The sequence below is a fragment of the Cygnus olor genome, chromosome 1 (genome assembly GCF_009769625.2).
Source record: "Cygnus olor isolate bCygOlo1 chromosome 1, bCygOlo1.pri.v2, whole genome shotgun sequence".
Classification (NCBI taxonomy): domain Eukaryota; kingdom Metazoa; phylum Chordata; class Aves; order Anseriformes; family Anatidae; genus Cygnus; species Cygnus olor.
Genome location: NC_049169.1, coordinates 45,836,379 through 45,908,467, shown reverse-complemented (window position 1 = coordinate 45,908,467; position 72,089 = coordinate 45,836,379). Strand labels below are relative to the sequence as shown.

The following is a 72,089-nucleotide window of genomic DNA, read 5'->3' as shown; positions in this document are numbered from 1 at the left end:
TTCTTGATGTTTGCTGAGAGTCTGAAGAGGTGCCAGTATTCTGTGAAGAGCTAACTGTAAGGCAGGGGTATGTGTGTAAACCTGCACATTAGTGAATAATTAGATTAGAAGCATATACTAGGGAAAACTCAGTTTTTAAAGAATTTGGATTGTTTATGTGGTTGGATCAGCAGATGGCAAATATGACTCAGTATAAACGTTACATAATTCTTCTTGGGAAAATAAAATCTCAAGACTGTGCTCTAATCGAAAAGATCATCCAGAAAGCTGTGGAAGAACAGTATGGAGAATCAGGATAGAAATATCAATGGAGCAGATGCATGCAGTAGCCAGCAAATTCAGGACGGTTTTATGAATGTAGCAAGGCTCAAAACATACCCCAGTAAACCCATCAGCCCAACAAAATGGCAAATTCCAAACAGAAGGTTTGGTTTAATTAGCAAGTGGAGCAGAAAACTGTTATTCTACTAATCTGAAAAAATAAAAAGGTATTTAAGCAGCACTATTTAATGGAAGGGTTAAGCATGGATAAATTCTGAAGGCTACTGAAGCCAAGAATTCAGAACATGGGTTGGTCTGTATCCAGAGATGAAATCAGTAGTGGACTGTAGTAAGAAAAAAAAAAAAAAGGTACTGAGACTGAGTTGAATGTAAATGGTCGAACCTGTTAGGTGGACTCCTTTGTGTTTTTAAATGTCTTACATTCGTTGTTCCTGGTAATACCAGAATGACACTGTGGGCAGTATTCACCATCACACACACCCCAAATATGATAAATAGGCATGGAATGATGAAACATCTTTATGACTTGCAGTAGTTAGAAATGAGAAAGATAATTTGTAAAACAGCCAAAAGATCTTTCAAAAGCATTATATGGCTTCCGAGCAGTGCTGTTCTATACCACAGCAGAATTTTGATTTTATGATTTTAGTATTTGCAAAGACATTTCAAGTTATGACCACTGCAGCTGTCAGTGCTTAAGTGGCATCACACCTTCAATCTTAAAAATTCTCTTAACACAACATATGCCTTACCTTCTGTTTTCTTCCATTTTCTAAAATACCACAGAAAGCAGTTAGCCTACCTAGAAATTCTTTAATGGGTTTGTTATTTGAAAGGGCTGGGATTGACTGTAATAAGCAGAGACTTTCCTTAATGTTTTTACAATGCAACTACCACATGGCTTTGTTCTCATTTCAGGGTGACAACTTCTTGATTTCCTCCTCCTGCAGCCTCCCATTCGTACAGCAAATTAAATGGGTGCTTTCTAAAATTCTCTGTCTTTCTCCTCTATTTTCAAGCAGGAGCATGGAAGAGATATGAAAAACTGAGTTGCAAATATTGGGAAAAAAAAATGAGTGTGGTATTAAAAATAGCTGTGTAGAATTGCAAATGCTAACATCATATTTCAGGACTGCCTGTTGTTAATTCTCTTGTGTAAGGATGAGAAGGTCTTAGATCCCTATACAAATTGTGATGGATGTTTTGAGAGAGCTCAAAATGCTGGAATAAGACATCAGATCAATTTGGCAATAAAAAACAAATAGGTATTAAATAAGCCCAATTATTTTTCTCATTATTGTATGCCCACAGTAGATCGGGGACAAGAGCTGCAAAAGTACCCTAGAGAAAGAGGTATTTCTCATACACCGCCTAGGTGGCGAGGCTCTTTTAGGCTTGATATTGTCTGTTGGTCTTTACAGTACATATATTGTGTTAAAATCGTGAATGTCAAGCAACCACAACTACCTTTCTGTGTGCGTTGCTGATCTAGCAGATATCTAAACATCAGGCTTGGGGGCTAAGTCCAACGCTGCGGTCCTGGGAGCAGGTCTGAGCTCCTGGGGCCAGGTGCAGATACGTGTTGTGTCCCTGTTCCCTGCCAGGGTGGAACCGAGATAGGCTGCCCAGGGAAGTGGTTCAGTCACCATCCCTGGAGATCTTTAAAAGACGTTTAGATTTAGAGCTTAGTGATATGGTTTAGTGGAGGACTTGTTAGTGTTAGGTCAGAGGTTGGACTCGGTGATCTTGGAGGTCTCTTCCAACCTAGGTGATTCTGTGATTCTGTGGGATGCACATCTGCCTTCTTCTGATGGCCCCGCTCAGCAATCGGCTTTAGTTTAGACATCCAGGCCACAATATTTATATGCAGCTTGGTTAAGGTTACTCCACTGAAAGGTTAGAAGGACTTACATCCTCTTCCCCTGGAAAAGAAAACAACAGAAACGGAGGGTACTAAACATGACTTACAAGGAATATAAAAACTCCAAGGTGCTGTGGTTCCAAAAGGGAGCACGATCACTTGGACTCATCAGATCAAGTAGCAGCTGAAGTAACAAGTAAGTCATTGTTGATGACTTGGCCACAACAGTCAGCTGACTATACAATTCTGACTAGATCATATTTTCTGTAAGCAATTATTTGCTTTGAGGCACATTGTCGTGGCATAAATTTGTAATGGAAAAGATCGTGCAAGGAGACGGTCCCTTTCTTAGTGACTGTGCACAGCTGCAAGATGCTGTCTGAGCACTTGCACTGACTGATCCCACTGCATCGCTCTCTTGGGATTGGGAACACACTGGAGAAGAGCAAGAAATTAAACCATTATTCTGTCACCCAGGCACTGACCTGTGGAATCATCTAAACGTAGCATGGGAAGCGTGCCGCTTTCCCCAGCAGGCTGTGATATCCCACTGCCTGAAAGTCGAAGGTGCGCGCAGGCTGCGGGTTGTGTCTGCCCTGGAAAGCCAAGCCTCCAGGAAGCAGCGCTGGGATAGCTCTGACAGTAAGTCAATGCCTGCCGTGCCCTCGCCAGTGCAACTGCGATTTTGCTGGGATGGTAACTGCTAAGATTAACTGGCATATCTATACATTTCTTTACATGTATTTGTTGTGTGACAGCAGGTGGGATTAGCAGTATAATTATTCATCCAATCCTTCTGCTCTGATGTAGGTTTCCATCAGTTTGCTATCAAAATATGCCTAAGACTTCTTCATGCATTAGAGAGAAATGCAGAATGAAATGTGAATACAAGTAGGTAAGAGCAGCATGCTGATTAGATGCCCCAAACCAGCGTATGCTGACAGTTACAATACAGTACTAAAGCTCTGCCTGTAAAGCTTGCTGAAATAAAAATAGCTCGTTTCTACCTTTGATACACTGCAACCTCTTTCAGACTTGAAAATATTTCTCCCTTCTTGTCTTTTAAGATATGTATAGCATTGCCAACACATCAGATTTTGACTTCTTGAAAGATTATAAATCTCTGATGAAGCATGCTAGCAATGAGAGACAGAGACTGGAAGTACAGGCAGATGTTAAAAGTGTGTGCAAATATTATCCCTGGCCCTTGAACAGGAGTATACAGAGGGGCTGGTGCACTGTAAGGCAATAGCATAGCTAGAGGTATTCTGACAATGATTTCCATTCTATTTGTGGCTCTACTAATAGTAATTGGTATACAGGAATATGCAGTAAATCACTCAAGAGTAACAGAAATGACCGGGGAAGTTGTAGATGCCCCATCCCTGGAAGTGTTCAAGGCCAGGCTGGATGGGGCTCTGGGCAGCCTGGTGTGGTGGGAAGTGTCCCTGCCCATGGCAGGGGGTTGGATCTGAGTGATCCTTAAGGTTCCTTCCAACCCAAACCATTCTGTGATTTTATAAATGGCTGAGCAAACACTAGTTCATCATACATCCTTCAGGCATGGTTATGCTCGTGGGTACACATTTTGATGACCAATAAGGCAGAATGTATTTGAAATTCCAGCTGTGCTTCTCCACAATACGTGGCTTCTGACCTCACTGGTCCAAAAGTGGAAATGAATCATGCACATACATAGAAGAAAACAGAATAAATTTAATTAATGATCTGGGAAGACTTGGACCTGTCTATAGGTATTTAAAATGTATAAATGTCAGACTGAGAGCTGGGAAGTAATAGGTTGGTACAACTAAGAATAATAGTTGTATACCCAATGATAAACATTTGAAAGGAGAAATACAAAGTTAGACAAGTTATTGTTAATGTTGTAGTGGAAATTAACATGGAATCAAATTAGCACAATGCTTTTTTTTTTCCCCTCAAAAATCAAATGGATATAGGACTGTCAAATACACAAGAACAATCTTCCACTAATTCTCCTACTAGTTGTAATTTACCAAATCATTGCAGTTTCTAACTTTGATAGTTATCCTTAACAGAAATGATGCAGCAAGCTAACTTTGTACTGGGCTCTTGGGTCTGGCTAGTTGTTTGTTTGTTTGTTTGTTTGTTTTTAAATGAACATAACTATTTGCGATGAAAGAAGTTATTGTCATTTTAACTTCTTCTGGCCCTTCTTCACAGGCCAGATCCAAGGGATCAACTGGCGTTACAGTGCCATAAGAAGAGGGTTTTTTTAAACATATCAATAAATAAAAACAGCTTGCCTGGACCAGATTCATTTCCCAAAGAGTCTGGTGGAACCTCAAATATAAAACTCATGCAATGAAGAACTGCAAGGTGCAAACTATTGTATAAATTGGCCTCGGTGTTAGAAGAGAGGAAGGTAGTGGATGTCATACTAATAACTCTCAAAGAGTTTGAAGAAGGGTTTGGAGAACCAGGGTCTGATTTCTGTGCCTGGCAAACAGATAACATCTGGTTACATACTGTGATGAAGATCCAGCACAGCTTTTCGAAAAGCTAGTCATGTCTCACTCATCTATCGGAGTTCTTTGAAGGAGTCAAAGAGCATACAGAAAATGGCAATTCAATCAATAGATTGTATTTGGATTTCTAAAAAGCCAGTTTTCACAGTGGTGAGAGGTTGTCGGGACAGCCCTGCAGAGGTCTCCCCTAGGACTTGCACTGTCCAACAAACTCATAGTCTCAGAAGAGAGTATAAAGCAAGTACCAAAGTTTGCTAGTGAAGCAACAAATTGCAGAATAAAATTGCTTTCATAAAACTGAGTATGAAAGGCAACATCATGTCATTGTTCTAGTAGAAAGCAAACAGGAATTGGAATTCAACATTGACAAAAGAAAGTAATTTCTCTGTTGTGATGTAAGAGGGAGATTTTGGATACCCTTTTTTAGAGTTCCAAAACTGTTATTGCATCTCCAGAATTTCATATTGTTGTGGGATGCCAGTTGAAAATGCCAGTTTAATGCTACATGGTAATTAAAATGGCAAATAAAATTGTTGGGAATTATTAGGAAACGAATTAAGCATCATTATGGCGACCTATAAAACCATTGTGTTAGATCTGTCTCAAAAAGATTTTATCAGAAGCAGGACACACTAAAGTATAAGAGGTATAACCAGATGTACAGTACAGCCTTTGTGTAGCCTAAATAGACTAGGCCACCTTAGCTTTAAAAAGGTTGATCAAGGAGAGATATAATAGCAGCATATAAAATATCAAGTGGTACGGAAAAGGAAAAAATATAAAACCAGTACCCATTATTTTTTCCTAAACAAGAACCAGGGAAACAGTGAAAAATTCAGGGGACAGGCTTAAAACACATTAATGTATTCCCTTCATTCAAACATTTCAATTTAGAATAGGCTTAGGGTTGCTTTGCATTATGCTCAACTGCATATACTTTTACTCTGATAAATCACCTTTTAGCATGGAGACTGATGCATGCACACTGGTGCTAACACAGCACAAGCAATAGCTGTGTAAGCTTTGCTCATCATCTTGCTAACAGATCTGTCATGACTGAGGATACTGCCCTGCGTAAGAATGAGGCTTAATGTCTTATAGAAATTTAAATACACAGAGTATTGCTTACTATATTTTCGTACAGTATATATATACAACCGCAAAGTCAGTCTGATGTTAAGGCTGCTTCTCCTATCTGCCCAGAAGAACAGTTAAAACCAAGTTTGTCAGAGATGATGATTTTGGGAAGCTGATACTTCACTCGCAGCACAAAATTAGGGCCCCTAATGTTTTATTCAGTTAGCCCAACAGTGAAAAGGCTCTTCATTCTTAATTACTTCTCCAAGTCCCACAAAACAACATTCTAGAGTATTTATTGAAATTTGAAAGCTAGTCCTGTACTGCCTAAGGAAGAAAGTTATTGCTTTTTGCATGAGAGGACATGGTTATGCAGTGAATTTCTAAATCTCATTTATCTCTTGTGTAACTGGATTAGGGAGGAAAATATTAGCATGAGTAATTTGTTTGCTAATGTGACAACTCTCTCATTTTCAGCCTTCAGACAATACAATAGATTTTGGTCAAAAATAATAATTGGTAAAGTTTCTGGCTAAAACAGCCAATTCATTTGATTTATGCCTTATTTATCTGAACTGAAGGTGACTATCGACCCCAAGCAAAAAAAGCACTGCTAATTTTAATTCAGCAGCTGAGTTAAAGCTAAGAGCTCAGGGGCAGAAACATACACAACAAAATATTAAATGTAAGATAAATCTTTAAAGAACACAAAGGCATATTTACCTAGACCTAGTAGCAAAGGTAGTGGAGAGGATTACAGGAATACCAGCGTATCCACAACACTCTTCTTAGTGGAGCTGATTCAGCAAAATGCATTTAGGATTTAATCTGTGGATCCTTTTCCATAGGAAGAAAAGGGGCACGGCTATACATGATAGATGTTTTACTTCCATATTCTGTTAAGAGGATAGAGAGTACAGAGACATACTCTGCTGTGGATATGAAAACAGGCTGACATTGTTGTAGAAAAACATGCAATAATTAATGCAATGTAATCTTTAATCAAATAATTAGGTATAAGACAAATCAAAGCAATTTAATATAACACAAATATTTTTAGGTCCTCACCTCTCCCCCCCCCCCAAAAAAAAAAAAAAAAAAAAAAAAAAAAAAAAAAAAGATTCAGCATAAGGAGTGTGTATGAATGTATTTAAAAGCAGGGTGAATAATTAAAGTAGGAAAATTCTTCAGTCACATAAATCTGATAACTGCTGTGATGGTTTAGTGGAGGACTTGTTAGTGTTAGGTCAGAGGTTGGACTCGGTGATCTTGGAGGTCTCTTCCAAACTAGATGACTCTGTGATTCTGTGAAGTCTTTTACTTTTTTTTTCTCCATTCACATCTGAACCTGTCAAGCACTATATAATTTCTTGAAAATAAGTTTTGCTATGTCAAATTTGTGAGCTTGTGGCACTACTGTTTCATCACATAATTCCTTTTTACAGTGAAGAAGATACCATAAAACAATTGTAAAATTGAAACAGCAAAATACGGAACTGCCCAGTTTTATTTTGATGCTAGCATTTCATCAAACTATTGCTTCTGAGAGCAATACCCCAGTGAAGACTGACCCTGCATTAGCCTTTTTATGGTCTAGTTTGTTTCCCCTCACCTTCTCCCTCTCCCTTATTTTAGCAAGGAAATGATTCAGCTTTAATGTATAAGCCAAGTCAACTTCTTTTGTTTCATGTAGGACTGCTTTTACATCAAATCATCTATCCCACTCATTTTGAATCTTTTGATACTTTTTATAACGCTCATACCACCTGTTTTAGTAATCAGCATGTCTTCATTTCTTGCCTATTTCTTTCTTGCTACAATCTTTAAACCTCCTTTCATAAAAATTGTCTGTTTTCTACTTTCTTATCTTCTTTAGTATCACTCCATATTTCTCACAGGGAAGATTACTCTGTTAGGATGGCTGTAGCATACATCATGCTTCGGATACATTCGAGTTACAGCTCTGCCTCATCCTTTTTAAGTATGTGCTGCTTCAGTTACCTTTGTCCAGTAAGAACACTTCGCCTCCATTACTTCTGAGTCTCAGATCCTTCTGGCTGGCCCATTTCCCATGGATCTAAGGAACTGTGCTGTAGGTGAGCTCTTGGAAACACTACCTGATATAGTGGAGTCTCCTTTTATCCTAAGTCTCACTTTAGGTAGCTTATACCAATTAGTATAAGTTTCCAAGTGTCCGCAAAGTGAAGGGACATCAGCAAAGTGGGAAACTATGGCAGCGATACTCTAATGGCAGCGTTTAGCAGTTAGTAGCCAGCTAGTATGTACATTATGGTGTTGCTCCACATAAAAGTTTCTATCACCACATGGAAAAAACAAACAAACAAAAACCATTACTGCTTATAAATCACTAACACTGCTAGGTACAACCCTTGCTTTTGACTGCAGCACCCTGGACATAAAGGCAATCACAATGACCTTAAGGATGACAACAATTCAGCTGGATAGTAACAAGTTTTCTTAGAAAAGTTACTCAGAATTTGCCCTAATGTATTGTTTTCTCTGCACTTATTTCAAATACCCTTTTCCTCCCCTCTTCTGACAGCAGTGACTTACAGGAGCTGAACAGAGTGCACGTTTTGCATAATGGCAAAGAAAAAGAGAAACTGCATTGTCTGTTTCCACTGCAATGTTTTCTTGAGCCCCATTTCACAGGGTCTTTTAAAATCTTCTTAATGTTATGACTGAAGGAATACTTTCCTGCGGTATAAGTTGAAGATACTTCTGATAATTGCAAAGGAAAATTTAAGGGCCTCAGCATTCAGGTCATGAACTCTCTCAGATATGCCTTCAGATGAATATGAGTTGGGAACTTTTAACTTGCAATTTTTCTTGAGAGTTACTTGTTGCCAGCTGTTAGTGATTTAGGAGGACTTAGGATGCAGTTAAGGCAAACAGCCCTGATGCTGCTTTAAAGAATTTCTCAATGACTGTTTGCAACTGACCATATTTCTTGCATTACTCCTGGATAAGTAACGAAATGCTGGGGATTTTATTATAATTTTTTAAGAAAGCTACTGTACTCAAGAAGTATGTAGATAGATTTTTTTTGTGATTGTCTTCTAGCACAGATATTGAATCTTGTTTTAGATGTAAATGATTTTTCAGGATTTTTCCTGTTAACTTTGAGCAGAGGTGCCTCATTTCTACACCAAATTCAGTTCAGATTAACTGCCTGTGATTATGTTGTTGTCCAGTATATTGACAAATTTTGCAACATGTTCTACAATGTGGCATTGCAGCATGACACCTTAAAAACAAACAACAACAAAAAAAACCACAACTCTCCATCATACCTATCTTGAATTGCAGTCTCTTCCTTAAAATTAAAAAAAAAAAAAAAAAAGAAAAGAAAAAAAAGAAAACGAAAAAAAAAAAAGAAAAAAAAGTGGAAGGAACAAACCACATTAAGATTCCAGTGGAATGAAAAGACATCTGTTTGCTATGTTATTTTTTCCAACTATCTGACAAAAATAAAGCGGCCCCATTCCTACAGTAAATTTTATATAGATTGCTTTTCTCTCTGCTTAGTCATTCTGCCTGTATGTTTTTTGGAAAGCTGAACAGGATATAAAAAGACATGACTCCAGATCACACACTACAGTGTTAATATAAACTATCTTGTTAGATTACCATCTGGTGAAGGTGGGTAAGGTAAGCATTTGTAAGGGATTATATATGGTTATTCCCCCAAAACACAGAAAAACTTTTCTATATGCTCCATTTACTAAAAATGAATAAATAAAATCAGAGGTTTTCTACTTAGCAAGATAATTGAATAAACTGATAATGTCAAGGTAGAGTTGTTCATCTGCACAATCCTAGGAAAAATAGAAAAAAAAAAATCCAAACTTTCTATTTTAACAGAAAATGATGAAGCACTACAACCACAATAAATATTTTAATATGAAAGGCAAAAAATGTACAAGATTATGTTTTTATAATTTAAATCTAAAAAGAAGAAATAAAATCTTTAAGCGTTCAGGCAGTTCAAAACATGAATATGCCATAAAGAAGTCAGTAGAAACAAAGAATAGCTATCTAAATTAAAAGTGAAAAAAGCCTGACTTAAAAATCATGCTATGAAATTAATCATCAAAAGTTTATAATATCTCCAAATGTGTATCCTGACATTTTCTAGTTTAATGAGACTGTTCATGAGTCGAGAAACAAAGCAGATTGGTTCCCAGAAGGAAATGAAGCTACAAGTGACTTCTTGGACTGCCATCTAGCGGTAGCTGGATGAGGGCAGACCTGCTCACCATGTTTTGTTCGTGTTTAAAAGGAGAACGAATGAATAATTCGGAATTCTGAGAGCTGTTAAGCACTATTTTTCCGTATTAGTAAAACAATAGTTACTAGTGCAATGTAATTACACTGTAAAATTTATGACACTTGCACTTTCCATGGTAATGGCTTACTGAGGTTTGGAGACAATGTGTAGACATCCAGACTTGTTCCAGTCTCACTCATTATTCAGTCCTTACCAGTTCGCACTACCACTTCTGAAGTACTCATCCGTGCATGCGTCTATCTGATGTTTGAGATGATTACCAACCATCCAGCTTGAGTCAAGTCATGGTGGTTTCAAACCTACCCTAGCCTAGAAGAACTGCATTAACCAGTTCATACATCCCCATGCTACCTGCTTACTATCACAGAAGATATAGCATTAGTCCTTATCCCACACACTATGCAAAGCAGTCAGCATTTTCAGAAGCTCCTTGCCTAGTTGTGGTGCAACTTATTTTTATGTCCAAACTTATGCCCTCAGAAATTCTTAAACGAAACAAGATTTAGCACTGGAATTACAGGGGAAAAGCTTTAGGAAATGCAGATACTCCACTTCTGCTCATGTTAAAAAGAGTGACAGCAACAGAAAAGGAGGTGATAGCAAAGAAGTAACAAAATAGAGATGCTTTCATGTAACTGGTTAGGCGTGGTTTGGGCAGTGATGCATAAAAACCAAAATGACCTTTTAACAAAGTTAATAATGTTTACCTATTTAGGTAGCTGGCAATGTGAGAGAGTTCTCTCTTTGGAGTGCAGAAGCTTCCCCTTCCTTTGGGTGGGAACACAGGCTATTAGGAGAGTTCAGTTGGTTTTTGAAGATTCACTCACTCCTGCAGTTTTTTTCAGCTAGCAAAGTCATGTGGCATGCTTGAAAGATGTTCTATAGTATTTGAGAAGCTGCAAGTTGCAAAAAAGTCTTTTGTAAATCTTCAGAGTGTTCCAAAAATACCTCTTTCATAAAATTGTTTTGATTTTTCATATCCAAAATCCACATTAGCCAATAAGCAAAGATTTTAGTTAGTAGCCAGACAATGTAAAGATAAAATTCCAAATCCTTCCTTACACTCATGAAGAAGTTCAAACTGCTTGAAGCTTGTGAAGTGGCAACAGGTTTGGTCCTGTACTTATACTGAGGAGACCATTAAATTTTAAAAAGTCACTTAAAATTCAAAGAAAAAATAATTTAGAATTATGAGATTTTAAAATTTAAATTCTTTCATAAGAATGCTAAAAAATACATAGTAACAACTGTGACCAAACAACTCCTATTTATTATTAACTTTAAGATTGATGCTTTTTATTAATTGCATTGAGAAATAGTTCTGTTCCTCCAGCAAAAGATCATGTTGGTAACCTTTCCCTATACATTCTTTGCATCACCTACTACTGATTCACCTGATCTTTGTGCTGCTCATCCTGTCAGGTTCCACGTGGTTAATAAGTAACAGAAAATCAGGTCCATTGCCACAAAACTAAACAGTGTGCACCTCAGTGCAAATTGTCTGCACCATTAGAAGCCGTGTGTTTGCCTCCACACATTGCACAGCTGAAGCACATCTCCAAAGCCTGCTAGGAGGTTCTTAAAGTTAGGTATCTTAACTGAGGCAATGGGGCTGCTGTTCAAAAGCTGTCAGCTGAAGTGAAATGGTACAGGTTGGAAGAGAAAAAGGTTGTATCACAGTGCTGCTGAAAAGCTCATTTCCCTACTGGGAAGGATGAATTAGTGGATTTCTCAGCAAGTACCCACTCTGTTGCTACTTGACATATTAGCAAAGTCATTTTCAGTTCCTACAACAGATAGAGACATTGGTTTAAATCAATACCTGAATCAGAATCCAAAGTACTCTCCAAAGTTCACAGATATCAACAGTGAGCTTAAAATCTACTTCAAGCATTTTGTGATCAATGCTTTTAGAACTTGACCAATACAAGAACATTTTTATACAGAAACTGCTTTCTCCATCTTTACGTACCCCAAATCTGGTCACTTGGAGCTGTTTACTTCTGCAATACATTGGCATGTTTTGTACTCTTGGAACTGTAGATGTTTGATAGAAGTTTTTACCTTGATCATCACGTTCCCCTTACATTTATTGCGACTAAAGATAACCATCACCACATCATCCTTAGGAAATGTTCTGCAGCTAGCAATTATCCTTTAGAGATCAATTATGATTCCCACTTAAGCCTCTAAATCAATTCCTAGGGGAGACGGCTTATGGATAAACAGACATAGCTAATGGGACCAGGGGAAATGGATGCAGGCAGGGAAAAAAAAAATCAGTTCCCTCCCAGCCAGTGCCATGGTTCCTTCTAACAATGGCCACAGTGGGCTTAATCCAAGGACAGGAAAAGCTACTGGTGTGAAGCAGGAACAGGGACGTCAGAGAACAGCCAGAATCTACACACCACTGCCTCTCCAACAGGTATTTTGTAAGTAATTCTGTAAGGCTATATAACTTAATTTAAAATTGGTGCTTATTGGTATGTTAAGAGTTAATGTAAGAACTAGGACAATGCTTGCCAAATGATTCGATGACTTTTCTTGAGAAAGTGCACAGCCTCTTCAAGGTGAGCCAGCTTGACACACTATTAGACTTTAGAACAGTGTTTCTAAATAAGTTGAATGAGTGTTAGGCTAACATGTAGACCAGTTTAAATTTCCACAGAAAATGTAAAATAAAACTTGGTAACAGTTTGCCTGTAAACCTTCTGGAGTCAGTTTTCTGCACACATTAAAGTTCTCCAAACTGTTCCCTACCGTTCTTTGCAGAATAAAAGGCCACGATTCATTTAAGAGGATCTACCAATGGTACAAATCTCACATGTATGAGTTAAGGAGGTTACAAACACTAGCAGAGCTCTGAGAATGAATTAAATCTTTTTATTTAGTCCGAGGACTTCTAATCACTATTTTTTGGGATAACCTACTAAGGCTTAGTTTAAAATCATTCTTTTGGACATTAATAAACTCTCTCTCCCTTTGTACTTTTTCAACAGCAAAACTCATTTCAGAGTGACACAGTACTATCATTCTCAGTAGTGTCAAATCCACAAGCAAACATACTCCTCTATATGAGGATATATAGAGCATAATATGAGCATATTATGCTCATTGCTACAAAACTGCCCTGAAGAGAAATGTATTCAATTGTAATGAAGTGCAAGAAGGTGACGCCCAGAATTTCTGCATCTGTACTGGAAAGAGCTGTTTTGGGATTCTTTTTTTTTTGTTGTCGTTGTTGTTGCTAACAGAAACAGGTACTAGCTTGTGCAGTAAGAAGGAAGAGGTGTTTAATATTGCTGTTTATTTCTTTTTAAAAATTAAACAAGTCTCAACATATTATTCCAGCCACATGCTACTAACCACTCTATACATTCCTTTCTTTAGAATAATTCTAACTAGAGCTTGGCAGGGGTAAACTGAGTTAGAATTACTGACTTTAACAGTACCAATCAGAATTCAACCAGCTGAGAACTCCTCCCCTGAATCTGACATGACATTCATGTTAAATTGCACTACCTATATTTAATACTGTGTTGTCTTAAATACCTTTTTACAATGCACATATTAAGTTTCTCTCTTAGAAACAGTCTTGTTCTTTTTTTTTTTTTTTTTTAATCTTATTCAGAATAAGATAAAAGTTCCCATGGGTAATAAAGGGAGTTTCAACTATGGTTTTGGGAGGCAGGCTTTTAAATAGTGCCTGAACCAGTTCTTCCATAGAGTCCCTGATTAAAATTACATACTTTCAATAACTATTTACAGCAGTGAAAATTTCGTGTCCTCCAAAAAGTCTCCAAAAAGTTTTGATGAAAATCAGTTTAGGCTATCAAACTGGTTTTAATTAAATATGCAAAGTCAAACCGTAGGATACTAAGTATTTTTGAGTTTTATCTGCATATCTACACATAAAAATTCCCTCAAACATCCCACGGAGCAGAAACAACTGTGGTAGTAATTAAAATATTGTTAGTTGTCAGATTCAAGGTCACTAGTTAAAATATTCAATCATTTTTATTTCTAGCGAAAACAATCTCTTATGGGCATGTATGTTTTTTGTATGTTGTTTCCAAAATTGTTTAGAAGCACACTCTGATATTCTCTTTTAGTGTTGTGCTTTTTTATTTATCCATCTGTACCAGTTTTTAGCTGAAAATTATTAATTTGTACAAATCAGCCATGGTTTAAATTGTATAGTTACATCTCATGTAATCTCACCATTTCATAGGGTAATTGATTCTCTAAAGCTTTTTTTTAAATATATATGTATATATATAATCAAAAAAGCAATATACAATTAATGAATCCCTGTAGGAATTTCCACCCCCACCCCCCAACAAGCATTGACATCACATATTTAAATACACTGGATCAAATCCTTGGTCATGTCTGATGAAGTGCACGGAATCAGACATGGAAGCAAAATGGCTCAAATCTCACCTTTCACGAACTGCTGGATCCTACGGCAGGGCTATCTCCTCATCACAGAGAGAGAAAAACAAATGTGTGAATGTCTAAATTAGACTAGCTGTACAGATGTAGCAGACTTTCATGCAGGAGGAAAGCCCAGTAGTATGCCCTCTTACTTAATTTCTCCAGCATTTACTGTGGTATTTTAGGAGTGCATGTGGAAAGGGTGTATGGAACAATATAGCACCAGAGGACTATTCTTAAAATCCTCTCTGGGCAAGTTATACTGAATTTAGGGACTAGTTTAGGGCTACTATTTTGATTTTCAATAGCTATACTATTCTAGAGGATCTAACCCATATTATCATAGTGCAAATGCAACCTCCTATATAGACATCTTCTGGTAATAATAGAACATAATCTTAACAAACAGAGGTACAGTTTGTTAATGAGGCATGGTACATTTTACTCAGTTATGCAGCTAGGCACCTTCTTTCATTGCTGAGCCATCTGGTTTTCAAAAAACATTTTAAAAATAACATCTCCTTTGATAATATTAAAAGTAGATGATATGATTTTTTTCTTCAGTAAATTAATAAAGTACAGTATAAACTGATTTCTCCAAAGTCATCTCAGTTTAAAACAGGCTGAAAAAAGTTACAATGTTTAATGATAATTTCAGAATAGTAGCTATTTCACAAACATTTTGTTTGTGATGAGAGAACTTTGTGACAAAAAAATAACCATGTCTTCCAGCAATTCACAAACAGTACTTCAGATGCTGTGATCACCCAAAATTCTGTTGATGCCTCACGCCAACAGAACACTGTCCTACTGATGATCAACATTCATCTTCTTTATACGATGAAGGAGGGCATCATTTTCCATTTGGACCTCAGCAAGAGCCATTTTAGCTTTGGCTAGTTCCTGTTTGAGACATTCATTTTCTTCAAGAAGCTGAAATGATCAGGTTAGAAACACATGTTATTAATATTCCTGCATACTGCCGACTTTTTCCATTACAGCAACTTTTAAAATAATATAAACCAATGGTTACATTCATTGCTTGGTTTAGGTTTGTTGGGGACAGCTGACTGATACCCAGGTAATGACAGTGGAACATGGAGAGAATTGATGAAGATAGATCAGAAGGCAAGGTACCGTGGACTTCATGTTTTAGTTACACCATTTCCATTCAGGAGAGGAGTGGAAATGACACTGGGTTCTGAGCTCCAGGAATAGATTGGTATCCAGTAGGGGAAAAAAAGCTAAAGCGATGTGTGAATTTTTTCACCAATTCAAAGTTCATGTATGACTGACAGGTTACTAAGGACCTGACTCAACCATCTAGTCCTTCACCTGTGGCAGTTGTGCTGTGCACGGATCAGGGAGATGTTCAGAAGAAAGGAGAGAGGGTTATTACAGAGTTTGTGAATCGCTTCTTCATAAAACTCCATCTGACGTAAAGGGGAAGAATTAGTCTGCAGTGTATTACTACCCTATTTAGAAAGTAGTATTACATTTATTTTGCATGCCTATGTACTGAACTATATTATCTGTATTTCATAGTTTCCAGCTCAGATCTCTAAACAGAAGTAACCCTCCCCCAACCTACTCCCGGAAAACCAAACAACTGTGATGATCAATTGTAGTGGGTTTACGTGGCAAGGTTTTGGTAGCAGGGGGCCATAGGGGTGGCTTCTGTGAGAGGGATCTAGAAGCTGCCCCATGTTTGGTAAGGGCCCCACTGCTGACCAGAGCTGAGCCAATAAGTGATGTTGTTTCGCGCCTCTGTGAGAGCATATTTAAGATAGGGAAAAAAAAATGCTGCGCCACACAGCAGCTGGGAGAATGAGAGGAGTGAGAAACAGCCTTGCAGGCGACAAGGTCAGTGAAGAAGGAGGGGGAGAGGTACTCCAGGCGCCGGAGCAGAAGTCCCCTGCAGCCTGTGGTGAGGACCGGGGTGAAGCAGGTTGTCCCCCTGCAGCCCATGGAGTACCATGGTGGAGCAGGGTTCCACCCTGCAGCCCGTGGAGGAGACCATGGTGGAGCAGGTGGACCTGCACCGACGGAGACTGCAGCCTGTGGAAGACCCCTGCCGGAGCAGATTCCAGGCCGGACCTGTAGCCCGTGGAGAGGAGACCACACAGGAGCAGGTGACCTGGCAGGAACTGCTGCCCGTGGGGGATCCAGGTTGGAGAAGTTTGCTCCTGCGGGATGGACCCTGTGGTACAGAGCCATATCTGGAGCAGTTCTTGAAGAGCTGCTGCCTGTGGGCAGCCCATGTCGGATCAGTTCAGCAAGGACTGCATCCCATGGGAGGGACCCAATGGCACAGGGGACGAGAGCGACTGAGAAGGAGCAGTGGAGAAGAAGTGCTATAGACTGACCATAACCCCCATTCCCCTGTTCCCCTGCGCCGCTCGGGGGGAGGAGGTGGAAGAGGGTGGATGGGGGGGAAGGTGCTTTTGGTTTCTTTCCTTTGTTTCTCGCTTCTCTAGCTTGTTAGTAATAGGTAATAAATCTTACTATCTCCCTACGCTGAGTCTGTTTTGCCCATCACGATAATTACTGTGCGATCTCCTTGTCCTTATCTCAACCCTTGAACCCTTTTCATCGTATTTTCTCCCCGTTCCTCTTTGAGGAGGGGGAGTGAGAGAGTGGTTGTGGTGGAGCTCAGCCGCCCACCTGAGTAAAACCACCACATCAATGATTATTGCAACTTTATGGGAGTGAAGGAATTCTCATTACCTCATTTTTGAGGAGGTCAGCTGAATCACTGCTTGATTTAAAAGGTCTGGGAATTTCACAAGTAGTCTGTGTGGCTTGGTCCTGTGTTTTAAATCCAGCAGGTCTAGTTGCTTGTTGCAATGCACTACTTGAATTCTTCATCTTTGACACATCATTTACTCTTTGATTGTCTGTAACACAGAAAGATACTTGAGAGTAGCACTTAGGTTTTTTTTTTTTTTTTTAAAGTTTAATTGTCATCAGCACTAAATTAAAAGCACCTCAGCAAACACATTTTTGATATTAGGCATGTCTATATTTACCTTACAAAATCAAATACAAAATTTAAAATAAAATTAAATAAACATTGTATACCCGTTTGGAGGAAGAGAGAAAGGAAAGAAGGCATAAGATGAAACTATATGTGCATCTTCCAGCTCAAAGAAAATTACCACATTTTTATACTGACTGCTATTATCACCACATGATATGTATCCTGAGTAATTAGCTATACAACAAAGACAACAGAGCTTGCAATTCAGAAAGTGTATCTAAAGAACTATATATTTCAGATCTTCATTATCCAATGCCTGAAACATGCACTGAAACAGGGGGGAGGGAGCACAAGTTTGGTAACCATTAATATTGCTACTGCAGTAACGTCTGCAGGTCCAAATTAGATCTGATGACTGCATTTATATTTGAAGACAGTGAGATAAACTTGCAGAATCAAGTTTTTAAATTAGAAAACAACTTTAAAGATTTACCATTAAGGAAACTTTCTAGCATTTATAACCGAAGTGCACTATAACTTCTATTAAAATATACTGCTGTACACCAAGGGTAAAATGAGGGCACCACTCTTACTAGTCTAAAATTCCTTTTTCTTAAAGAATTTCTTCTAAATTTTCTTGTTAAATTAATATTTCCTCCAATGTCTAGTATCTAAAGATGACCAAAATGCATTTTTCAAGCATTTAAAGATATTCAGTCTATTAGATAACATGGAGAAATTAAAATACAAACACATCATGCCATCACGCATCTCTGAGTAGTCTGGTCCATCTTTTCTATAACCTCCCATTAGGTAGGTGAAGGCAGTATTAAGATCACGCTGCAACCTTCTCTTCCTCAAGTGATACAATACATCATATATTGTCAGATTAATTTATTAAGGGCCTGGATGAAGGGGTGGGTGCACCCTCTACAAGTGTATAAACAATACCAAACTGAAGGGTAAGTGACTGACAAGATGAGCAAGGCTGTTCTTCAGAGGGACCTGAACATGCTGGAGAAATAGGCTGACTGGAGTCTCAGGAAATTCAGCTCGTGTGAAGTCCTGCAGGTGGGAGTAAATAACTTCTTACTTCACTGTAGGACAGGGATCAAATCAACAGAAAGCAACATTACAGGAAAGGATCCGTAGGCCTTGGTGAGCAAGTTGAATGTAAGTCAGCAGTGAGCCCTCACAGCCAAGATCAACCACATACAGGCTGCACTAGCAAGGGTGTAGATGACCAAACAAAGAAGTTATTATCCCTCCCTATACTCAGCAGCAGTTAGACCACATCTGGAGTACTGGATCTAGTTCTGGATTCCCCAGTGTAAGAAAGATACTGACAGCAGAGGACTACCAAGATGATAATGGCTAGGAGTACATGATGTACAAATAAGGGGATTAAGAGAAATGCATTTGTCAATCTGAAGATGGGAAGGCTATGGGGTGATCTGTAAGCTACCTTTGCCTGCCAAGTGAAAGGGTATTGAGAAGATGGACCAGACTTTCCCAGAAGTGTTTGGGAAGTCCTCAAGCACCTCTGGCAAGACAGGTGGCAAGAGACATGAGCTGCAACAAAGGAAATTCTAAGTAGGCATTACTAAATGAAATTAACCATAAGGGTGGCCAAGGATTAGGACAGGTTGCTTAGGACACATTGTGAAATCACCTATTTGATGCTCAGAACTTGACTGGACAGGGTGTTTAGCAACCTGATCTAAATTGCCCCTGCTTTGCACAGGGAGAAGGACCAGATGACCTCCTGTGGTTTCTTCCAACCTAGATTACTCCATGATTCTTTGACATATCTGTGTAAGACAACAGTGCAGCTCTACCTCTAAATGTATTGCTTTGTTAACAGTATTTAGTATTTGCCTATACATGTAGAAAGAGAAAAGGATATACATAGTTCATGAAAGGTATAAAGTTAAATCCCTATTCGAAATACAGTTGCAGTGCCATCGTAGCCATAACCTGCCAAGATGCTACCATAATATACAAAATTGAAAAGTTACTTGGACTTTTCAGGTAAATTTTTGGTTTACAATATGCTCTACCTACTACCTGTAAGACAAAAACACAAAGACAACACAGAACTCTCTTGGCTAATTGTAAAGAAATGCAACTTTTTGTTTGATTTGTAGTTGATCTTGAAAGAATCTGAGACTTATTATGATGAAACACTGAGGAAACATACCCTCAGGAAGTTATATGCATATTTCTATTTCTCACAGATTGATTCAGTTGTAGGTTATCACAGACAATACATTACTCAAAAAGGTAACTTTCTTCTAACTACACTTAGAATTAAGGTTTATCGCAACACTACTTACACAAATTATCAGCAATTATTTTGTCATTATTAGACATGTCTACACAAAAAAAAAAAACAGTGTTAATAATAATTAGATTACAATGTTGAGATATCCAGCGGCAAGAAGATACAAACCTCTAATGAAAAAAGAGCCATCGTCATTTCTTTCTATCCAGAGTATGTCAATATGTAGTTTTATGGGTACTAGCTCAGACACCTTGAGATTTTCACGTGGACTGTCATCCTAAAAAAATATTAATATTCAAAGATGAGTTTACTAGGAAATCAAAATAGCTAAGATGTTAAATTAAACATAAGTTCATTTAATGAACCTTGAAAGGGAACATTTCAGAGCAGAAATTTCTAACAGGACCTCCACTACTCTTTTTTTTTTTTTTTCCTGTGGATCATATTAAAGGCCTATATTTATCTTTTGAGTAAATTCACTGAACTCAATATATACAATCTAACTGAAATACTTCAAAGTATTTTTACAGTCATCTCAATAAGATTAAATCCCAACTCAAGACATCCTTTAGCTCAGGAGCTTTCAGAGTCAGAGATAAAAACCCCACACTATATCTGATTTTCTTTTGAATGATTTAAAGATTCAAAGGGACACGTATCATTCTTAAGGGGACTTTGTCATTTTAGAATTTAGTTTGGGATGACACCAGCTGTAGTTCAGTTACATTATTATACTCATCAGAAGGGAAACGACACAAATTACTTCCTTTGAGGTCCCCACAGGACATTTTTTAAGTTCATTATCCATGTCAAGTCGAGTAATGCAGTATAATCATAAACTATACATATCAGCATTAAGCACATAAAAATAAAGCTGTTGAGGTGTAACTGATAAAGTTTCTTGAAACATCACTGAGATTGCAGTAGAAAGTGCAAAAATAAATCAAGAGTTTAAGGAAGGTTATTTTCTTTTTTCTCCAGGAAACACACTGCATCAAGTCCCATTCAGAAAAAAATAATAATATACAGTATTGAATAGTCAGTGCAGCATACAGTTGAACCATATCTTCTTACTCTTTACTAACCAACAATGCTCTGGAAAGGAATCATCTGTGTCTCAAATCTGCCATCCGTCAGCCACCATGAGCAGCTTCCCTGTGACATGTGCACAGCTGAGTGAGCACTTTAGTGCTAATGCTGCCAGGCAGACCCTTATTGCCCGTTTATTAATGCACAGCTGTTTTCTTGAGCAGTTTGCTTAAGCCTGCTTTCTTGCCAATAAATCAGCACAATCCCGTTTTTAAAATTTAGGTGATTGTATATTGAAACCTTTCTTTCTGCACTTGAACATTCACATTTGTGATGCACCTAAATCTGGGGAACAGATTCACAGCTCTTAGAGAACGTCCTTGCGCTACTGCTGGTATAGAAATAGCCCTAAAGGAGTGTTTAAGAATCCTCAGGGGATGGAAAAGCTGCACCAAGTAGAGAGGGAATACTGGTGGATTTTGATATTCAAGTCTGAGTAGAACATTGTACAGGTAACATTTGACCTTCCAGTCCAGAAGGTTAACAGGTTCAAGGCCTTAGCCTATGATGCAGAATTGGAGCTGCTACTCCAGTCCTTGCTATATTCCACATTTACATAGGTGATTATTAATTTCCAATGTAATGTTATAATGATTTTTTTTTGCAAGTGTAATCATCCTTGAATCCAATGGTTGTGCAGCACAGACACTCCTTTTAAGTGTCCAAAAGGATATCACCTGGAAGACTGGAGTAGCACTGTCCTCTTAGTGTTACTATTTTAAGCTAGAGTGGTGAGAAAAGCTTGCACTGTTTAGTAACTGTTTCTAGGTAGAGTAGAACAGAAAAATCTGGGTTCTAAAAAGCAGTATTCAAGTGGTTTGAACTGGAGTTCTTGTAATCTCTTCCTTCTTTTGTACTGCACTTTCATTACGTAACCTGTTCTTTAAGTAGGAAAGACAATTACCCTCAAAAATCTGTTTTGTAATTAAAATACCATCACCATACTAAGCAAAAAAGCCCAGCCAACAAAAAACAAACAAAACCAAACCAAAACAAAAAAGCACACTGTGCCTGTAGGAATTTGGTATACATTACCTGTAATACTCCTAGATCTTGTCACTCTATAAAACTGACTAGGAAAGGATGGAAAAAAGTACAAAGTATTAATTCACGTAACTAGCTTGGTCATGCAGAGAATTCCTCTCTAGGCATACCACAGAGTTAACCAAATCTATGGATTTTTAAATTGTTTTACTGTTATCTAAAGACTTTACAGAGTATGATAGCAGTTTCTTTGAAGTTAACTGTATCCAGATTAGAAGGTTATCATCAAAGAAATAAGAACACAATTTCTTTAAAGCAGCCAAATAGCTTATCGTTAACATACTTTTAAATTAATCTTCGCATTAGAAACTTTTATCTTCATAGGCATCACTTCTGCAACAGTTTCATCTTCTAGAAAATGCTGAATGTTTGTGAGGGAAGAAGTTAGGAATTCAGCACTGAAGTTCTCTACATGACACTGGAGAAAACCATTTTTTACAGCCAGCATAGAATGTATGATAGCACTGGGCCCACTTTCCCATCTCAAACTAATCTCAGGTGATGAACTAACCGGTCCGGCCACAGATTTACAATCAGAACCTGTTACAAAAGAAAAATAAGTTTGCATTAAAATTTTGCAATGTACAAAAAGCAATTATGATGCAATTAATTCTGCTTCTATTGTCCAAATAATTTCCCAGAAGTACTTTGGAAGTATATTCCAGGAATTACAACACTGTGTATATATAATAAATTCAGACTAATTTTGTACGTATATCTCTTAAAAGTACTATAGAAAAATAATCCGTATATAGTACTTGTACTTCACTGTGACAACAGAAAAGGGTGATACAGAAGTATAGTTGTGCATAAGGGATTTGTGTTTTCTCAATGTCTTGAGAACTGAAAAACAATTATTTTACATATTTTTCCACTAAATCCTTCAGTCTTAATTCAGAAAAACATTTAAGTCAGCTCACACTCTCAGGAGAGCAGGTATTCTCTTGGAAAGGCATAATTTCCTGATTCAGGAACTTACTTGCTAACACACAGGAACGTAAACAGCAATTTAGTAAGATAGAGAACATGAGCATGTGTTGCTTCTATTATTTGGGTGGCAGTAGATTTGAACCTTAAAGGAAACTAGCATTTTCTTGTTAGTTTCAGTATCTTTAACCAGTAAGGACAACTGTAACATTCAACTGAACAGTTCTAAAAACAAAATAAAAAAACCTAAGGTAACAAGATACTGAAAAACTAAGCCCAGTATCCATGTGTAGTTCAGAAAAAAAGGGTTCACCACCAGAAACAGCTACCCCAAGGGATTTGTTAAAGGTCATATCTGTCACTATGATGTCTGACTTAGAGAAGTGATTTATACAACAAAAAGCATATAATGTTCACAACAATCATGTTAAGAAACAAACACTGAAATTTGAAAGATATTTTAAAAAGTAACTCAATTAAAACTAATTGAATTATGTCCGTTTATATTAGTAGAGCATCTACCTGTTAAATGAATTTGAGGACAGAATTAATTAAAAAAAGAATCATACAGATGCTTCTTGGTTTAAACTCAGCAAAGTCCAATGCTTACAAGCTTAGAAGTTGGAAAAAAGGTAGGCCCTAGGTATTGTGGGACCAGGAAAGAGCACCTGCAACATTGCTCAAAGACTCCAAAGTGTAGAAAACTAAAAGACCATGCATTAAGTCTCAGCCATGAAGCCAACATCAGTTATCTTGTAGCTACCTGAAACTGCCATAGTTGAGAGAGAATGGGAGAGAAATTGGGTTAAGCAATTTAGAAGTTTCTACAAACTTCCACATGCACGACAAGGTCTCAGTGAAAAGCATTCTCTCCTATGCAGAGTACCTCTGCACCCCTTCTTTTGTTATTGCTGCCAGACACACGATCTGATGAAAGTCATCATCCTGTAGCCAGCTCTGCTGGGACGTGCACAGCTGCCACGCTGCCCTCAAACTTACTCCTGCAATAGCACACTTTTCCCTTCCTACATTTACTGTGCTAACATTATAGCAAGCTGTAACTGGTTACAACTGTTAATTCAATATTTGAGTAAGTTTTGTTAAAGATCTAGGGGGGAAGTTGCTGGTTTTTGGATACTTTTCTCATGCTTTTGCTCATTCGTTCTTTTAGTTACCTTTTATTACTGTTAACTCATTTAAAGCGTTTCTTTCAACCCAATTCTCAAGCTTAATCCTAACCTCGATCCTCTAGAATTTGTTTTATTTTTAAATTGTTTCCCTCCTTAGTTCTTATATTAGGATATACGTAGCAGATATGGAGCAGCACTGGCTGCAGAAGATTCCTGACTTGGTACAGAAAGCAGAGCTCTGTGGAGAAAAGATGTACGTTGTGGAGTGAGAGTGACCATCAATGTAGAAAGAAGTGTTGATATGTCACCTATCCAGAAAGCCACCAGAAACAGAAAGGAAGAGAAACATAACATCAGTATTTGTAGACCCCAGTCACATTGTAACCGATTGTCCATAAAGGAATTGGTGCAAGCCTCTCATACACAGCTGAGCTGGAGGCATGTTCTAGCTTCAGATCCAAGTGAGAGCAGGAAGGTGCCATGTTCTTACTATTTACTTCCTCTTGCTTTTACGAGGACATGACAGATAACCAGAACTGGCCGCCTGTTGTCTGAAGGTCATCAATGAGACTTCCCTGCTGGACCTCCCTCATGCCTTCAGATGCAAGAACACGATTGCAACATCATGCAACAGCTGCTCAAGCAGCAGCTGCTGGCAACAGCTCAGCTTACCAGAAAGTGACTTTTTTTTTTTTTTTTTTTTTAGCTAGGACATTGGAGGCTGCTTCACCAAGCAGAACCTCCTGAAGAAAATCCGTACTGCTGCAAGGCTGGAAATAAATGGCAGCCAACTGCTGCTATAATTGTTTCCTGGGAAAGGAGATGAACCAGAAGCAGGAGGCAGGTGCATCGGGGATCTGCACCCCCCAAACCCTGCAGTGCAGCAGAGCTGGCATCTAGCAATCCGTGTGGACAGCTGGCAAAGGGGAGCAAAACAAACTGTGACAGACTGGCATGCCAATACAGCATGCCAAGAAGAAAACCTCACAGTATGTGAACTAGGTTTCCTGGCAGATAATGTACATGTATCCATGCCCAAGAACAGCTCAGATTTAATATACTGGTTGATCTAGTTGTGCCAATATCTGGCATGAAACTACTCTCTGTATGCTTATCAAGTGTATTTAAAAAAGAAAAGAAAGAATAAAGGCCGTCATGGCAGCTTGTTTTTCCTGATACAAAGGCAATTTTAACTTTTCTTAAAGCACAGATTATAAATCGGTTTGAACTGTGGGTTTTAATCTGTTGTACAGAAAAGTATCTTTAAGAAATGAAGGAGCTGTCTTCAGAAACAGCCCTTCAAAACCAGGGTACAAATAAGTATCATTAGAGCAGTAAGAGTTCCATATTGATGAAACAATAGGAAAATGTAATTTATTTTTTTTAAACTCAAGTTGTATTAATCAGGAGAAGTCAATGCAATTAATGCATTTTTTTTACTCCCCCATCAGAAACGTTTCCATTTTTAATTTTATTTATTTATTTATTTATTTAATTTTTGCCTCCTATTCAATGTATGGCAATTAGGAAAGAAACCAGAGTAGATATTCTAAACCAGCATAAAAAGGATGTTACCATACTAGCAGAAGCATAAAACTGTTTTTGTGCTTTAAGGGTAATACAGTGTTTTCATTTATTTACAACAAATGTTTCCAACTCCAATTTCACAATAGAGATCTCGTTATTAATTCTTACCCACAGTTCTGTTGCAAAGATAGTGTCGAACGCTGATATTTCCCAGTTGATTTGGTATCACTTGGTTGACCTGAAGGCATATTTCTGTGTCTTCACCTCTGATGTCGATTTCACCATTAACACCAAATATTTGGAAAACCACAACAGACATCTGTCAACAATATTAAGATTAAAAAATGAGATTTAAAATTGAATTTATATTGGTTATTGTTTATGAAGTTACCTAAACCTTTCTCTCTTCCCTCAAAAGGAAAAGAATCTTTGCACCCATAACCCTTGCTCACAGAAAGTTTTCTCATTTCTTCTTTTCTTTTTGTACCCATCGGCTTGACAATGGGTTGGCTCGACTGTCTGCCCAGACAGACCCTTGTGTTCATAACCCACCCATAACAATTCAGAACTGGCCAGAAAAGTCATGTAAGCGAGATAGCCCTTCCCCACTCTTGTTAAAGAAGCATGTGTGATACCTGACGTTTTTTGAGGCTGCACCCAGCTTCATGTGTATTATAAATGCAACCAAGCATTTCCAGTGCTGAACCAGACCACGGTGAAGAACCAGGACAGAATACTAAACTTCGGCAATTTGCACAGCAGTCAGCCCTTTTTCTGTACTTATTGGATTGCAGTGTCTTTTGAAAAAAGTAGCAGCCAGTTTCAAAAGTCAGCTTTGTTATTGGAAAGTTTTATATGTTCATCATCATTACTACTACTTTGGGCTTTTTTCTATTTTTTTTTTTGTTTTAGTCATATTCTGCAAATAGAAAAAAATGCCAGCATATATTTGTGTAACAAGCTGCGTGAATTTTATTTTCTTCATATTATCTATATGTGCAAGTAACAAAGTTTATTTGGAAGGAACCAATAATTCAGGTGAGCTTTTTTTTTTTTAAATGAAGGTGAAATTCATTGTGTTTTGTTTGACCCATACTCTCTTAGGTATCCAGTTCTCAACCTTAACTGATACAAGAACATAATTTGAGAATTTTTGATTAGTGCAAAGAACAGCAAGAAGGAGATAGGCAGATAAAGAAAGTTGGTGCCCTCATGGTGTCTCAGGAAGAGAATCTTTCTCCACAACTCCTGTCTTTATAGTCTTCTCTAAATACTGGCCGTTGTCCTGACATCATCCTGGACAAGAAGCATTTCTCATCTGACCCGGCTGGACAGTTGTTAAGGTCCTATTTGCAAATACTACAGAATGCTACCAGTGCCGATGAAATATCTCCATGTAATAGATGTCAGAGTTATGCTTAATATACCTTTGATATGAAAAAGCTCTTTTTAAATATACTCAATATGTAGGAGCATAAAAGAACATGCTATTACAAAACATCACTATGTATTAAAGCGGAAATATTTCCTGACACTTTAAAGTGGCTACTGTCATTTATCAATAGTGGCTACACAGAGGAGATAAGAACAGAGAATGCTCAGCATAACTTGAATTATAATCTTCATTTGTATTTATTACAATGGCACTAGATCCATAGGCCTACGTAGTGCACTAACAAAAACTCCCAAAAATAGTAGAAAATCCCCTCAAAAAGCATTAATTTTATCTTTATTTTAAAGTTCAATTTACTGAACCATGTATTCTAATGCAATTCAATAGTATTACCATTTCTTCACTAGTCTCATGGGCATTCTCTGAAGCAGCACTCATGGCATCTGGAGATGACCCATCACAATTTTCAATCACTGTGCCTCCTTCATGGGCATTTTCTGATGGGCTTTGATAGTTTGTGGCTGTAATACCTTCCATACATGCATCAGAAAAAACGCAAAATTAGCAGAGCATAACCTGAATCGGTCCTGCATTAAGAATAAACTCAGTGCCTGATACTGCATGAATGTGTTAACTCATTTTTAAAAATGAATTGAACAGCATATTAAACAAATATTTATGACTGAACTGCCAAACCCATTCCTCATTCAGAGTTTGAAGTTTTAGATGCTATGAAAGTAAGGCAGGATATACTGACAAAAATGAAACAACACTCTGCAGGCATTGCATGAAAAACTGCGAAGGGCCTTAGTCTTCCAAATCAAATCGAAAACAGATTCAGCAAAAAAAAAATGGTAAAGATTCCAAGGTGTGTATCTAAAATACTACACAGCACCTTTAAAGCAAATGCTTGCAGTTTTATATTTAGAGAAAGAAGTATATATTTTTTTCATTAGAGTCATCATGATAGTTAGTGTTTCCTTGACAACTTGGAAACATGCAGACTTAACTAGCAGTTAAATATTGTTTAAGTTAAAAAGACACTAAAAGGTTATTAAAAATGGAAAAAATATTTTATGGCATACTCCTACATATGCATATGTAGAAATGCTCCTACAATCCAAATTTATAACAGGTCTGCAAGTGAAACATTCTTCTCATTATTGCTCTAGGCCAAAAAGAAAATCTACAGAAAAAGAATGTTGTTATTCCTCATTCAAAAATAGAATTTATCAGAAAAGAGGTACCAATAAAACCTTATTATTGTATTTCCTGACATTAGAAAATTATTTAATCAGTTCTATCAGAGAGTTAAATCATTATATTTGCACAAGTCCACAATGCTACAGACTATATAGAGACAATTACTGTACAGCTGAATTCCTCCCTCAGATCAGGAGCAAAGGCACATGCACAGACGAGCAAAAACTGGACAAGTATTTGCTGTTACACAGTCAATAGGAAGAAACTGCTTCAGACGGAACAAGCTGCAAGGAGACTACCAAATTATCTTTCTGATGATTTTCATGACAAGCATTAGTGAATTTTTTTTTTCCCCATCTACTCTTAAAATTGAATCTTCTTTACCACTTCAAGTGTAACACTGATTCAAGGTGCCAGCCCGTAAGCACTTACAGCCAAAAATGGGTGCTTAAAACCAAAGCAGGGAATAGTTCTGCTTAACTCAGGGTTCCCACACAGCACTGCAATGCTTTTACTCTCCTCAAGAGATGAAAACTGACTAGTGCTTAATTAAGTAGCACTACTTAAGTAGCACACCCAGCTGTTTTCCCTTGAAATGATGTGCTGTGAATATACTTGGTATTACCCACTAGTGAAGCTAACAGCAATAGTGTTGTAAGATACCCAGGGTTTGCTGTACCACAATCCTTTTGGGTATTATTTTAGTAACAAACAACATTTTCATAGATTGCTTAAAAATATTTTGTTAAATCTATTTACCTTTCTCCAGAAAGCTTTGGCTATCACTTCCGTCACTCTCCACCAAATGCTCCTCTAGCATCATACTATCAATAGAGATGGTATCCAGAGAGACTTGCGATGGACTTCTTTTCATATTCTTGTAAGAAACAGAGAACGCAGGAAGGCTGGACGGGCAGCGTTCCTTAGGCTTTGCACTTTGAAATATAAACACATAGGAAATTACTGCTTTACGTGAAGGGAATTTCCTAGAAGTTACTTTTAAAAATCCTCTAAACCAGATAAGATATAAAAGAAAAAAAATCTGATTATTCTATAATCCTTTGGCAAGAAAGAGTTAAGCAAAGAAACAACATGCATTCCTGTACATATTTGTGTCAATTATTTTCTCAATACATATTTTGTAACATTTAAACTGAAAGTTAAGTAAATTGTTTAACACAATTAGCTAACAGTTTGTTTTAGCTTTTACTGAATGTTACCACATATCTTCAGAATTTAAATACTTTTAAAATTTTCATCTACTAGACGTTCACTTTCACTGACCATTACTAGAAGTACATGGACAAAAAGACTGATAAATATTTTCAAATTGCAGTAAAACTGATTTAGTATTAGATCTTCTATACCTTGATGAAGGCTGGGATGTAAACATTCTAACTGAGGTCACTTTCTCTTTGTTGATTTCAAGCTCTTCAGATTCTAAGGTAGTTTCTGTTTCCAAGTCAGTGACTTGGTTAAGACAGCCTTCAGTTGTGCCTTCCTGTTCACTTAACTTATTTGAGAACATACTTTTGTCATCCTCTTTATCAATAAAAAATTCAGTAGAATCTTCTCTCTTATTTAAAATGGACACTGAGTCTCTATGATGCAAGCTACTTTTGTCACTTAGAGGTCCACAGACCTCCTCTGAATCACTTCTACTAAAAAGTCCACTGCTTCCTCCTTCACTGGTGTCTCCCAGACCTTTATCTGATGCATCATCTGAAAATGACATTCCTTTCTGAAAATCCGTATTACTCTCTGATTTAAACAAAAGAGGATCCGTTAAAATGCCTTTGTTAGCTTCAGCATTCATAGGCTTGCAGTCAGATACATAATCGAGCACTATCTTATTACCAACTAATTTATTCTCTGAAGTAAGAGCTACTCCATTTCCTGAAGGAGAGAGCTCTGATGCCACAGGGCTTTCTTTTTCCACAACTGGAGACTTACAAGGGTTTCCCTGAGTCACTGGGTGGAGTAGTAAGGCTAGTTCTGCGCTTTTCAGCAGAATCCCAATGCAGATATCTGTTTGCTTTGCAGGTTTTCCTGTCACTGCTTCTACATCATTCCTTAAGTTTTCCAGGAGCAATACAAGGGATTCATGGAGAAACAGCAAAAAAAGATACTGATAATGATTGATCTGCATGCTTACATGTTTTTGAACATGGACTAGAACATGTACATCTGCATCAGAGGAAGAGCTTTCAGAAAGCACTCCTGAAGTGTCTGAGAAATGAGACACTTGAATGCCATTGCTCAAGGGCTCTGACTCACTCCTGTAATATTCTTTTAAAAGTTTTTTACGTTGCAATCTATTAGCAAGATCACTAGATTCACTTTTTGGAATGTTAAAAGTTGTCTGATTATGCAATAAAAGCTCCTTTTGCGACTTTGCAAATCTTAATGGCTGGCAAATCCAAAGAGAAAGAGGGAAAGAGTCCACGAAGCTTATTGGTCTGCCCTTCCCACTTTTTGTTCCTTCGTAATCTATCCAAAACTGGGAAAAATGCAAGGCCCAAACATCAGTAGCTGCAGATGTCTTTAATGCATACTTATTCAACTTGGGGATGATATAACCTTTATAAACATCATGCATTTTAGTATCTTGTTCATGAGCATGTCTCTGGAAGATAGGATGCAAAAGATTAAAATTCTTCTGGGACTTAGGAAACGTTGTGAAAGTTCTACTGAAAAATTCACAGTCTTTGAAGTTCTGAAACAAAGCTTCCAGATCAGAGTGCCTGCAGTTTGGCGAGTATCTTGTATTTGTAGCAATCATCTCTGAACTCTGAATGGAAATTGCACGGGGTTGATCTTTATGAATTTCAGGTTTATTTTCAGATGGGATGATGAACTGCAAGAGAAATACATTTCATTTAGTTATAAAGATATAGATTAAGAAAGTATATAATTTTAAAAAATAGCAGCCACAAGAGCTAAAATACAGCAATATAATTATATATTAATTTTATATTATTAATTATATATATATAACTCAAGTATATTAATACAGAACAGGGGTAAGTCAGGCTCGCAGATTAACATTTATATTTCTTCTAATTTTTAAGAGGGATACTGTGGCATCTAAAACTCAGTGTTTGTATAAAAACATAAGGGACTCAGGTTTTTCTTCTCTGAAAGACTTAGATTTAAGACAGCTACGTTAGACTGATGTGTCTTATTTCTTAGTTCAGCCAAAAAAAAAAAAAAAAAAGAAAAAACCCTCCTCGACAAACCTTCTCCTCCAAAGATGATGACAAGGAAGGCAAAAATCTGATGTTCAGCTGCATTAACTAATGTCATTCTTCTGAAATAAACATGTAGAGAACAAACTTCTCTACCTGAACTACAGCAAAGGGCCAATATGAAACAAGAAATGTAAAGAATTGGTTTTAGAGAAGGACATATGCATTCAGATGAACTAGTTTCTTTACTCCAGGAATTCCTTAAGAAGACCAAAGAGCTTTGATATACTACAATCAGAGGAGCAAGGAAAGTCGCTTGCATTAATATGCAGAGTGCACATATGTTTGCTAGTTATTTTAATTGCAGTTCTAAGGTTTTTCCTTTTGCTACGTCAGCTTCATTGAACACATTGAAATAACGTGTGTTAATACTCCCAATTCAGATCTTCAGTTAAAAACACAAAAACACAAAAGAACACTAGGATATGAATTAGCACCTTAGACAAGTCTGTGTCCAAACCATCATATTTGCATAGTTTTCTAGAGCATTGCTGCTTACTGCATGGGTTGTTTGTTCACTTATTCCTTAAGCTGCTTGGCTAATGGCTTTTAAGAGTAAGAGAATAAGCATTTTCTTCCAAAGAAGCTCAAAACCCCTAATCAATGACAGTATACCTTTAACATTAGTCCATCAACTCTGACATCAACATGTTCATCTGATTTTGAGTTGTCATTTAACTTGTACATGGCCATGAACTGAATAAGACTATGTTTCAAATCCAACACAAACTGGTTTAGCCAAAGAATACTTCTCTCATCCAGGGTGAACTGTAAAGCATTCAGCTGGCCATACAAATTTGGACATGGAACTAAAAGAGAAGACAAAATAAAATCATTACAGTAAATTTATTTATTTATTTATTTAAAGTGAGTACAGACTTCCATTTCCATCTGTATTTTACGTCAGAATAATGGAAACCCACTCTTTTGGTCCAAAGGAAGACTATGTTGTCAGGGCATGCCTAAAGCAATACTCCTTTCTCTTCAAGCAACTAACTGAATTTTTTGTAAAATATTAAAATAGAATGGAGTCAGAGAAAAGGAGGAGGCTGTCCTCCTTACAGAGGAAGGGTAGAACCAAGGAGATTTGCTGTCCTCATGTCCTATCCCCAAGAAATCTACTGACATTTCTGTAATATAAAACAGGGCTAGTCCCGTAACACATTAATTAAATTAACTCCAGCAGATCTTTCATAGCATCTTAGATACTACTGCATTAGTTTGAGTTTTTATGTAGCCAGGCAGTGTAACTACAGAAACAGTATGTATTGGAGAATGAGAAATTTCTCAGTAAAAATCACAGAATCACAGAATGGCTCAGGTTGGAAAGGACCTCAAAGACCTTTTCTAGTTCCAACCCCCCTGCCATGGGCAGTGAAGCCACCCACTAGATCAGGTTGCCCAACCTGACCTTGAACACCTCCAGGGATGGGGCATCCACCACCTCTCTGGGCAACCTGTTCCAGTGCCTCACCAGCCTCGGAGTAAAGGATTTCCTCTTAACATCTAATCTAAACCTCCCCTCTTTTAGTTTAAAACTATTCCCCCTTGTCCTATCATTATCTGCCTGAGCAAAAAGTTGTTCTCCATATTTTTTTTGTAAGCCCCCTTTAAATATTGAAAAGCTGCAGTGAGGTCACTCCGAAGCCTTCTCTTCTTCAGAGACTGAACATCCCCAGCTCTCTCAGCCTTTCTTCATAGAATAATAAAAACGTTGTGCTTATTTTCAGACTTAAAAACCAGTATTTATAAAAGTCAATATTTATAGGGATTTGCCAGACGCAAGCACTGAAGAAATGAAGCAGTATTATGTACTTTCAAATTTAGAAAACCACTGACCATTTTGAACTGTCAACCTGGAGTCAATATTAAGCTTCATAAAGGGGAAGATTACATAAAAATTTATGTATCAGTACAAAAAAAAAATCATCTTACTAGGAAAGTCCTTTCCATCTGGGTAGTAATATTCTGTGAATTCAAAATGAATAGCTGGCATTTCTGGTGGAAGATAAAGTGACTTTTTATTGCAGGAGACCAATGTTTTAGGGGAAGAACGGCACTGGTCTGCTGTTGAGACCTGTAAAAGACAAAAGATTAACTTCATTAATACATTATATTTTCGTCAATCATTAAGCATTTATAGTTGCAAAGGACTGCCCCTGGTAGGGTAACATTCCACTGCTCTCAGATGTAGATCCCCGTCTACACAAAGCGCAAACAGTACAAAACACCTGGTTAACTTTTAGTAGGAGTCTTCACAGAACAGTTGCACAAGAAAACTGTATGGTATTAATGGTACCAGATCCCGTTCACTCATGAGGCAGGATGCAGTAGGTCACTTTCAAAAGTATTCAGTAGAAGCCTAGAGTGGTCTGATATCTTTATTGCAAACACTACAATTCCTATATAAGCAGTTATGCTAGGACATGGCATATTTGCATACCAGTTGTCCAAAAAGGATCCCGTATCTAGACGATAAGGGATCAATAAGCTAGGTAAGTTTATTATGCAAACATCATGAAGTCCTTGTACTATCAAAAGGACAGATTCCAGTACATGGGCCAACTCTGAATTGTATGTTGCTAGGCAAGGTATTCAGCATGCAACTAGCAGGGATATGTATATATGGCTGTGCCCAAAGGTCTACTTTACAGAAGAATCAAAACACCACAGAAGAATAATCTACTACTTCTGTTTCTTTACAATATAAATTGTGAACCAAGGAGGAGATTGCCTTTTGGTATATATTGGACTCTAAATTTCATGGAATGTACCTTAGTTTAAAACATAACTTGTCAAAACAAAGCTCTTTCATCCAACACTTTGTAGGTCTGACTGCTAATTTGAAGTTGCCAACTTTTAAATACTCAATATATGATGATATATGTAATAGTTTCACTGGAAAAGATGAATAGATAACCTTTATAAGCCTGCTTCACCTATATAGCTGTTTTCAGGTTACAAACATCTCTGTATTAACACAAATTTAAAGAAATGACAGATATATCTAGAAAAATTTTATTGTAATGTCATTATTTCTATATTATTTTTTAAAAACTGAAAAAGTAGCTGTATAGGAAGGACAGGGAGACAAGCATCAGAAGAGTAGAAGACAAATGAAAACACTGACAGTACAAAAACACTTGAAACCCAGATGAAGGCTCCTGGAAGCAAGCTCCAACCTCCCACTCTACCAGAAGCGATATGGAAAAAAAGCCCTGGAAATCTGAACAAGAACAAACAGAAGTCACAATGACTAGGGGAACACACCAGGCGTTTTTGTTTGGACCTGAAATTTGGAGTTGGTCCTCCAGTATCACTACCATTCTGCCTTAGAATTATACTCCTCTAATCCAGTTGCCTCCTATCCACCCCAGAGTTAATCTGGACCACCGCCAGCAGTTAAAACAACTAACTGAAACGAACAAAAAAAATGGTTAAATTCTACTCAAAATATCACTGGGGGAACAGGCTAGAGAAGAATAAAAACCATCATTTAAAATTTCTTAAAAGCAAACAAAAAAAAGACAACAAACACTACGTACTTTGAAAAAGATATCAATAAGAGAAACATGAAGTACAAAATCACATTAAAATACTGGGTACCTAACAAAGTATAGTGAAGGATGAAATTCTAAATGTCAGGATTTGTGGGATGATAGAACCTGGATCCAAAACATAATTGTGGTATTGTGGTAGGGTACCATGCAATATAAAGTCAGTAAGAAAATATTCACCAGTTTTAATAAAGTAGAAGCAGGCCCATAAAAGTCTTAATACAACAATGAATGGAAAGACTTCTGTTAAATTTCAACAGCTTTAGAACTGCCCCTTAAAAAACATGGTTACATACCAGTCAAGGGCAAAGCAGCCCCAGTTTTACTAACTCAAAGAAATGTACCTGATATATATTGAAATCTGCAAGTCTAACCACAATAGGACTAGACATCAGTTTGCCCTTTGGTTGTTGGGAAGATACAGAGGAAGCCCTAGATGTTCCTTTCGGTATGTGTTCCTTGCCTGTAGGAAAGAACAGTGATGGAATCATTGAAAACAGTTGTCTTTACGATAGTTTCAATATTGAATGGAATTAGAGCATTAGCGATGTAAGCAAAGTACCTGTCTGTAGCTTTTGAGGAGATACAGCAGGTGGTGATGTGGCAGGAGAACCTATAAACTGATCCTTCACAGCCTGCTTAAGCAATTCAACATTGCTTTTGAATTCATTTAATAATTCTGTGGCCCATCCACTTCTGGCTTTAGTGGCATCACTATAATGCATCCAGTGATTGCAGCTATCTCCTGCAAATATGAAGGATGGGAGAAAATATTAACTCATTTTATTTGAAAGTTTGCTTCTAACTGGATAACAAATTTTCACTACTTCACTATGTTTTCTTCAAAATATAATTCCATTGCATGCTGCAATTACAGAACTTAGATGTTACAACAAAAGTTACATATTGCATAAAAACAAGTTGCACTGCTTCATAAATTCACTCATAAAATAATATAATATTGCTACCTGCCTTTTAACACCGTTAACTAATGCTCAAAACATCACTGGGTATTTCCAGTTCCGAGAAATTTGATGATGCTAATTTCATACGCTAGAAGATGTCAAATATATATATGCAGATGTACATATATATCTATACATATGTGTATATGCGTGTGTGTTTGCATCCGTATATATGTTTCACTGAAAAAAAAAAAAAGTAAGAGAATTTTCCCATGCTCACTCTTTCTAATCTTATCTTCCCCACCAAACTGTGTCCTAAGTTGTTCCTGGTCTCTTTTCAGAAATGTACTCTTTTTGTCTTGGTTCTTTAGCACCTTCATGCTGAACGACCAAGAAGAAACCAATCAGTATTCTAGCACAGTACACAGCCTTAAAAATCAATACCAGTGGAAATTCTTTTATTTATAGCAAGTTTCTGTTTGTAAAGCATTTAAACCTCTGAAAGAAATTGGGATATCTTCTAAGAGTCTCTGTAAAGACAGTCTACTAACCTGTTCAATCGTAAGTATGCAATACAAGTAACTTTTACCAAGCAGTACATTGCTCTTTAAGTATCAGTATGTGAAAACTTACTTCATTTGGGACTTAATGAAGACGTGGAAACTAACACCGGAGTTGTGTAAATACAGTTGACATTAAAATAGGAAAATGCCTTGGGAAAAAATTCTGATTTCAAGTCTAAAAGCAAAGATTTCAGCATGGAAGACACAGTAACAGACAAAAGTACCACAGGAGATGGCATTTTTCCCCATCCTCCTACCTCGTAGTGTTTTGATGGCTATTTGCATCTTTCTAGCTAAGGAAGAAGAGAAGGGAAAAGGGAAGAAAACAGAAGAGTGCAAGAGGGCAGAGGTAGAATCATAGAATCATAGATTAAATTCAAGTCCATGAGGATGGTTTTTTCCAAAACAGGGATAAAGTGGGGTCACCCCAGGCATATGCATATAAACTACAGGACAGCAGCATTACAGGGAAAGGTCTCTTACCCTTCCTGGGAAGTCAGTATGGGTGGGTGCCTCTCTGAAGTAACTTTACACCAATGCATGCAGCATGAGGAACAAGTGGAAGCAGGAGTAATTAGAGATCTGCATGCAGTTGCAGGGCTATGATCTTATCGGGATCACAGAGACACACACAACTGAAACACCACTAAGGATGGATACAGGCTCTTTGGGAAGGCAAGGAGGGGGAGTGTCCCTTACTGTGAGAGCGGTGCCTTGCGATGCATGATCAACCAGCCGAGAGCTTACAGATCAGGTCATCTCATCTCGAAGACCATGAGGCGCTCCTCAGACAACTGGAAGAAGTATCACATTCACATGCTCTGCCGGACCCGATTCTTACCGAAAAGGAAGAACTGGCCAGGGATGTGAAGGTCAGGGGCAGCCTTGGCTCCAGTTACCGTGAGATGGTGGAGTTCAGAATCCTGAGGTAAAGCAACAAGGCAAAAAGCAGAATGACAACCCAGGACTTCAGGAGAACAGACTGGAGTACTTGAAAGAATTTCATGGTATATAACCCTGGATAGAGGAGGGGTACAGGAAAACTGGTTGATTTTCAAGAATCAATTCCAAGCTCAAGAAAGATCCACACTGAAAAGCAGGAAATCAAGCAGAAGAGGTGGGAGGCCTCTGTGGATGAACCAGGAGTTCCTGACTAATTTCAAATATAAAAAGGAAGGGTACAAGATGTGGAAGCAGCAGCAGGTGACCCAGAAAGAATACAGAAGATGGGGCTAGGAATGCCGAAGCTGACCTCACAAGCTGACATGACATCTAGTAAGACATGTGAAGAGCAACAAGAAACCCTTCTACAGCTGTATCAGCAGCAAAAGGAAAACTAGGGAAAATTTGGAGTTGCTGCTCTTGAGCAGGAGACCGAGTGATAAAGGACATGCAGAAGGCAGAGATCCTCTTTGCCTTCTTTGCCACAATGTTCACTGGTAAAACTTGCCTTCAAAAGTCCTAGGTCCCTGAGACCATGTGAGAGTTTGGAGCAAGAAGACCTTCCCCTCAGCAGAGGAGCATTAACTTAGGAAACACTTTAACAGATTAGACATGCCCAAGTCCACCAGATCCTGATGGGATGCACATGAGGGTTGAGAGAGCTGTCTAATGCCACAGGAAGGCCATTCCAAATTATCTTTGAAATGTTATTAGTGAATGGTGATCAAGAGAAGTTCCTAAGGACTGAAAGGAAGCAAGTGTCATTCCTATCTTCAAGAAGGACAAAAGGAACAACAGCTTCATCTCAATTCCCAAGAAGGCAGCAGAGAAGTCAGAATCCTGAAAACCATTTCAAAACACATTAAGGACAGGAAGGTGACAGACTAGTCAGCATGAATTAATGGAAGGGAAGTCATGCCTCTTGAACTTCATAGCCTTCTACTGTAAGATGACTGGCTTGGTGATGAGGGAAGAATAGAGGATGTTGTTTACCTTGAATATTACAGCAAGGCTTTCAACACTGTCCCAAGACATGTTCAGTGACAAAATGATGACGTACAGACTAGATAAGTACGTGGTGAGGTAGACAGAAAACTGGTTTAACTGTTGGTTTCAAAGGGCTGGGACAAGCAGTATGAAGTCCACTGGAGGCAGTCAATAGTGGTGGTGTATCCCAAAGGTCAATACTGGGGACAATATAACTTCATTAATAACCTGGATGATAGAACAGGCTGTAACTTTGCAGATGGGAGAAATAATTGATAAACCAGGTAGTTGTGCTGCCATTCACAGAGACCTTAAAAGGCTAGAAAAGTGACCCAGTAGGAAGGTCAAAGGAAAATCTAAGTCCCAGACAGGAATAACCCTGTGCAACTGTACAGGCTAGGGGCTGACCAGCTGAGAAGCAGCTTTGCAGAACAACCTGGGAATCTTGGTGAACAAGATCAGCTGCACAGGTAAGGGATCTGGTATAAGCTTCTGTGAGAGCAGGTCTGGGAAGACCAGTAAAGAAATGGATTGCTGTACAGACAGGTTTACAACATCCAGCAACAGTCTGTCTTACGTTAGGACTATCACAGTCAATGGACCCACATCCTGCTTCACTTTTCTTAAGTACTATGAAAGGCTGTTGTTGGAACGATTGATGCTCAACGGATTAGAAGTGTATCTTAAAGCACACACGCTCCCATTAGTCTTGCTGTGGTATGGAACAAAACAAAACCAAAAACCCACAATAGCTCCATCTGCAAATATTATTATTAATTATTGAGGACTTTTTCCTGAAGAGTTCATTGCAATTCCCAGAAAGACTATACCAAAAGAAGCATTTCTAAATATTCCATGGGCCAGAAAAGTACAAAACTGGAAAACAGCCTGGTAACAGTCTCAGAGATACATAGTTGTTTCTTCCTTGCCCGCTGTTAGGAAGTATTAATATGCTGTTTTCTTTAAGGACACAGTATTGCAGCATCTCATCTCAGTAAAGTGCTCTGCATATCAGATGACAGTACCAGACTCAGCAGTATATATAAGCATGACACCTACATGGGTAGAGAACTCCCTTTGAACTTACAAAACTAAAAAGTGCTCCTTTTCCCTGGAGTAAAGGGGCTCTCCCACCTCTTACAATTGTTCGCCCATAGAATTGCCACATTATTCTAAAATAGTGAGAAGATGACAACTTCTTAAATTGGAAAGAAAAAGTTCTGGCATGGGCCCTTCCCCTCCACAGACTGGACCAAAGAGGAGCACCCTCCTACATGTTTTTGTGGTTGCCTGCTGTTAGAGAGACTTTGATTTCTGCTACTTGAACATACCGTATGGAACACTGTTTAAGACTGCAGGAGAACACTACCTTTGCCCTACAGATGACTGTTTCCATCTGTGTTTTCATGCTGTGGGAGTCATGCCCCAAGTATTCATTTCTTTTAAAGCATTCTCAGTTGTCTTCTAACATGCCGATCCAAGAGCCTACTGCTTCAACCTGGCTAAAAATTCTTCCAAAAGAAAAATCTAATTATTAGTCTACTTCTTCCATTTCTTCCTCCTTTCAAGAGGAGACCTCACAGAAAGTGTAAATAGCGAGACCAGATGTTCCCCTAGACTTGGTAGGAAGTAGCAATGAAAAACGGTATATGAACAGCTGAGTCACAAGACAGGCATGTTAAACACCTGTGACTTGAGTTCCCACTTTCACAGGAAAGAAAACTAACATTACACAACTCAACTGATATTGGGCCAATCTATAGAAATGAATATGCTTGTCTAACCCACGCTAAATTACTATAAATTTTATAAGGTGCTAAAACTATACTTGCTATTTAGAAATGAAGTAGATTGGCATTAAATGATTCCATCTGCATCCATGAGTGACAAGAATGACCTGCAGCAAGCTACTGCTAATTCCTGTCTTTAATGCGCATGGATATCACTCCAAAGAGACTGGTTTGTGTTCGTAAAAAGCAAAACAAAAGCACAATGCCCCCAGTCCCCCAAGCAGAAGTCCCTCTCACACTGAAATAGATTGCATTTGATCACAAATCCAACAGCAAACCTCTTTTGTCTCTTTTTTTTTGATAATTGGATAATTGCTGCTGGAATTTTATTTTAAGACTTCTGAAGAACAGATTTACTAGGAATGCTTTGTAAGAAATTCTTGGTTGGAAACTGCTAGCAGATGTTTCCATAAAAATTCCCCAAAAATATAACTAAATGCTGCCCAGCTGACTCCCTACACACTAGCGTTCTTGTTTAGGAAAAAAAAGCAGTTTGTAAATGCCCATAAAATGATAAAACTTCTATATGGAAAGAAATCTGCCATATTAGAAGGCTGCATCTGACTCCCGTAGGTATCCAATTAGTGAATTCTCAGTCTGTCTTCTCCTGTCAAAACACATTTTTTTTCATGTCAGAAAAGTGCAAACACCATTTTGCTGGCGAAACGAAACAGTGAACAGGAAAACTGTTTGGCCTAGAATAGTTCATTTACAGGAATTTAATTTGTTCCAGATTGTTTTTGTTGTTTCATTTTACATACAGAAAGTGTATATTTCAAGTGTTTGTAAAACTATTACTATTCAAGCCACATACACATATTTATTTTTTAATTTTAGCTATGCAGTTCCACTTACAGGCAGTTCAAAAAATGCTCACTTTCATACCTGCTTTGTGAAATGGATAATAGTCCACTGTTAAATAGCTGAAAGAAAGCTGCATGGCCCCTCCTGTGACACGTCTATTTGAATCTGTAAAATAAAGCAATGCTCAGCTCTGCAGATCTTGGATTTAGAACGGTAGTTCTAATGTTCCCTGAAACACCTAACAGCTATTCTTTCTTCCCCCTCTACTATCTCTCTCCCCCCCTACAATCTCATCAACTTCCCTCAGAATTTTCATTCAGGTCGTCTTCACTGTTTTCTAAAGATCAGCTTGTAGAAAGAAATCTATGTTCTGTGCTCAGTCACTACTAACAAACTGCATATTATTTTAAATGTTACTGAAAAATAAAGGTAACAAACTCTTTGTACACGTAATCCTGCAGTTTTTCTGAAACAAAACTTTTCATACTGAAGATTATGATCAAAGACAGATGTACAAGAATACTGTAAATATAACCTGTTTTCTTATCTGACAGATATTCCTGCAGTGAAGAGGGATGCTGAGAATCTCTCTGTCCTGATTTTCCACTAAATTTAAAATTTCATTAAAAAAAGGAAAAAAAAAGATTGAAAAAAAGAGATCTCTCTGAGAACAATAAATCTCAACTTCAGTAGACACATTTCCTTGCACGTCATTTATCTCTAGCCAGTGAGCTGTATGCTCTGCTGCTGTACAAGTATCTTTCCTAGTCATGGAAATACATTCACTAAGTCCTAAGTTTTTCACTCTCTTTTACAGCAGACCTTGTATCCCTCTGTACATTTTTCAGTGACTAGCCAGCTCCTTGAATATACGCTGATTCTTCATTCTCTTCTGACGACTTTAAAAGGCATGAAATGGGTCATTTGTCTTTTTTCCTCTAATTATAAGCATGGTACACTGCAGTAGCCTTTGATTAAAATAGTACAAGTACTACAGACAAAAACTATAAGGCCTCAGAACACTTGTTTTGTTCCTCCAATTTGCTGCAGAACATCCTAAATTTTCAAAATTAGTAACATAGAGAAGATTGCTTGTTTATTAGTGTAAACTATCTGTATTTTATAAGGAATATTTACATGAACAGATTACACAGTGACCCTTTCAAGCAACAGTACTATTGCCACTGCAGTGCTGATAATACAGTTAGCTAGCAATATAAAGGAAAAATCAGCAGAAACCATCAGTCTGGACAGAATCAGTTTCTAGAAGACAAAAAAGCACTGAAGATTCTAGTACTATTAGCTATTTGTTATATTTATTTTAAAGTAATTGCATTTAACAATGTAATATTCTCCTGCTAGAGGCATCTAGCCAATTTTATATGTGTCTAGAGACACAGGAAGACAATTCCTCTAAAATAAAAGCTGTTGATTAACATTAGAAGACATTTTGAAGAATCCAGTAAAGACAATTACAGTTTATATGCATGTTACTTTAAAAAAAAAAAAAAAAAAAGGCAAAGCAAAACCTGAACAGTTACCTTTTTCTTTAGAGTGGATATCATCACATATATGTAGGTCCAAATGGGAAATTACTAAGTGATGAGAAGTTTCCTTAACATCGAAATCATTAAACAATTTCACTATTGCATCATTTTGATCAGCTGCTGCTGTAGTCTGGTGCGCTTTCACCTGCTGAGAGCTGGGTGCAGGAGCAGAGCTCTGAAAATATTTAGTCACATCAATTGGTAGAAATTTATCCTTTCCTTCAAGCTTAAAACCACCACAACTCTTCACTTACTATAAATAGGCCTTTCAAATAAGGAAAAATATGCATCATACACATTATGTTCACTTTGGATTGTGAATGAGATTTAAGAGTGTTATTTTAGAATACAGATAGGTTGATCTAATGGCTAGGTGTCACAAAGAGACAATGTCAATTCACGCCCTGTTTTTCCCTTTCCCCACATCATTATACCCTGTTCTTGCAGCACTGGTATTTTTCCAATTTTTGTTGCAAGCCAGACTAGCACAAAAATATTTTTTTGCTGGCATCATTTCTGCTAGTTTAGCTCCCCAAACTGTATCACTATAGGCTCAAACACAAGCCAGCGCCAGGATCAGGGAATCGGCAAGATGCAAGTACAGGGAATTGAAGAATCAGAACCTCCCTGCTCAGTGACAGCTAGCCATTTGATTGCTGTATCTGAACCATCAAATCACTTTGCAAATCATCAGGACCACCACAAGAACTGAACTCTGCATTACAGTACAATAGCTTTATTGTATGAGATTCTACACAAGTGAATTTATTCAATCAGTCCTAGTAATAAATTGTGGTTTACAGTCCCATCTTTTATCAGGGTATTTGTGCTGCTGCTTCACAGACAAAAAGAGATCCTCCCCACAACACTCACTAGAAAGACCAGTTGGTCTAGCATGCTATATGTGCTGAAAGATGACAAATGTTTATGTAAGACTATTTTACATACAGCATAAACATAACGTCTATGCCAGCAGATATGTTAAAAGTAGAATTATTTTTTCACCATGTATTCCAACAAGAGAGCTACATTAAGGAAAGCTCTGATTAAAACTTAGCATTTCAGGACCACGAAAACAAACTGGACCAGCACTTTAAACCATTATAGTAAGTGTATCTATTCATGCATTAAGTTTACTTTAGTGTCTCTTAATTTCATCAGAAACTATTTTAAGACCATATTTACTAAATAATTTATCATTTTTTAAGTAAACACAGAAGTCAAAATACTCTGTACATGAATATAGAAACATTTTTTTCTTTCCTGTAATTGACATTAATACACAAAATCTTGTAAAATTAAGTCTTTTATACTACCGTGATCATTCATGATGTAATTCAAGATAGACAGTTGAATGAAAATTAGTAACTTGCATCCTCAAAAAAAAATCAACTAATGCAACTAACCACACTGTATTATATTTTTAAAAACTTGATACTCATAAAGTGAGACAACCAGTTATCATACCTGAGCTGTTTCGGAAGCCAAGCTTTTTCTCTGCTCTGTTGATTTCTCTATGGCTTCACTAAGAGATTTGGCATACTGCACCATGGCTTTCAACTGGGAATCAGTCAAAACCCACAGCAAGTCATCCAGAATCAGAACCAGTTTTGATGCCACCACGTTACAATCCTTTAGCTATAGAATGAAAATTTTAAAAAGTGTCTTATATCAAATGTATGACAAAGACTGAATAGAACCTCACACTTCTTTAAAAGGAAGTTTCTCCCATATTGAATAAGATTTTAAATGAAAGATACTCTTATTATTTATCTTACTAACTAAAAAGTGCCTATGATGTACCACAGCATCTTTATTTGTGCCTAACTTATTATGTGCGTAGCATGCATTGAATTCTGAACTGCTTATGTAACCATAAGTAATGTAAATATCGTCTGAATCTAGAGAGATAAGACAAGATGCATCATCATAAATAAAGCTCTGGAGGTCACATAATTTAATTAGTAGGACCTGTGGAAGTTCTTCATTTTTAAATTCTGCCTGCAGTTATTTAAATTCTGACCACTCTTTCAGTCTTACTGATTATATGTTATAAAAAATTAAACTGGATTAAATTAAAAATCTTTACAATATGCATATATGCATGGAGAGCACAAGTTAATTATGAATTCATAAAATAATAGAAGATTTCAAAGTTTTCAAGTTTACCCTTCTTTTAAGTGTGACCCTAATTTTTGATTGGTTCGTAATAAGTCGAACTGGAGCACTCATGATTTCATGCTTCGAACTCTGGATTGCATCCGCTTCTATTCTGATCATCTGCCAGTTGATTTCTTTAAAAGTCAAAACCTTTAAACAGAGAAAAAGAGAAAAACACCTTCATGAAATATGATGGTTTACTTCCAACAAAGTATGTGAAGAAGCACATGTGGGTGTACGCATATATCTGTACGGACACACACATCCTTCACGGAGAGCTATATGAACAAGTACATTTTACTCATTTATTCCACTTAGAGGTGTCAAGAATAAAAGCCCTGATCCCGCTCTTTACCTCCAGAATATCGCAGAAATGTCAAGTGAGTTCAAAGCAGGCAGAAGGAAGAACCAGCATTTAAAATATTCAGAAAAAAAAAAAAAACAACAATGAAGGCATATTTCATACTAGGTTGCTTTTAGTAGAGAGCAAAAAAGATTGTCTAGTGTGGTCTCAGAACGCTAAATCCTAGTATGTAGGAACAGAGTCAGGAAGGAAGCAAAGCTACAAAAAAGTAGGGGGTTTTAGTTTTTTGTTTCAATTAAAGAAAGAAAGTTAAACATTAAATATATTTTAAACTACATAGACTCCACAAACTTTCAAACCAGGAGATAGATTTCTAGAAGACAGTAGGCAAATGTGAAAATAACAACACAAGAACATCAAGTAGAGCTGGATATTGAAAGTCAAATATAGGAAAATGAGTGATTATCCAGTAGCAACATGGAAAATCAAATAAACTGGGACATCAAGAGGAAAAAAAGTTAATTCTAGTTTCCTTAAAACTCATCCCTACATTACTCTTTGAAGAAAAAAGTTCCGCCACAGGGAGAAGAGGCAGAGGGAAGAGTTTGTTAGGTATGTGTCTTATTTTGCAGTTGCCATTCTCTTGTCATTCAGAAAACTGTACGGCCTACGTCCTGTAAATATAAGCAGAGACTTAAGTAAAACATACCCAGCTTGTCTGAGGAGGTACACACAATGAAGTAGAAAAGATAGAAAGGCATAGTGAAAAGCAGCCTGAAAAATACTGTTTGCAGAAAAGGAAAGTATCTACCCTGTTTGTCCAGAAGCAGTGTAAACAGAACCTCCTAAAAATTCTAAGGAGATTCCTCATTATACTACGTGTAGGTAGAACATGATCTAGAAGAACTTGCTTCCTTAAAATGTTTTTAGCATAAATTACCTTTTAGCATAAATTACCTTTATAGTACAGTGTTGGTTTCGTTCTCTCACCATTTATTTTAATGTAATTTATCGCTAACAAATCACTTGCTACAGTTCCTACAAGTTTGTGTTTCCAGAACTCATTGAACCTAATGAAACGCTCCTCAGGGAAAGCACTGTTGTATAGGGGGAGACTATTCCGAACCAAATTCTTCTTAAAAAGCATAAAATCAAAAAATATAGCAATACAAAATTCCATCTATTCAAACTTGAATTCTTCCTATTTAGACTTCATTAACACACAGATAAACTGCAGAAGGGACATGATGGAAACTGTAATAATTAATAATCAGTAATAATTAGCTCTAAGTTTCACCTTTTTTTTTTTAAAAAAAAAAAACGCCTATACATTCAAGGTCTGCTGCATTCAAGGTCTGCTGCACATCAAAAGTAAGTAGTTGTCAATAGAAAATACAACATTCAGCATCAGCCTTGCACTAAGTATACATTTTACTTCAGTTACATGGGAGAAAACAAAAGAACGATGTACAGCAATGCAGGACTTGCATGTTAGTTTCCACGGAGAGCAGCAAAGTATGTACTTTACTGCTATTACTTTTTTGTACATGTATGATTTAATTATCCCCAGAAAAATGTTCAACTCTTGCATAGAACCTTTACTAGAACTCAGTTAAAATTGTTTAAAGAAAAAAATCTTTTTTAGGAAAACTCTCACAAGCAAATAAATGACCAGCTAAAGCTTTAAAAATTTAAAAAAAAAACTTAGTTAATATTGACTTTTTTTTCCTCCCTGTATTCTTCACATCTGCTGTAGTTTGCATTTTAAAATGGTCAGAGTCTTGGAGAATGTAACAGTGAAGCTCTACATATGCTTGCCTTGGTATTCAGTCTTCCCTGAACATCCCCTTTGGGCACTGCTAGAGACATATCCTTTGATCTGACTCTCACCTACCATTTTTATGTCCTTGGGTTCTTAGGGAACAGCTGAAATTACTGAGTGCAGTTTCTCCATTCCTGGTAACAGCATGTTTCCTAGTGTGCATTTCAACTACCTCCTCTTCTACCACAAAAATAACATAAAAAAAGTTAGCAAAAGATAATATTCACCTCTCCACGTTGACCTTCTTGTATTCTGGTAAATCTCAGGTCAGCATGTTCCCAATTTGCATTTACACTATATATTCTTAGCTGGGAAAGTTCAAATGAAGCATTAAAGGCTTTTGCACCAATCCTTATTACAATGGAGTTCACAGAAACCGAAATTCCTTCTACCACTTTTTCAGCAAAGCCATATTCACTAGAAGGTGAAATGACAATGTATTAATTACAAGACAAAGGAAATGTCACAAATTATACTTATTAAACAACTGAAATACAACATAACACAGACCATAATATAAGTTCATAATTTATTCTTTATCAGTTACAATTTTTTTGTTAAATATTTGACCCAATTTACACTAACTTCTTCTCTACCCCCGATCCTTATCTCAAAACAATCATTCTGTGAATAAAGAACATATTTTGGACAATGATCAAACTCCATGAACTATAACAATTAACACAACTTTCCATGGTAAAATACGCATAGATTGGTATACTTATAGATAAAAATTGCTGTGTTTGTATTAAAACAATCTACACTACTATGTAGATACATTACTCTTCTTCATGTATACAAGAGTAATTAGTGTTGAACTATCTGACAGTTCCAATCTGGCTGGTATTTCTCTCTATGAGCTAAGTTATACTGCCCATTAAGACAACTACCTTTTTATATGCAAAATAGTATAAACAGTTCGCTTTGTTTCATTCTACTAAAGAAAGGCATCCTAAATAGTCAAATTTACAGACCAAATCAACAGGTATTCCAGCACTGAGATAAAGCAGTTGCAATTAAATTTTTAGTAAAAATCTTAACCACTCTGAATGTTCTGGATTAGTGAATGGAAAATACTGTTTCATATACTCTTTTAACATGTAAATTTATTTGGCTTTGGGTTTTTTTCTGCTTGTTTTAAAAGTACAGTTTATGTGGTTCGTCATTCCTTTGCCTTTTTATAACTTTCATCCTACACAGAATCTCTATGGCAATGATTTTCAAGCTGTACTCTGTACAAGGAGACAGAGACTCATGGACTACTTCTAAGTATTATACATAAGTTACAATAAGAAAACGAATTGTATCATAAAATTCATTTCTCTATATATGGGTCCCTATGCTCACTGAAAAACATTTTGGGTCCATAAAAGAAAAAGATTGGGGAAAAAAAAAAAAAACACACTGCTGTAATGATATGTCATCTTCCCAGATTACCAGATATATAGCAAGCATGAAATCTTTCAATAAGATTTGAATTATAAGATAAAGAAACTAGAACATTAAAATACCACACTAACAAATCTTAATAACATTCATTATACAAAACACACACTCGCACACCATTATAAATATTTTCCAAATAAGTTGAAAGGCAAGATATTTAAAATTTTGAAAATTAAAGACAAATCAAATGAGTATATTTTTAATGGAGTAGTTATACTTAAATGAAACATTTCTAGCAAGTTCCATATACGGTTTAGATATTTTTTCCAGACACAGGTCTGAAATTAAACAGCTCTATCAGCATACATATGTAACTCTGTCCAGAAGTAATAATATTTTAGAGCTGCAACACTATATACTACAGGAAATATGCAGTGGATCTAAGTGTTCTACACTAATTCAAAAAGAGAAAATTAAACTTTTTTTTAGATCAAGTACAAGAAAGGATCATTGCTGACCTCTGTCCTGACGCAGTTGCTATAGGAGAGGGTCCATTAGGGGCTCGTGGTTCTTCACATGTGCTCATTTCCATTACAACTTTATCCAAGGACTTGAAAAACAACAGAAAAAAAGTTGGTGACATAAGAGGTAACAAAGTAAAAGGCTGATGTATGAAGAAAGAAAGAAAGAAAGAAATCACTGAAATTCTTTTTCTAAATATACGTAAGACATTCCGGACCATGGCATTTTCCCATAAACTTTTGTAAAGTACCAGAATTACTTTTATTTTTTAAATTTGTTTATAAAGGTTTTCATATTTTGAGAATTCTAACACACTGCCCCAGTTAAATATTGGATTGTAGAATTCTTGATTCTTTGTCATTATTTACCCATCGTATATACTTTGAAAAATAGCATTTTTAAAAGGGCATTTAAAAAAAAATTGATTTAATGCATACTCATCTGGGTTTTCTTCCTACATGGTTGTTCTTTCAAAGAAATATTTAACACAGTTCAAAAAAATGTTAATGGAAAATATTTGAACCTAGTCCACTAAAATTCATAATAGTAGTGGAAGTTTAGCGCTGAATCTTTAAAACAGAATCTGTACATAAAAATTCATTATATGACTCTTGGCTAATCTAGCAGAAGTATTTTATAGAAAGATGCATTCTAGTATAATTTGCAACACACCATATTCTAGTATAATTGTATGCTGTTATTGTATTTTTGGTACTTGAAGTGGGATCCTTAAAAAAGAAGCTGGGAATTAAGGGAATGAGACCCAAATGCTATTTTAATTGAAGGCTTTATTCAAATAGCAGAGCTATAACACAAATTACACATAATGCATAATAACAGGGATGAAGAATAAGATGTGAATATACCAAAAGCAAAACTTTATTTCTAGCAACTGAATAAATCCATTAATCTCCTAGCTTATTCACAGTGCAATGTTTGTGACCTAAATTTTGATATAAACTGGGAAGGCTCTTGATTTAAGGCTTATAGTTCTGCAATCTTGTCCCATTTCATGCTCATTAGAAACTCAACAGCTAATATTATGTCCCTGTCTAGCTCTGAGTTCATACCACCTCTTCTGAATTCCTCCATTTACTCCCTTCGCCATTCAGACAAAACACACCAAAAAGCTTTGTCCTCAAATTAGATTTTTTCACAGGTCAACCTGCCCTACCTACTGTACTTTATTATCATGCTGATCACCACAATTCACTTGATCCACAAACTATGCTACTCTTGTCCATAAAGTGATAAGATCATAGATCTTATCCGTGATCCCTGGCTACTACCTAGAAACTCATTAGCTTCCTACTCCGTATTTTCTTATACTTCACCATACTGTGAATACTGCTGTCTCAGTTAATGACTTGCTTTGCAAAACATAGGGGGGGGGGGGGGAATCTAATCCCTTAGTCTGGGGAGGGACAGGGGAAGCAAAGGTTTATTCTAGTTATCCTACCATTTTGGAATGTTTGACCGTTCTTTTGAGGTTAAATTAAGACCTTTGGAACATTCTCCTTTGTTACACGATTCATGCAAAGAACAGTAGGGCACTGAATACAGAATTCTATGTAATATAAATAAGAGTTAATTACGAACACCTGGATGTAGACATCTGTCTGTTGTTTCCTCACTGGAATCTATTTGTACTTTGTTAGAGGAAAAACTGCTGCATAGCATCCACAGGTCTACAAAGCAATCTTCAAAATTTTACTGCTCATCACATAGAAACAGGAGGAGAGATTGATGAAGAGCAAAGGAAATTTAATATTTGCCACTATGTTAACAGATGGAGTTTTACAAAGGATGACTCAGTTCCAAGAAAGTACTTTTGGCTAGACAACTGGGTTCTAGCTACCCCCTAAGCTATGCAAAAAAGGATGCCAACTAGGGAATGTTAATTAAAATGTAATCAAAGTTTCAGTGATAAAGATATCCCAACCGAAATAGTGGAAATTCAGATGTAATAAAGGGCTGAAGTTGGACACTTAGGCCTTTACATTTGTCTTCCTTGAGAAGTCAGAAAGACTGTTGTACAATCTACCATTGAACAGTTATCTTTTGATGTCAGTTTTCATTTAACACATTTGTTCAAGAAAAAATTTATATAACAAAGTTGACCTTGAAAATCACCTTAACCTCAAAGATTACTAAAGTAAGTTCACAGCAAGCAAAGCAAACTGGCCTTGTTACTGTAGGTCAAAGTACGTAATCCTTAAGAATACCATGGCTTAAACTGCTTTCCTAATTTGGCAATTGCATCTTACAGGCAAGAGGTTGAACCATCCCACTTCAGCATTACCATCCTTTAATCTCTGTGTCAGGGAAAAGCGGCACAGGCATTAGTACATTACAACTAGGTCACTAGCAAATCCATCAAGTATTTAAAACAACATCTTTTTTTCCAAGTCTGATTCAGAGCTAAGGAATCAGAAGCACATTCAAAAAGTCACCGTGTGTCTGGGAAACACAACAGTTAAAGGCCTGTTCATTCCTAGGCAAGCCCAATTAAGAAAGTTTAACCACCATCAAGCAAATTATTTCTGGTGTTACCACGTTTCTCAGTAAACTCATTAAAGAGAAAAATAAAAGAAGTGCAAGAAACAGAATCCATTCTAATTGGTTTTGAGTCTTACATATATCTTTTACATCCTATTTATATCCAAGCTGTATCCTAGGGTGTTATAGAAATCCTGTGAATGTTGTCTGTACCAAACCTGCCGTAACTGGGACCACCGGATAGACTGCAGATACAGAACAGAAAAGTCCTCAGAAAAAGATAGCTCTAAAAGATAGGTAGGAACTTGTAAAAGTACTACTTGAACAAATAACTACCCTTCAGATGAACTTGAGTTAAAACGTAACGCCTGAGGATCTTGACAGAAATCAGCTAACAGCCAAACATTATGACAATGCCCAAAGAAAAAAAGATTAAATAATTACAACAGTAAACTAACAAAAACATTATGGTATCTTGATCTGCTGCTACCCAGAGGACACTTCGTAACTGTCCATTAATGTTTCAACTATTTCTAGAATTAATTTGAGAGAACAATATAAATATTTGAGATAAATTCTGCTACACAGTCTATATTTAGGACTTGATCTCAGGACTCACCAAAGAGATGGGATGTGTTTTCAATTTTGTCCATGGTATCTGCAATGGAAAACATTACCCTAAGACAAAGTAAATATTAAAGATACAGCAAAATAAAGCACTTGCTTAGGATGTGGTTTAGGTATACAAATTATAACTCCTGGACTCAAAAGAACATTACTTTCAAGTTACAAAGTTTATCTGAAAGTACTGTATAAGAAACTTATGCACACATCTCTTTCAGGTGTTAAGAAATAAACTTCAAAATCTACTGAGCTCTGAAAGGAAAACACAGAAGAGCAAAACAGAACCTGTCTCTTTAATACTGAGTTGTCAAACATCCGCGAAGGCAACACTGCCTTCCACATTCTTACCTTTAAAAGGAAATAAAAATCCACATTTGCTCTCTTGGCCTATAAATAATTGCTTGTCTGTAACAAAGTATTAAGAACTAAAGTATTAAGTAAAGAAAGAAGAGACTGAGGAACTGCTAAAATTTGACCAGATAACTTCTGTCAAAACAACCCATAGCTTCATTTCTTACTCTAAATACAAGGATAATCTAGGAGAGGAGATACATTGCTTCAATTCTTCACAGCCACCAGGATCAAAAAAAGTGAAGTTGGCTAGATTTAGAGCGTTTTCACATCTCCCACAGAGATAGAATCCCTCCAAAAGATATTTTTGGAGATTGGAAAGGAACAAGAGGGAAAACAGTAAAAAAAACAAGAGGGTGAAATAGAAGAAATAAACATAAAAAGAACATAGTGAATCATTAAAAGATACCAATTATATCATGGGCAAATATAAGCTTATACCTCTACTTCTATTTCTGAACATGCAAGAATACATGCCATACAAAGAAAAAAAAATTAAAATCACTGTTTATTTTCACCATTTCTTTATGTATTTCATGCCATCATAAGAGAAAAAAAATAGTGAGAAATTATTGCTGGTAACAGCTTCATCTTTCTCTAAAATTTTATCAAGTATTCACCCCAATTTTCTGTTAATACAATGTTGCTCAAAAGTTTGCAGAGACAGAAAGGGGGAAAAAAAAAAAAAAGATATGGTTAATTGCCACTTCAGCATAATAAAACACTCACCCTAATGGATGCCTTATTGCAAAAGACTTTGTTTATAGCAAGCCATGTTGGAAGATCCAGCATGTTCTGAAGCACCTCTTGATCCAACTCTAAATTGGTCAGCTGACCTTCCCCCTTTAACGTGCTCAGGTTGATCTTGTCAGGCGACAGATTTTTGGTGAACCTAAGAACAAACATGCAACTTAAGTAAATGCACGTACAGCAAATCGGAGCTGTCCTGCATGCAGCAGACAATTTAACTTAAAGGAACGGTCTGGCACAGTAGGCAGGGGAGATGGAAATTATCTTAGGTACAATTTCACCCTGAAAAGAATTAGTACCATGAAATTTCATGTTTGCTTTGTCTCACTAAATACATAGACAATTAAATACACTATGAGGTATTTCCCTACTTGTTCATCACCCAGAATAACAGATATTTAATTCAAAATACGTAACTACTTATTTCAAATTATATAAAGTAGAATTGAACCCATTTCACTCTATTTTTTCAAAAGAAAAAAAAAAATCAAAACCTCTGTAACATATACCGTAATTCCTGGAGCATGCAGAAATGGCTGATAATTTAACTCAGGACAGGTAACAAAAAGGTACTTTTAAACAGTACCTATATTTTTATATATATATATATATATATATATATATAGGTACTGTATGTGTATATATATATATATATACTGTATGTGCGTGTATATATATACACACACACACTATATCTTGAAAAGTTTCATCTATAATATTGTTTTAGTCAGAATTTAACGAAGAAATATGTTTACATAAACAGGCACACAGCAGTATGGTGAATATAATATACTGGCTGGAAGCTTGAAAAAATAGTCTGACATGCAAAGGCTAAAAAACTGTAGCTACTTAATAGAGAAGACATGCAATATATGTCACTATACTTAAAAGGTGCTATGATTTGCTTATACAATAGAGCAGTCGATGTAACTGTGTCAAATGGTTGACATCCTTGTGAGAGAACACGACAAAATCATGAGTGCTCTGCCCTCAAGTCAACAACCATAGCATTATACCTACCACAAGCTAAAGACTGGCTGTATTTAACCGCACCCACATACAGCCATGGAAATCTGTTTCTGCTCATGAGTGGGTCTAATTTTACAAGATTAGATAGAAGAAAATACTGCTGCTTGCGTTACACTTTGAGACATTTCCCACTGAAATCCGCCCATGCTGGTATTTTCCAGGCAGAGCGCAAAAGGGTTGCTCTGTCCAAAATGGCGGCTCTGGTGCAACCCAGAAGTTCCCTTTCCATTCAGACTGGTTTCTGTACAAAGTCCCTATTAAGTAAGACACTTGGGGAGATGGTAGAAGAAGGTGAAGAAGGCTGGCAATCTTTTCCTCCTAACACTTTCCAACTGTGGCTTGAAAACTGGCTACCATTTTCTTAGCCCAACTGTTTCATTGCTTTCTTACCATGGTAAGCTTTGGAAATGCATTTACCTAGCCTGACAAAACCAAAATGCCCATATTTACCAGTTCTACAGACACTCAGACAGACATCATAAACTTACAGAATTTCATCTCCCTGTCAGTTTAAGCATAAAGAAGAACTCTCAAAGACCAAAACATCTTGGGGGTGAAGGGAGCACAGAAGCTTGTTCAGAACTTAAAGTTCAATTATTTTTTATTTTTAAAACTATACCAAGTCTGAAGTTATCCAGGATGTATTTGCAAAAAAATACTAGATGTGCTGCTTATGAGAGAACAGCTGCAGTTGTTTCTGTTGGCTTAAAAAAAAAAAAAAATAAAATAACCAGAAGAAATGAGCTTTGATTCAAGAATAATACATTTTAATAATTACAGTATTAAAAAATATATTAAGATCAGACTACTGACACATATATTTTCCTTGACAACTAGTACTTCTAAATGCTCCATTTAGAAACATTAAAATTATTTAAGCCCTCTATTCCTCACGTAGTTTTCCAGTTACCCTTCTTTGTTCCTCTTAACAAGAAAGAATAAAGTGAAGAGCTGAATATCCTGCCTCAGTAAACCACCCTGTCAATAACTGCAAAATATAACGTCTCGTATATCAGAAATCATACTGACAAGTCTCATCCAACTTCTTAATTGAAATTCCTAAAATAAACAGCCATTGAACATTTTCAGTCATATCACAGTATCTCTCTCTACTTACTAGATGATAATCACCTTTAAAATAACACCAGTTTGTGATTTTTAAGTCACATTTATACAGCAAACGCAAAATATTCTGTCATCACATACACACATGGCTTACTGAGACTCTGATGCTCTTTGTAGGAACTCCCCTCTGGGTCCCCAATAGCTATGGCACACAAGAAACAGCACTCAACTCAAAGGCAGACAGATGTAACCATCAGCTTTGTCTTTTACTGCAGACAAATCACAGTAAAACCCAGAGGATCTACAGGAACACGTTTCCAAATTTCACAGTGAGAAAGACACCAAAATACCATCAAGGATGAGAATAGAGACAGTAAAGCTAATCTTAAGTTATTTCCAACACCCTTGGACAAAATAAGAGCTGTATCCTACCAACAGGGAGCAGAAGGGCAGGGAAGGCAATATCAGCAAGCAGTGTCATTTTTCCTCCCTTTCAGCATAGCTTTTTTTTTTTTTTAAATAATTCTTCTGAGTGCTGCTTTCAATTTTTCACCTTTCCTCGCAACCAGTGAAAGGGAGAAAGCTCTGTGTGCTGCTTCATCTAGCACCAACCAACACAAGAGGATATCCACCTGGAAGTCTGCACCTTTCATTTCAAAGGTCAGAGAAAGGAACTTTAGTAGGAAGGTTGTGAGAAGGTATTTCAGGTTTAGGCACCTCTAACAGATGATTTCTTCATTCCACTTCCCCAGCTGGAATGTCACTGATGAGCGGATGCTGGTGAGACAGTGGCACCTCCCCAAAATCCATAGTAACTTCATAACATATGACAACCACATCTGCTCTGCCCAGAGCCAGTTTTCCACAGAGGATGCCAACACTTTACGTTTCTCTAATAATTCCCTGCTCCTTCTAAACTTAATTGTTCCACAGAATATACTTATGATTGTTTAGCACTTTAGCACTATTTCATACACTACTTCAAATAACAGGAAAGTTTAAATTCATATGGTATTTTCTAATTTATAAATAAATAATTCAAAATTACAAGCTGGCATATTTGAGCAGCTAACCCTGCAAAACACAATGTGATCATACAAGTTCAAATTTAGAAGAATTTGAAACTTCATGGATAAAATTAAAAAAGGGCCAAACAACAAAAAGAACAGCATTTTGCATTTAAAAACAAAACAAACAAAATCAACAACAACAACAACAAAACCCTCTTAGGGTAACTACAACTCTCCAAATGGTTTTGTTCCAGGATCCCACCATGTATCAAACCAGGACACGCCCAGAAGATGAGCCATGGACACGTTGATGCATTTCTAGTACAGGTTCCAGTGAACTTGCTATGAGTGGGCAAAACCCATCACTGACAATATTGTTAAATAAAATAGATAAAATCAGATAAAATCTGAAACAATGTTTTAATACTATTAAATTTTAATGTTATTTTTCAATTTAATGTTAATAATATTTTTAAAACTCTGGTGTTAACAATGCCTGGGAGATGTTTTCGAATATTTACTGTCAAGGTTTAAGAACACCACAGCATGGATTTTTAGGCTGGCAAATTACCTCTACATCTAAATAATGACTATCTCTCTTAGCACTACAACCTGGAATGCTGAAATTGCTTAAACTTTGAGAACTTATTAGGCTATCATATTTACTATACAATTTTTTTATAAAATCGAGAAGTACGTACCAGAAAGTTAGAACACAATCTTGTTATCCTGAATAAGCAGCCATCAGAAATATTTGATAATGTTTGACATTGTGAACATGTTAGAGAGAAAAACATTTTAAAATTCTCTAAGCTTTTCATGTAATTTCCTGGAACTAGCAGCGTCACCAACTTCACGACATGCACACACCCTTCTCTCTGACTCAGCCCATGCAAACAGCTTCCCCCATCCTGTCTTTTGTTTTTCACCCTAGCATACATTCCTTAGAACAACTTAGTTACTCCTTAAAAACTGGCTCAAACTGGGAGCAGAGGCCTTGACAACTGGGCCATGTCTCTGCATAACATCTCATGAGCTTCCTTTTTGAGGGAACAGACAGTGTTGGTGACCACTGCTTGGTGCAAGAAATGAATCAAGGAGAACAGAGGAAAGCAAAAGGAAAGGGCAAGAGGAACAGAAATATAATAATGTACATGGTTGAGTTCAACAAGGTTTTTTATCACATTGTTTTGCTGAGTTAGTAAGACATTCATTGTTAATGAGACAATACATAGTTGGCTTGTTAATACCACGAGCTATTCTTAGCAAAAATGTTTTCATTGATTTAGTTTCAATTTAACAAACTATCCTTCCCTTCTCAGAACATACAATCTGAAGTTTGAATTACTACATCTAATAGCATGAATTTCAATCCAGTTTAATATTCAATTCTATAAGGTGATAGATTAATGCCATAAAATATCTGACACTTTAAATGCAAGAACCCTGAAATACAGAGTTAATACCACAAGCAACTTGACACAACTCCCCTGAGCTGTGTCACACACACAATTAATATAATTGTGCTGTTAGACAGACGGTTCAATCTTCTTTTTACAGACTATTGATTAGGAGTTCAATGAAAAGCATAAAAGGTCACAGAATAACAGCACGGTACTAAATAAACGTATGTACAGTAGTCAGGAGCACAATGAATAGTAATCTAGAGGTCTCAGTAAAAGAACTAAAAACCCATACAGAGATGATTTTTTCCTTGCCCAAAATATTTATATTCTGAAGTTTTGCTTGGACAAGAAAGGCTTGGAGTTCTGAATGGGATCTCCACGTTGCAAACAGGAAAGATGGCCAAAAAATGAAACTAGGAAAAAATACAGCGGAGTGGATGGGGGAAGAATCTGTTCTGAAAGGATTAGCTCATGTTTTGTAGAATCGAGCCCACAGATTACGTGAAGTTCAGAGCAGTGCTCCACAAAGGTTTGGAGAGATGCCTTGTCACGTTCAATGAACAGAAACTCCGACCTCTAGATTTAATAGAGAAATTATGGAAGTCTGAATCTCATTTGGACATGGGACACTCAGATGTTTTGCTCATCTACTGAATAGATAATCTGTTCCTCCTGGCTCTACCATATGTCCCCCCTGCCTTCTAGATGAAATTCCCCCAGTTATTTGATCCTACATATATGCCCTGATCATGACAGACTATTAAATGTTAATATGAGCCACATGTCTTGCTTATGTCCTTACTATGAACCAGAAATCCTTTAGAAGATACATGGTTCAAAACAACAGGCTCAGAAAAAGGGCAGCATGTCCTAACAAGAACTGGCAACTGTATCAATAATAAAACAGTAAGAACTCACCAGAAAGATTACTTTCTCCCTGTTCCACCTGGCCGAACCAAGTTATTAGATCACTAAGAAATTCAATGTAATTTCTGAAGCAAGAAACACAGTCTTTTTTTAAATTGTAGTTCAGTGGAAGATAAAGGTTTCCATGACTCTTGGTAGAAAGGAGGTCTACCATTATTCTGCTCACTGTACCACTTTAAATTTTAAGATTTAGCATTTAAATTGAAAAGAACTAACTCTGTAAAATCTGTAAAAAAAAAAAAAAATCACCACAGCATCCACAGCATTTACTGTTATGACTTCCTTGCATATTTGCATGTGTATCTCATTTATAATACTGCAGATCAAAGTTGATTTTCATTAACTGCTCTGATCTGAAAAACCTTTAAAGCTCTCCCACCTTTCACTAAGTCACAAAAAAAAAAAAAAAAAGTGTCCCAGAAAACAGAAAATAACCTGCTGCAGGCGACATAATAATTTTCTCTCGTATTTATCTACTGTAACCAGAAGCAATAAATACCAAAGTCTCTCAGGAACAAAACATCACCTGCAGACACTAAGTTCAGGAGCATTGCAATACTTCTCCTCATGACAGCGTATCATTAGTTAAGTCCAAAGTACCAGGATGCTTAGATTTACATGGTAGCAAGTCCTAGATGAGAAAAGACAGACTCCCTAGATTAAAAAAAACGACTCTACATACCAATAATATTAAGCACAATGACCTTCAGAAGAGTTCTTAGTAACTGTCCCTTCTTGACCCATGTATGACAAGAAGGAGAAAGGATAAGAGACTGAAAACAGTTACACAGCATCAAAAAGATTTAGCTGCCATTGAGGCAAAAGTGTCATCTAAAGACAACAAACTTCACAGATGCAAAGTGCTTGACCTGTACTGAATACAAACAACACGCTTCTGTGGAAGCTGTCCATGCAACAAGATTAGAATCAAGCAACTTTATCTTTTCTTTGTACTTAAAAAAAAAGAAAAAAGAAAAAAAACTGCAACCAAGATGTCACAAAAGCTGGTACAGAAATTAAGTATACATTAAGTGGCTTAAGGTTAGTAGAAATTGGTCAGGAGACTACAAGAGTACCATGTAATAAGCCCAAAGGATAAGTAGAAATATAAAGGTAGTGAAAAAGGTAGTAGACTGTGAGTAACAGAAACCTTTGAGTGAATTCTGGCTGTCCTAGCGATGTTCTATTTTTAATGCAGTGCATCACAGCAGTATTTCACCCAGAATGAAATCATTAACTATGGTTTACGTAAGATTTAGAGTAAATGAATTTTAGCTCCAGAGAATGAGTTAAAATGTGTGATAGCTGACAGGTAACATTAAAGTCACATTCATCAAGCCCTCAGAAAATTGACCTCCTGAAGAACTCAATAGATCAACAAACAGCTTTGCAACAACAGCTGACTCATTGATGATGCAAGATACTAGATGTTTGAAGATAAAACCCAGTAATTTCCATGAATTGTAAATGAAAGGGTTTTTTGTTTATTTGTTTTTGTTTTGTTTTAAGAAAATAAAATTGGAAGATAAGAGAAAATGATGAAAAACTGCCTGACATATAAGGCTCAAGTACTACTATATAAAAAGTATGAATAGGAAGTAGCACTAAATTTCACCATAAAATATGATGGCATGCCCTCATTTTGGATAAAACATTCATTTCTGAAAATATTAAAGCCAATTTAAAAACAGATAGGATAAACAGAAAAAATAATGATGAATTAATGAACACTGCACAGAAAATTAATTGGGTACTCATTTATCAATATAAGAACAAAAAAGACATACCAAGCCAAAAGAGAATGCCTTTAAAACCAATAAAGGGAAACACTCATTACAGAACATTTTAATGACCATGGACCACCAGGACAGAACACAGTACCAAAATCAAAAGTTTAGTAGAATTAAAAATAATAATAATAATAATAATGATCAGGCAGTCATGGTAAGATTTGTAGGGAGGGGTAATACCTTTTATGCCATCACCACAGTACAATTGACCAGACACACTTCCATAAACACTTCAAGTTCTTTACTGAAGAATGTTCACAGTACATTAGGCTGAAAATAAAAACTTGTGAGGATAAATTTTAATATTTCTGGACTAAAACCCTACCAAAAACAATGACACTCTCCCAATCTGCACCACAAAAAGAATTGCCATAACACTGTAAAAAACTCACCACCACTATTAGCAGGTAACCAACAGGCAAGCCTACAATGGGCATAATTTTGGTGGTCTCAGAGGCTATCCTCCAGCCTTTGTCCAGAAGTCATCTGTATCGGCAAGGTTGTGTCTTGTGTGGATTCTCCAATACCATGTGCTTTTCTGCCAAGAAGCCCCTAACAGTAAATACACTGCAAGGGCTGCCATTCCCTATATTCTCATATAGGTAATCACGGGAGACTCGTAAATGGCAATACCAACTGCAGCAGCTGCACCAACCTGCAAATTTCTCAAGAACACCTACCATTGTCTGTCTATAGTACCAGACTGGCACCTTTTTCCGCCCACTGACAACAACTTCTACAAGAGAAGAGTCTAACAACTTTACCCCAATGCCCTTTTAGAGGGCATTCCCGTTTGCACACCCTGCCTGGACCTACTGCGCTCAACTGTAAAAAAAAAAAAAAAAAAAAAAAAACACCAGATGTGACCACACCACCACCTGTGACCCTACAGCTTCAGGCAGGACTTTTCAGGCTAAGAAACACGACCTGGAACACCTGAACAGCTCTTATCAGGCCTTTTGACTTGTCATAGTCTAAAGACAGATCTTCTTTCCCCACCCCTGACCAGGCAGATCACTAACTGGAATCCTGACTCAGCACCCAGCCCATGCTTCCACAACCTGTCGCGCCATCCCCCTTATCTCTCCCATCCTAGGGGGCGGGTGCCTGAATATTACATTTAGTTTTCTGATGCCTTCCAAATAACCGCTTCTATTTCATCACTACACAGACAGGCTTCAGCATGGACTTCTACTCAGCTGCCTTCCTAAAGACAACTTAATACACTCAAGGGCGCTCTAAGTCCCATTTCTAAGTCAACGCTTTCCCAAATACTGACATTCCCACCAACTCTCTTAACAGTATATAAATCTCCCCCTAATTAGTTCTGTAGTAATACATACAGGAAATTATTTCCCTTCTATTTGTAAAGGAAGGTCTTCGTTGTTCTTTGGGTACAGATAGAACCGAAACAGCTGCTGTCATCAATAGCTATTATCTAATTACATGTCATGCAGCAAATCTGCTCAGAAATAGCCAAGCATTGCACAGAGATGAGGAGCTTTCATTGCATGAATGCTAATCACCTTGTAAGTAAAATATTGCTCAATCGTTCATTTATGATAAAACCTCAAACAGACCAATATCAGCTTGTCTATTCCATGAGCTTTTTCATGCATCGTTAATCATGCGTACAAATGGTCAATACCATCAAACCCAAAAAAATTTGTTTAAAACTTGACAATCTTATACATGACAGACCTTAACGTGTATGTTGAGTACAAGAAAACAAAATCCTTAATATGCTAAGACACATCTGGGAAGGTACATGCTATTTCCATATTGCAGGCAGCAAAAGTAACACATCACATTGAGAATCTGTTGATACTTGGTAACTGTTCCATTCCAGTCAAAATATGACATTCTGTAACTAATGCACAGAAAAGGCACTTGACACAAAATAATTTTATAAACTTAAACCAAGAAACAAGAGTGCGGCATAAAAGCACGACACCATCTGCCTTCTGGAAACTGCATCATTTATTTATGTAACATTAGCAGATATCTTATTAATGCTAAGCAAACAGATTTTACAACAAAAAAAGATTTTTCAATATGACAAACTACAAGGCCTATTTTAATTTTTAAAAAAATCAGCTATTCTCTTACATAAACCAGGATAAAAGCTGACTGATCCTCCAAATATCTATCGATAGAGAGAAAAAAAAGATTAAGTTACACAAAGGAATTAAGTAGGTGAAAGCAATAAACAGCAAATGTCAAGTAGCCTATAGATATGGAGATACGTCTAAAAGATTACACTTAGAAATTATACATAAATATATGTTTATAAGGGGATTGCTGGTGTACTTCCCAAATCAGTTTTGTAAATTTAGTTTAGGACTTTCTTGTTTTCAAACATACCTGCATAGCAAACAATTACTTTTTGCAGAATCATAAGTTCCAAAAACAAAAGAGAGAAAACCCAATTGACATTTTATAGAATTCATTTCAGTCCCAAATCTGTACAAATACATACCACCTCTTACATTTAATCTACAAAGGTGGGAGAGGGGAAGTTACCTGAGGGCAAGGTATTCAGACAAAAGGCCCCTATTCCTGGTGAAAGCAAGTGGTCAGTTGCCACGGTTTCTGAGAAGCGCCTGGTGCTCATTTTGGTAGTAAGGATATTCACAGCAAACCAATCTCCACCAGAGCCAGCAGGGATCGCTGCAGGGAACGGGACACAGGGGACACACAAGGGAGCAAGTTCAAAGGGGAAAAAGGAGTGATACAATAATGTAAGAGATTTTTAGCTAAAGAGAACCGCAGTCACAACAGTTTGCTATACATTAAGACATTCTATAGCTGAAAAGGAAATAGAGCTGTATAAAGTGCTACATTCCCATGAGAATATCCCTTACTGTCTCATACTAAGACACTGCAGCTGTGTTTAAATGAACAGCTTATGTAGAAAAATTCAATCATGCGGAAAAGGATCCATATAATACAGCCAAGCGGTTTCAGAGACACTCAGTAAGTATATTTGGAATGTGAGAAGGCAGCTATCCTGGAGCTGCAGCACACAAGAGGCTGTTAGTGTATTTTGAAATGGGAGACAACTTTTCAGTTTTGTTTTGCCTGAGATTTCTCAGCCCACGTTATTTGTTCCCATTCAGCATCTCCACTACACCTGTTTAAAAGTCACCCTACAGAAACATAACTCTACAGAGATAAGGGAGCAGGACTTGCTGGGTTTCATTCTGTACTTGTGGCAGTGCGATGAGGACCAGCACTTTCTGATTTCACAGGGTTTGAAACTGTAGTACATTAAGCCTCACAAAATTAAAAAAAAAAAAAAAATAGAATATTTAACTTAGCAAATCAAATGGCAGTAGAAGAAAAGAAATTCTTTGTTAACTGTCTTCACTTTGAAGAGATGCCTCAGACTAAATATAACTAATACTTACACTCTATTATTGCAGGGACAGTACAATCTTAGCCCTTCATAGGCTATTTGTTAGGATATCTGAATGATGTTTATGAGATTTATTACAGAACTGAATTACAGATATGTAGTTAATAATAGTAGTTATGAATGAGAATTTTTCTACAGTCTCCAGATCCCCAAGCAATGGGAGCGACTACAACATGAAAACTGTGGGTCCCAAGGTTGCTTCCTCGGGAGTCAGATGAAGAAGCCAGTCTGAGAAAACAAAAGCTCTGGTGTTCTCAAGCTGTACGGTAGTTGCATGGCAGAGCTGCCACAAGATTTGCGCTGGGGTCCTGCCTCACACATCTAGGAGCAAGGCTCCTAGATCCATGCTAGGAAGCCTGGAAGGATGGAAAGCCACAGCCTGAGCTGGAGCTCTTGTACTTCTTACATTCCTCTCCTGATTCTTCTAAGGAAAAGCTGATGGAATGAAGAGATCCAAACTTTGGTTAGCGTCAGCTCCTCAGAGGTGTACACAAGAACTGTAGGACCTACTGTTTAAGAAACCTTGGTTCCCCAGCAACCTGCCAAAAATTAGGTAGGTATTTGTTACATAATTAGTTGTTAGCAATTATTCTCTTGATTTGAAAAAAAAATAAATCATGAAACAAATTACTTTGTGTGAGCCTTCCTAATTCTGTTAGTTTTTCATCAGAAATCATCTGATATCCTTTGCCCAGTCTGTTTGTACAAGAAAACTGGAATTAAAACCAAATACCCTTTAACAAGTGCCTTCTACTCAAAGTTTTGTACATAGTTTTATACCTCTTTGATATAAAAAACACTAAGGCTTCAGGAGAAATACCAAATTTCAAAAAAAAAAAAAAAATCACTATGCGTTTTGTTTTGATTCTTCCCCACTGCATACTTGTTTAAACATAATTTTATTCCCCAGACATTATTTAAATACCCTTCTTCCTAAGAATGCTTTGCACTCGTGTATATCAGCTGCTTGTACATGAAGTAATCTTCTACATCATTTTAATTCTGGAAACTTATTTCCCTGTCAACCTATTGTGAGCATTGCTTCAAAGGAAATGATCACATACTATGCAACTAAAATGCTACTGATTAATTCATGGCGATTCTGTAAATGCATCAATTTTTAATATGTATACACAAGACTTGTCTGACAAACAAAACTTCAGCAGAACTTTAATGGTACAAATGTCTGCAAAATCAGCATCCAGATTTATAATACCTTTGCAAAAATGATATAAAACAAACTGAAAGTTAGAAATAAAATTCAGTGAGTTTATTTTATTAACCCAAATGCTCCTGAAGTCTCAAGAGATTTTTATGAATGAAGACACACAAGATTTAATAATTTATATCTTAATATTAACAAATGTACTAATTAAGAACTCTACCAGCAAATAGATTATAGCCGGTTTATCTCCAAAATAAACTTTATAAATTCAAACAAAGCACCACAGCAATTTCAGTTTGGCTTTTTAGATGACATTCTGCTACAAAAGCTTAAAATGCAATACGATTGTGAAGTTACTAATAAAAATAGAAGTGAAAAGGGTTTTTTTTTTTGATTGAAAAAAACACATTCATTGATTCTTTTATGCTTATCAGAATACTACCAACACGTTCACACAGGCAAAATCGTTGGCATGAAGTTTCCACTTAGAATCATAATGAAATTTTACATTGTGCTGTATTTTTTCGGTTCCTTTATGTTTGAAATTCAAAACTTTTTGTATCTTTCTCTGTTTTCTTCTGCCACCCCAAGCAGTTTTGCTTTACTGCCTGTTCCATTTTTTTTCAGACTCAATTCTTTCACTAGGTTCAGCAGCATGATGTTTGTAATAAACAGATAACACTTTCTGTACGCATTCAGATTAAATATAGACTTATTCAGAACAATGTAGATTGTTCCACCCACTTACATTGTGCTTTGAACTCCTTCCATATACCACATAAGCCAATAAAGTCAGTCATGTAGAAAACATCCTGTAAATACTTCAGTGTAAGCAGAGAAAGAACCTGTTTTGCGCTTATTCTAGGGAAAGTACACGCTCTGTGTTCTTTGGCTGGCTAAAAAATGGGGTAACTTTCACAAAACTGCAGTAAGACAGAAGTAGGATATTCAGTAGGGTGAAAAGAAGCAAACGCCCCTTGCTTCTTATGCTACTAGTTGAAGTTGGAGGTTTCAAAGGTCATCCAAACAACTACAGGTAATTACAAGAAGAAAATAGTCCTTTCTGGCCAAGTACGTAACCCTGCTACACTAGCAGGTTCAAAGAGAAATAACCCCAATCTCTTGGGATGGCAATGTGCCCCGCCAAAGAGGCGTATCTCACAGGTACCGAGCAGAGTGACGCACAGGTCAAATATTAGCCGGGACTGATATTGGTGACGCCGTACCAGGTGATGTGATACCGCTGCTCACAGTGAGATCAACCTATCCCTTGGATCCATGCAATCCTTACGTTACTCTTCGTAGAATTAATCTTCCTAGGCATTTTAGGATGATCTTCCAACTACATGATGGATAATGTTATCGTGAAACACACTGCGATTTTCTTCTACTGAAATCTTAGTGTTTTTGCATCTACTGCTGCAGGTGAGCTAAAGCAAGTTCACCCAGAACCACAGATACTGGCATGAACAGAAAGTGACCTGGATTTCTGCCACACCAAACGTTTTTAAGCCACTTAAGATTTTTCTTTGTGTGCACATGTGTAAAAATAGCAAATATGTACAACTAAAACAAAAAACGTGATTCTCTTTTTCAAGTTGAAGTATGCGCTATCATTGGTAAACTTCAGAGTTAATATGCAATTAAGATGAAGAATATCACAGTCAGTGGGGATGAATTAATGCAGAGGCAAGTTTGGAAGCTTTCCTTCATGCTTCTCAGACTTACACTTAAATAAAACTTTTTTTTATAAAAAGGCATGGATCTTGAAGACACATAGAGGGCTCCCTGTTAGACCACAGGTTAGCTAGAAAGGAAATTTTAGTCAATTATATTAAAAGACAAAAAAAAAAAAAAAAGTCTTATACAAGCCTGTGTCAGCAACTCCTGAACCCTGATAGTATTTTGGATCTGAACAACTCAAGAGTCAAACCCTGACAGTGATGATGACACCTTTCTAACTACAGGTAGTACAACAGGCACACTATCGGGATCATGTATAGTGAAATCTAGAGTCCTGCTGGCAATCTTTAAAACTGCTGCTTTAAACACTCGTCCACAAAGTCTAACAAAGGAAAAAGATGCAAAACTGGAAGGTATCTGCTTATCACAGCAAAGCAGTCCACAGAAAATCTTGCACGAAAAGCTGCTCTTCAGCAAGAAATCTCTCGCCCATGAAAAGACATAATGGCACACGTTAAGATTCAATGTGTGTTTCAGTTCATTTCATTCAGAGGAAAAGCCTGACAAGACGAGTAAGCGATACCAAACTCCTAGCCACCATGTTTCATTTCCACCTTTGTGAAGGATATCGCCATTATTCAGATATACTTGATTCATTGTAGGGCAGGTAATGTTATGAAACAAAGGTACTCCACCATGCATGTTCGCCAAAAAAAAAATGATCCTACTACAATAAGCAGCTGACAAAAATTCAAGGTATCTAGCTTTCAAACAACAAACTCACCTCTTCAGCTTAGTAAACCATGCTTAGTTTCAAATGCTGTATCAAGCACCATATAATCCAAATAACAGAAAAATGTAACTGTGTTCCCTCTTCCTTCCTTCTCCACATTTTCTTCTGTAGCCTTGGAGAAAAGCAATGCACATTGAAGGGAGTGGACTGAGCTAATACTTCAAGAAATTTCTAAAAGACTGTAAGAAAACTGAAAACCCATCAGCAGACCCTGAAAGAAGGTTCAGATTTGTTACAAAGCTCTGTGTATCTCCATTGTTTCTAAGCTGCAATACAGTATTAAGAAAAATATTTTACAATCTAAAAAGCCATTTAGATATCAAAACGTTTTCAGAATCCAGTTTGGATCTCCCTCTTCTTCTTGTTTTCAGACCTTAAAGATTCATATCTATAAGAGTTTCCCCTAGATAACAAACATAGCATAAGGCTGCTTCACACCCCCAGTGTCCATCAGTCCATTTAAAAGCACCGTAAAACTGAATTAATGGAAGCTACAATAACTGAATAACACAAATTACGCTTTTAATTTTGCATACGCAATATCCAGATGGCTGTAAGAAAGCTGAAATTTGCTAATGGATGTGGTGACAGATATTGCAGCAATCTCTATAGAAAATATTGCTAAATCAATATCCAGGGGGGTGGGATTCGGGGAGGAAGGCCTGGACAATATGCCATCCAGAGGGCCCTGCCAACCTCAACCATTCTGTGATTTGTGACCAAAAAAGAAAAAGGAAAGCATAGAGAACTGTAACTGAAGGTAAAAGATTACGTCTTCTATTTGTTCTGTGAAGTACAAATTACATTTGGCTTTGTTCAAAGAGAAATCTAATCACCAAAAATGGAATACAAAGAGAGGAAACAAAGATGAAAATAAATCAAGATAACTGGATAATTCCTTCAACTTTTCCTTTATTATACATGGACTTTTTCCAGTACATTTCAATCCTGACAGTAATACTTCCCTTGGTGAAGATGACAAAAAGGCATCAGTTTTGAGGAACTATGAGAATTGCAGAACAGGAACCAATATAGTAATAGAATCTGAAGTGAAAGTGTCTTTTGGCACCCTCTCTATTACAGGAACTTCCTTATGCCTTTGGCTCCAGACTGACACAAAACAATGTGTGAAGCCTACGTTAACCCCAGTCTTCTAAAATCTAGTAAGAAAGGAAAACCTGAAATAAAGAACAATGTTGTGACTTCTGTTGGGGAAAAAAAAAATCCTTGAAATTTAAAGAGCCACCTGAATTTGTTCTCTGGTGTAACCAAGTTCTGCAATCACTGAAGTACCAGTTCTGCAGGGAGAAAAGATTATCTGATCATGTGCTTAAGAACACCCATAATAAGGGCCTTAATAATAAGGTCTGTATTTCACTATATTAATGTTGGTGTAGCCTCAATGATCGTGAGCCTCAGCTTTAAACTGCAAACCTCAGATCGTTAGACATATCCCATAAGCTTTTCAAAAATGCCAAAACTTGCAGCAATCAATTAAGGTAGTCTTGTTGAATAAGCGTCATCACATCCCACAAGAAAACATACAGATTTATCAACATCAAAAAGTACTTAACACTGGTTTTTGAAAGCTATTTATTTCACAAACCAGACAAGAGCCAGCTCACGTTACTCGTGCTCTGTTACTAGACACGTGTTTTACTTTAACCTGTAGCATTGAGACCAGTTCACTTCCCTTCTGATGCAGCTTGCTGAACGGTGCTATAGGAAGTGAACCGTATCAGTGATACAGCTCAGTGATTTCCTGCACACTGCTGACAGGCAGGCTCGCTCAAGGCAGATGACATCTTCGTCCAGCATTCCCATTCTCGCAGTGCTCAGTTACCGTCTTGCGAAAACAAGACTTCTGCATCAGCATTCCCAGCTACAAAAGCTCACAGACAGGGTGGAGGAGAAAAATTACTTCACTGTTGTTTGATACATCATCTTTAAGGGACGGACAGCGACGGGTTGGGAATGGGAATTGTGCCTTCCCTGTGCACCGTTGGCACAATTGTCAAACGGCAATCTGGCATTTTATTTGGTTTTCTCTGTTAATTAACAGTAAGATAAAAACCTTTCAAAAACCATAAAAAAACAGAATGAAACATTAAAGAAAAAAAAAGCAAAGTAGTATGGGGCCAACTTTTCAAGCAATATTTAATTTATAAAAGTAAATCCTGAAGAACAACAGTGCTGCAGTATCGTGACAGATGAGGTACCTACTAGGCTTTTATGTTTCTTTACAAACGGAAGAAATTTAGTTGTGGCTTTTGGGAATTGCTGTGCAGTTTGTGTGTTTGCATAGTTTCCACGACTTTCCCGCACAGGACCCTGACAGCCCCCAAAACGTTCCAGTGTGACAATTTTTCCTCCTGCTGCCCACGCCGGGTGCAGTTAAGTTCCCCACAAGACGCCCAAGTTGGCTCATCCCTCCGGCAGCGCCGCCGCCAGCCTCCTTGGCCACCCGGCCCCACCTGGCGCTCCCACAGCTCGGGGGCGGCCGCAGGATCCGCAGGGACCCCGCACCCCTGCGCCCCCCGGCTCCTCCCCGCTCCCCGGGCGCCCCCCACGGCCGCCGGGGGTCGTCCCTCAGCGCCCCCCCGGGCACGGCGCGGCGGGCGGGGACTCGCTCGGTGTCCCCCCACCGCCGCCGGGCGAGGGGCCAGTGGCCGTGCCCACGGCTGTCACGGCGGGACGAGCCCTGGCGAGCCGCCTCGCCCCCCTCCAAGCCCCCGGGAGGCGGCTCCGGGTCTCCCCTCCGCCGGCCAAACGATGCCCGGCTCCTCTTCGCCCCACGCCTGACCGGGCTTCGGGGCCTCTCGCCCGCCGCCGATCCCCCCCGCACGCCTCAGCCCACCCCGGGCAAGGGCGCTGACCTGGAGAGATGCTTCAGGATCTGCTTCTTGATGATGCCCGCCATGGCGTCCGCCTGCCCGCGCCCCTCACGACGACCGGCCGGCAGCAGGGCCGCGCCTCATCCCTCCGCCCGCCCCAGCCCGAGCCACTCGGGCAGACCGCGGGGCGCGCAGCCGCTGCCGCCGTTCCCCCTCACTCGGCGCCCGCCGCCATCTTGGCTGCACCATCGCCTAGTGACGGGGGGCGGTGGCACCGCCGCCCCGCACAGGGAGAGGCGGGCCCGAGGCGGGGCGGGAGGGGGGCACCGCCTCCCCCCGGAGCCTGACGACCTCTCGGGGGGCCGCCCGCTTCCTCCGTCCCGGTGTCTGTCCTTCGCTCTCCCTCCGTGCCCTCGGCTGCCCCGCGGAGCTTGCCTCCCGCCTCCCCCCCGTGCCCCCAGCCCCAAGCCACCGACACTGGTCGGTATCTGGGTGAGAAATCTGTCGTGAAGGGCGGCTGAAAGGTGTAATGTGTACCACAAACGGTTCTAATATGCGGCAGCAAAGATTCCTCCAGATGAAATGCTCATTTGCCTATGTGCGCTAATACCTGGCGTAATACCTGCACATCACGTGCTCCCCAAGTGTCAGAGCTGTGACAGATCCATCCAAGAGGTCGTTCACGGAAGCAAAATCTGGAGTTCCTCTTAGTTTTCCAGATAAATTCCATTACTCTAGCTCCTTTGTTCAGTTTCATGAGCCAAGTGAGACATTTATCCTTTTTATACCTCTCTTTACAAGCAATGCTTGTTTACAGCTACAAAAAACATTCCTAAAATTTGTTCCATCCGGGATCCCCAAAATCGGGCCAAAATGCTGTGCCAAGCAAACCAACAACCCCGGCAGCAATAAATTTGATGCTGTCAACTCTTCTTCCATAGGAAGTTGTCCAGGAACAGCCCCTGCTCCTGGGTCTCTCCCCAGCCCAGCCATGATCCAGGATGGCTACTGCTGCTCCGCGCTGCCCAAAAGGGACAATGCAAGAAACACTTACTGACATAAAATGCTATGGGAATGAATTCATGTGCATGTACACGTCATATTTCCCCTAAACTCGATTTCTTGGCACTTACTCAAACCCCTAGACTTTTAAAATCAGGTTCTTCTCCAGGTGCTTGTATTTCTCAGGGTAATCATGGCAAGTATAAAGCCTTATGATAATTGTATGAGGATAGCTTCTCATGCTGTGGCAAAATTTCTAACCAAGTTAAAAATTAAATGACGAGTAATAGTTTTGTTCTATTAACCATCTTCTCTGGGGCTCCCTCATTTTAGAAAATGCAACTTGAGAATTTCAGTGGTGGGTAACCAGGTGCTCTAAATAATATTTTTTAATCAGAAATAAAATAAAATAAAATAAAATAAAATAATAAATAGCTAAAACGGACATGTTTTTCAGGTGTGACCTCTTTCTGAAGGCTATTTGCTGGCTCTAGAATATAATCTAGGGCTGGAGAGGAAAGACATCAGACACTACTTTCTTTGCATCTCATATACATAACAGATTAATAATTTACACGCAATGAACCAAAACCCCAAGGACCTTCAAGTCAGATATATGAAGCAGTAACAGATGAAAAAATAGGTCAGGAAATTAACATTTTCAATTGATTTTTCTAGGCATTTAAAAATCAGTCAGTGTGTAATATTGACCTCATTATATTCTTTAAAGAGATTTATAAAGTGGAAATGAGCTGCTAACACCTTTATTTATGTTTTAAGATCTATTTTCTTCAACTAGAAAAAAAATACCCAATATCTTGTAATTCTTGGAGAAATGTTGTTTATCGTGATAGATTAGTTTCCCACCAAGGAAGAAAATATATGGGACAAGGTAAGCAGGACCCATGCTGTGTGTTCTCTTTCAAGTGTTCTGCTCATATAGGTCTGGTAGAAAAGGGTAAGTCCAGAGGACAGGCTGATTGAAACTGAAAACAGAAATATTCCTTCCTAGCAGGGTTGATCTGGGTCATGACTTCACTTTCTCCCCAGTTTCCTGGAGCACATCGAATGGAGGAAAATCCATAGATCAACCCCTCTTGCTCGGAGCAGAATATCTGGTACTTTTTAGATCCTGACACAAATTACTATC

At 37.6% G+C, this 72,089-nt stretch overlaps 1 protein-coding gene across 3 annotated transcripts; it reads right to left on the bottom strand.

The window, feature by feature from the left end:
- Nucleotides 1-13,339: 13,339 nt before the first annotated feature.
- Nucleotides 13,340-70,202, bottom strand: UHRF1BP1L (UHRF1 binding protein 1 like). Of its 3 annotated transcripts, XM_040556388.1 has the most exons (22): nucleotides 69,980-70,202; nucleotides 62,568-62,714; nucleotides 52,797-52,959; nucleotides 51,712-51,750; nucleotides 48,590-48,681; nucleotides 46,913-47,102; nucleotides 44,569-44,709; nucleotides 43,867-44,037; nucleotides 42,394-42,574; nucleotides 40,934-41,017; nucleotides 35,424-35,606; nucleotides 35,206-35,324; nucleotides 33,240-33,381; nucleotides 31,920-32,113; nucleotides 29,424-30,913; nucleotides 28,816-28,991; nucleotides 27,247-27,383; nucleotides 25,629-25,779; nucleotides 22,160-22,416; nucleotides 19,912-20,020; nucleotides 17,207-17,376; nucleotides 13,340-15,412 (listed from the first exon to the last, which is right to left on the bottom strand). In XM_040556388.1, the coding sequence occupies exons 3-22, from the start codon at nucleotides 52,857-52,859 to the stop codon at nucleotides 15,287-15,289; spliced, it is 4,215 nt and encodes a 1,404-aa protein (XP_040412322.1). In that variant the 5' UTR covers nucleotides 52,860-52,959; nucleotides 62,568-62,714; nucleotides 69,980-70,202; the 3' UTR covers nucleotides 13,340-15,286. The 3 variants fall into 3 exon arrangements, with proteins under 3 accessions (XP_040412322.1, XP_040412315.1, XP_040412329.1); XM_040556381.1 differs by lacking the exon at nucleotides 62,568-62,714; XM_040556395.1 differs by lacking the exons at nucleotides 62,568-62,714; nucleotides 69,980-70,202 and adding an exon at nucleotides 61,746-61,862.
- Nucleotides 70,203-72,089: the final 1,887 nt, after the last annotated feature.

Excerpts from the sequence above, each read along its gene's own strand:
- UHRF1BP1L (XM_040556381.1), bottom strand. The coding sequence starts at position 70,023 with ATGGCGGGCATCATCAAGAAGCAGATCCTGAAGCATCTCTCCAG. Across the intron at positions 28,992-29,423 it reads ACATCCCAGCCTTCATCAAG|TGCAAAGCCTAAGGAACGCT; the intron begins GTATAGAAGATC and ends TATATTTCAAAG. Across the intron at positions 27,384-28,815 it reads CCAAAGCTTTCTGGAGAAAG|GTATTACAGCCACAAACTAT; the intron begins GTAAATAGATTT and ends CATGTATGGAAG.